General features: G+C 36.5%; 5 protein-coding genes across 11 annotated transcripts; 3 read left to right on the top strand and 2 right to left on the bottom strand.

Moving 5' to 3' along the window:
- Nucleotides 1–225: 225 nt before the first annotated feature.
- On the bottom strand, nucleotides 226–7,737 carry LOC147273401 (bZIP transcription factor 16-like). Of its 4 annotated transcripts, none has more exons than XM_086256749.1 (13): nucleotides 7,393–7,737; nucleotides 6,866–7,009; nucleotides 6,703–6,759; nucleotides 6,537–6,611; nucleotides 5,884–5,973; nucleotides 5,730–5,789; nucleotides 5,476–5,645; nucleotides 5,147–5,201; nucleotides 3,128–3,170; nucleotides 2,766–3,049; nucleotides 1,569–1,646; nucleotides 1,343–1,468; nucleotides 226–678 (listed from the first exon to the last, which is right to left on the bottom strand). In XM_086256749.1, the coding sequence occupies exons 2-13, from the start codon at nucleotides 6,938–6,940 to the stop codon at nucleotides 565–567; spliced, it is 1,227 nt and encodes a 408-aa protein (XP_086112875.1). In that variant the 5' UTR covers nucleotides 6,941–7,009; nucleotides 7,393–7,737; the 3' UTR covers nucleotides 226–564. The 4 variants fall into 4 exon arrangements, with proteins under 4 accessions (XP_086112875.1, XP_086112877.1, XP_086112874.1 ...); XM_086256751.1 differs by having other exon boundaries at nucleotides 6,866–6,979; XM_086256748.1 differs by having other exon boundaries at nucleotides 7,411–7,737.
- A 2,156-nt stretch (nucleotides 7,738–9,893) lies between these two features.
- On the bottom strand, nucleotides 9,894–13,747 carry LOC147273400 (Ribosomal protein L9/RNase H1). 4 transcript variants are annotated; one of them, XM_086256900.1, is made up of 8 exons: nucleotides 13,533–13,747; nucleotides 13,242–13,284; nucleotides 12,592–12,667; nucleotides 11,276–11,446; nucleotides 11,063–11,197; nucleotides 10,839–10,961; nucleotides 10,381–10,485; nucleotides 9,894–10,238 (listed from the first exon to the last, which is right to left on the bottom strand). In XM_086256900.1, exons 4-8 carry the CDS (start codon nucleotides 11,423–11,425, stop codon nucleotides 10,074–10,076), a joined length of 678 nt encoding a protein of 225 aa, XP_086113026.1. In that variant the 5' UTR covers nucleotides 11,426–11,446; nucleotides 12,592–12,667; nucleotides 13,242–13,284; nucleotides 13,533–13,747; the 3' UTR covers nucleotides 9,894–10,073. The 4 variants fall into 4 exon arrangements, with proteins under 4 accessions (XP_086113026.1, XP_086113028.1, XP_086113025.1 ...); XM_086256902.1 differs by having other exon boundaries at nucleotides 13,573–13,747; XM_086256899.1 differs by having other exon boundaries at nucleotides 11,276–11,443; nucleotides 13,533–13,746.
- An 11,786-nt stretch (nucleotides 13,748–25,533) lies between these two features.
- Nucleotides 25,534–27,701, top strand: LOC147273399 (uncharacterized). The gene is made up of 4 exons (XM_086228216.1): nucleotides 25,534–25,579; nucleotides 25,671–25,769; nucleotides 25,867–25,959; nucleotides 27,291–27,701. The coding sequence occupies exons 2-4, from the start codon at nucleotides 25,752–25,754 to the stop codon at nucleotides 27,699–27,701; spliced, it is 522 nt and encodes a 173-aa protein (XP_086084342.1). The 5' UTR covers nucleotides 25,534–25,579; nucleotides 25,671–25,751.
- Nucleotides 27,702–34,216: 6,515 nt separating this feature from the next.
- FTSH11 (FTSH protease 11) lies at nucleotides 34,217–49,318 on the top strand. Its single transcript, XM_086256286.1, has 17 exons — nucleotides 34,217–35,067; nucleotides 36,072–36,225; nucleotides 37,711–37,803; nucleotides 37,976–38,061; nucleotides 38,178–38,301; nucleotides 38,795–38,914; nucleotides 39,186–39,236; nucleotides 41,241–41,302; nucleotides 43,212–43,269; nucleotides 44,076–44,201; nucleotides 44,273–44,353; nucleotides 45,183–45,312; nucleotides 45,410–45,558; nucleotides 47,763–48,044; nucleotides 48,365–48,454; nucleotides 48,537–48,590; nucleotides 48,749–49,318. Exons 1-17 carry the CDS (start codon nucleotides 34,373–34,375, stop codon nucleotides 48,902–48,904), a joined length of 2,511 nt encoding a protein of 836 aa, XP_086112412.1. The 5' UTR covers nucleotides 34,217–34,372; the 3' UTR covers nucleotides 48,905–49,318.
- Nucleotides 49,319–55,356: 6,038 nt separating this feature from the next.
- LOC147273397 (DNAJ heat shock N-terminal domain-containing protein) lies at nucleotides 55,357–57,576 on the top strand. Its single transcript, XM_086227525.1, has one exon. The coding sequence runs from the start codon at nucleotides 55,446–55,448 to the stop codon at nucleotides 57,402–57,404; it is 1,959 nt and encodes a 652-aa protein (XP_086083651.1). The 5' UTR covers nucleotides 55,357–55,445; the 3' UTR covers nucleotides 57,405–57,576.
- Nucleotides 57,577–70,433: the final 12,857 nt, after the last annotated feature.

Here is a 70,433-nt window from a genome sequence, read left to right as displayed (position 1 = left end):
CCTAATAATGATGATTGGGAGAATGCTAATGTCTTTTTTTACCACTTTGAAAGAACATTTATGACATCACTTTGAAGTTAAGTGGTTGTTCGCATGTCACACCTGTTGAAAATTGATCGTATAAAATTTATGATATCATATGTTGCAGAGAAACCCAAGAAACCTTTTGTCCTCGACTCCCAACACATATAAATGGTACGAATAAAATCCATTTACAAATCAATATTTATGTAAAAAGCAGCAAACTTTAGTTAATCAATTCTCCCAAGTTACACATTCACCAACCATGTTTAATACATAGGAACTCGGTGTGAATACTACTACCCTTAGGAAACGGACAAGGGTACATGAATTTCACACTGGACATATCATCATCTTAGGGCTTCAACTCTTAAAGGTAGGCCCAATCATAAATAAAGGATGACATGGAAATAAACATATCCTAAAATATAAAAAGTTAACTTCGACAAAAGTCAAACTACATGCTATGCAAAATAAACTCCCTGTGTTGCTAATTGGTTAGATTGTGCTCCTGGAAAGCAGCATAAGTCTGGGTTACTCATCCTAGTGGCCACCATGCAGTTCTGTTTGTGCAATCTGTTTAGCGTCATTGTTCAAGTGTTGGTCACTTCTGCCAGACCTTAACTCTTCATGCCCAGGTATTTCTCCAAGCCTCTCCTGTACAAACAAAGTTGCATGTCCAGCTTATTCGAAATCAAAATTGCATTTCCATTAAAGTTCCCATGTCAAAGAGTTTGGCATAGATGATGTTTGATTATTACCCAAACTATGTTATCTGAACAACAAATTGTCATGGTAAATGAAAAACTGGGATCTGGGTCATAGTACACTGCTCCTCCCAAACAAAGGAACAATGCAGGTAGGCTTATCCATAGATTATGTAAATTGCATTCTAAGGAGTAGAATGTAACAAGGCAGATTTCAGTAAAATCTTTATTATTTAAGGGTTTTATATGAAAACTATAAAATCTGTGGAATTGAATTGCCGCTTGCTGTACTGCCAATCAAATAGGGTGAAAAAAGGAAATATCAATATCACCAATCTAAGTGTACTTTGTTTGGATCAAAAAAATTCTAAATCAAGGTTTGCTAGAATAAATACTCTATGATCCACACACTTTGACAAATTCTGTTCTACAGAGCATTTTCAGAAGAATTTCTACAGAAAACTCAACCTATCCTTTGTGTCTACAGACAGGTGCGGGTTGGATTCAATGAGGCGGTGACTCAGTTCAAAATATAACTTAAAACTAATAAACAAAGTGGCATAGTTGATTGGAAAGTTAACATCCACAAAACCAAACCAAGAGTAAAACATTACCTTCAGGGAGGCATTCTCTGAGAGAAGCTGCTCATACTCGCTCCTGATCCGGCCAACTTCTGATCTAAGAGTGGCATTCTCTTCTTTTAAGGCTTCAGCACGCTGGGCTAACTCATCACATTCCGCCTAACTCAAATGCATGCATACACATCCAATGAATACATATGGGACATACAATGCAAAGTAGCTGGACAGAATTAACGGAATTAAAAGGTCACATCATTACCTGCTTGCGCAACCTAGATCGCCGAGCGGATTCCCTATTAGACTGCTTTCTTCGCTGTCTTTTTAGCTCTCTCTCATCCTGAGTCATTAAAAAAAAAAATTTATGAGGATACTTAAAAATGTGATAAAATGAAAAACAAAGAGTGAGGCGCTCAAAAAACATGCTAGCAACACTAAAGCAATAGTTTGTGACATTCCATTTCAGTCTTGACAGAGAATCCTTACACAGAATGTGTGATAAACAGAGAAGAAATGTCTGTGTCTGTCTGTGAGAGAGAGACCAATCTTATCAGACTTTTTTATTTTAGGCAATTTTATGTATCAAAGGTTTTTTTTTTTTTTTTTGTAGTATGTCATACTTGTTGTGCTTGGTTTTATGATTAGTTTGGTCAGGAACCTAATTTATTTAGTTTCTACATGGGAAATTCTTTAGGTCTTTACATTTTGTGATTGTAACAGGAAATTTAATTAAACTTCTAGGAAAAGACTCCTAGAAAGCCTTATTCCAGCCCTAACCCAACCAAAGAAACATGTTCTACAAATCCTGACACCACCCACAAAATAAACAAAGTAGAATATAATGGCATGCATTCAAGGAAATTAGAGGTAATAACTATCAGAAACAAAGCAAGTAGTTAGCCAACTTAACAAGTGGATTCACAATCAGAACCAGTGGACTGCTAATATATTCATCTTCTGGGAAGAAAGCTAAAATGCAATTCCAAACAAGCATGAAAATCAGAAAAACTGAGGAAAAATTATTCATGCAATGCCCAGGCAGTTACTGCTTTCTTCAGACGCGATGGAAATATTTGCTGTGCCCATTAGTTATAAACTCCTTTGGCTGTACTGTATATAACAACCATCATCTACTGTATTCTTACTATTCTACAAGGATAGGGTATAACTGTTCCAAAATCCTATTGATAACCCCTAAGAATGCATATGCAGATCTCGATTTTCACATGGAATGAAACTTAAAAAGTAAATTTCACTCTAAACCAATCCTAAAGCCAATAAATATAACTGGACCCTGATAACTCCAACAATATCCTCAGAATGAAAATTATTTTTCCCCCTTTTTTAACCAGAAGCCCTACAACTAACATCTTAACTCATAACAGTATAACTCAGAGGGAAAAATAACGTGATAAGAAGAAATGCGAATTGAATTTAAAATACAGGGACAAAGATTAACTTGTAACCAAAGCTGCGACTGAACACTGTCCCGAGACCCAGCAGTAACTATTCCTCCTGCAACTGGAGTAGTGGGAACCTTCCCACGCATTGTAGGCATAGCAGAAGGTGGAGCACCCCAATAGTCCATCCCAATATTTAAGTTTGTTGCAGGACCAGGAACAGCACCAGGAGCCCCAGCCGCTGTTATTGGCACTATGGCCATTGTTTGATTCAACATTGTATGAGTATTTGGTGCTCCATTCTGAGACCCATGTGCAGAACTGCCATTCTGAGATGTGTCACCTGCAGTAGGAGCACAGAAATTATTCATAAAAATCTCTGAATACAAAATACCGGCATCAGAGAATAATATAATCAAACCTTCCAAAGAATCTTGCCTGCCACCTGACTTCAGTTGTGAGTCCTACAAAAGTCAATGAAGATAAGATAGAAAATAGAAGCAACACGCTTAAAAAACAAAAGCTTGAACCATTAGAAAAAGATATGCCCCAAAGGTAATAGAAGATGTAGACATTAATCTAGAGAAAATGAAAGGCTACCACATAACTTCATTAGTTCATCCAGAAATGCATCTTAAAGCCTCCTCTCTTGACAGGGGATATATAAAAAATAACTAAATAAATAAGCAAGCCTAGCCATAATGAAGGTCACACTCTTACAACTCTCTCTCTCTCTCTCTCTCTCTCTCTCTCTCTCTCTCTCTCTCTCTCTCACACACACACACACACACACACAACTAAACCTACAGTATCGTCATACTTGCTAACTCCTCTCTCACTCACAACTCTCTCTCTCTCTCTCTCTCTCTCTCTCTCTCTCTCTCTCTCTCTCACACACACACACACACACAACTAAACCTGCAGTATCGTCATACTTGCACTGTTTACACGGGTACTTTTTGCAGCCACTGAACAGTCCCCATAAGCTTTCTTTCTAGCTTCTTTGCAACCTTCCTACTCCTTCATCCATTTCTTCCTTGACTTGAACCATAAACCCCAAGTATATACTCACATTGATTACTGCATTAATCCCTCGGCAAAAACTTGTAAGACCCTAAATCTGCCACATGAAAACCAGCCACCATTTGCCACTTATACTCTTTCAAACCCTAGATCGTTTTACAAACCAAAAAAAATCTCCTCTTACAAGCCAGAGCCATTAAACCACAAGTTTTAAAATCCCTAAGCTCACACAAGGACATGTTGCTTCCCCAACCTTTCCTACACCATCTTCTAATCAATTTCTTCCCATTTCAATGTATGGTAAAATTTCTTCAGTTAAGTTATCCTACTTGCCACATGCCATTGTAGCTATATAATAGTTGGACATAAGAACAGAAACAAAAAGACTTTTTGTACAACACTGTATCCACACCCCTATGTGAGAGCCTGAGAGGAGTAAAAAGTCAACTGCCTCTGTAGGTGTGGATACAGCCATTAGGGGTGTGAAAATAGCACAACCCAGATTCTCTCTCTTTTTTTTTTTTTTTTTTTTTGCAAAGTGAAAAATGAAATTTCTCTGGATTTCAAATTTTTATCAAACCATGAGGTACTACTCTCAAAAACTGTAGATCAACCAATGGTTAAACTTAAAAAGCAATTCTTCAATTTATTGCTTCTTATTTCTACTAGTTGAAAAGTAAATGCTTGTCATACACTTGTCTAGCAACCAACTATGCATCTTACAATCAACATTAGATCACCTACATAACTCTTAAAGCTTTAACCACAACTTCTTAATGCGTGCGGTATGATCCTCATCTGGGGGACTCTGGGTAATATAAAGGCCATGGGTCCAGGTGATAAAAGGCCATGGGGACTTTGTGTGTGTATTTCATCGCCCATATCAGTAATATACATATATATATCATTCCCACAATACATAACACAGGGACCATTAGGACACTAAACATCTAAAACTAGCTATCTTGTCTCCTTGTCAAGCAACCAACCTACTAAATCCACCAAAAGAAGAGAATATCTTCAATGATGAGGAAATTTCAGCGAATAAAGGAATTCAGCACTCACTCTACCAGTTTTTATCAAAATTTGAGACCAAGAAGAATTATCATATTTGTGAAAGTGCGAAGGCACTACAAGCACCCAGGGACCAAAGATCCAAGTTTGTTAGACAATGTATTTAAACAAGATAACTCTTCCTTTTCCTTTTCCTTTTCATTCAGTGTTTTCTATAATGGTAAAAACAATAGAGAGTTCCTTGAACACACCAAACTTCCATTATATGCAATGCAACATCAACAGAAACTTCCTTCTTACAATAGGGTTGTTATAAACAACCTGGGACCATTTTATCTGGCTCAAATCAAAAAAATATAATGAAAAATCTACAAATAATCAACATCAGTGGCATGGTACTTACACTCTGAGAATTTGCATCACTTCCTTCACTTGTACCTTCACTAGCACTCTCAGCACTGCATATCCAAGTACATTTCAAGTATTACAAAAATTAATATGTACAACATGGTTTAATAGTGAGATGTCCATGTAATCAATATAGTCCAGAAGAACCCTGAGCTAGATATGATTCCATAATAAAGATCCAAATAGAACTAGACTTCATTAGCTAATATGAACATCTATGCAATAAGATATTCTCAAGCCCAAAAGTCATGATCACCAAGTTAATGAGCTTCATGATCACTTTCATATTTTTCTTATTAAGTAAGAGATCAACAAGAGGTATACCTTTTAGAATAAACTCCATTAGCAGAGGCACCTGATGTTTTACCAAGCTCGTTATTCTTCCCTGTAATCATATTCAAACTGCCCAAGCTTCCCTTTGATCTTTTGATAGGTAATTTTTCCTTTACCTCAGATGGCTTACCATCTGCTTCCATGCTGCCAGGTGTGTTACCCTACATGCAATTTTACAAGTTACGTCTCATCATGGATAAAGACATTATTTTAAGCAACAAACCATATAGTGATAAGACACTTACAGAAGCCTCTACGATGCCATTTGGAGAAGGCATAGCAAAAGGGCTAAAAGGATAAGATCCCTGCTTAAAATTAGAGCATAGATTATAGAGTTAGTGGCATCCATAAAATGAGCCTAGAGAGAAAATTTGGTACTTCAGATAGACAAGAAATTACCGGAGGCATGGATGGATGAGCATATAAGCCACTATGGGGATACATTGCAACATATGGGTGTGGAGGGGTACCATACGGAGGCATAATATGCTGAAAATTAAACATTATTATTAGAAATGCACCAGTTACCAACCAGTTGGTGGAAAGAATCAAAACAATCAATTGAATTGAAATTTCAACAATTTTTCAAGAAATTTCAGGCACATATCACTAGTATAATCCTTTAAAACACATTCCTACTTCTTTCTGCAACCTCAGAGAATAAAGTAACAAAATATAGACACACAAGAAACAGGAAACACAAAGACAAATAAATCAGTCTACAACAAACTAAAGCAAAACCCTTTAAATTCTAACGTTACAAGAGTCTCTGGTTAAAATATAAAATTGTTAACAAGCTAAAATGGTCCTTTTTCGAGATCCCATTCTTGTTAACATGCTCAGCGCCCCCAAAAACTTACACAAGCTTAAAGCCACAATCTTAACTGATGTTTTTCCTCAGTTTGTTAACACATTCTAAATGAGATGTACACACATTTATTTAAGTCCCATTGTATTGCCTACTGCTTCCTACTCTTAAATTTCCAAAAACCACCGAGTCAAACATAGCATTCAAAGTCACATTTTTACAAATGACATGCAAGAGAATATACCTGAACCCCCCACATATATGGGTGAGCTTGGGGACTTGATGCCAAGAACCCATGTGGAGGTATAGGAGAATATGCCTGTTAAAAAAACAAGCAACCCACATTACAATTCAAACATATCTTAAACTAAAACAAAAATGCCACAAGATTAGGCTTTTCACTATGAAACCTGAAATCCCGACCAGTCAGGATTAACAGTGCCAGCACTAGTGGTTGCAGCCTGCTCCTGAAAAGTTCCCAAAAAAAAAAAATTATAGCTCTTTACTAACTGCCAATATGAGAGGACCTCAAACTTATCATAATAGATACAATAAAAAGACACACAATTGGACCTGCATACTAGCAGGTGTCGTCTTCGACTCCTTCTCTTTCTCTTTAGCTGGTTTATCCATCTCGCTGCTACCCATTACTCTATATCAACACTGTCTTAATTTCTCCGAACCATCCTACAATAAGCATTACTTACATCACTTAACCTGCATTAAATTTCCAACATAATTAACACAATACTCTTCAAATTGGCAATAAAGCTCGGAAAATTTAAAAAGAAAACTCGTAAAAATTATCATGCTTTTTACATCGAATTAGCATCCAGGAAACCAAAACTTCCCTAAAAACCAAGCAAAAGCATTGGCACGAAATTGCTAAAGTTCAAAATTCCAATTTCTATTCTTTTCCCGAAATTTCTTGGCTAGCAAACAGATTGTAACAAATTCGCCAAGTACTAAGCCTTGACATGTGTGAATATGTGCATGAACACGAAAAATGCAAAGAAAATAAGAAAAAGGAAACCCTATAAAGCAAATACAAAAACCTCGTAAACAATGGGTAATTAATGGAAATAATTATTGATACGTACAAGCGTATATATACATACACATATAGCAGACTTGAATTACCGCCAGAGCCAAAATCAAAGTGCGATCCGAGCAAATGAAGCGAGAAAATTAGTACTACAAACAGTAAACGAAGCTGAATCGGGGACGAAGAGGATGGAGAATAACTTGAATTTAGCAAATATTAGGGTAAAATAGGGAAGCAATAATTTTCCATGTACAAGAATTTAGGGAGAGAGATCAGAAATTGGGAATTTAGGGTTTGGGTAGTAGTTGTGTTTGGGGGGTTCACGGAGTCGATTCTGCGAGGTCGTAGTACGGTGTCGCTGACCAGAGGAATTTCGTTTTCATGTCTAATATATATATTTTTTTTTATTTTGCATACAAGTAGAAAAATTTCATGTTTACTCTCCTGGGCTACCTACACCACATGGGCCCAAACAAATTAGCCGGCATTGGGATTGAGACATTTTTTTTTTTTTTTTTAATTTGGGTGGAGTGAAATCAAATTTCAGTGCAGAATTTCACGACCTTTAATGGACTACCCAACAACTACTTCTTTGGATTGAGAGTTGGACATCTTCTGTTTTGTGAGATACTTGGACTCATATTTCATAGCCGGGCCAAAAACATTGGTCCGCCTGAACAATTAATTATATTCGAACTTCTGGTCAAAAAAATAAAAAAAATTATGTTTGGACTTGGGGGCAGTACTTTTTTAAGGCTTATTCCCACAAGAAATTATAATTTTTCTCTTTTATTCTCTAAAATTTTATTTTGTGTTGCACGTAATATAATTTCGTTAAGTTCGTATTTTCTACCATTCAAAGTGTTGATATGGTATCTACATATGCGTAATATGACATCTACGTGTGCTTAAAAATTGATTTAAATTCTAATATTTTAAGCGTTTGTTCTTTTTAAGTTTATAAAATATACTGTTAAGCTGTCTTGCTTGTTTTATGAGATTTGGAGGTATAATCCCATATTTCAAAAATGGTAAGATATTTCTTTATATTTGGTGTCATGCTTGTTGTAGAATAGGTAATGACCCTTTAGTTTTTACCATGTGATGTATGGATAATTTGGGTTGATGCCAAGAGTATTTCAGTTTTAACAAATTTCTTTTATGGCCTCCATTTTTTTCTAATTTATGGAATATGTGGACTGAGGCCAAGAGCATTTGTTTTGACATTGATGTCTGCACATTGGTTGAGGATCTTAACGTAGTTGCCTTTTAGTGTTGTTATTTATATACTCCAAGTTTCATGGAGCTCTGATGCCTTTATAATGTTTTACAATTTTAATTTGCTCTATTCATTTGGGATGCCTCTATTTAAGCATTAATGGCGAAACTGTCATTTGCTTAAACATTTCATTTATCTCATCACTTTGTTTGTACCTATTTATGTGAATTTTCCACGTTACTAAGAGGACTGCATATTCTTTTGCAGGCTTGATGTTGGCATGCGGTGTAGAAAGTATAGGTTGAGAGGTTAGATTTCAATTTTGATTTGTTCTTCAATGCTGGGTTCATCTTCCAAATCAAATCCATTACTTGTGTAATTAGTAAAATGTCTCATAAATGTAAGTAATGTTTAATTCGGGTACAACAATTTGCATTGTGTTCATATTGAGTATAGCCTAGAGTGGTAGTTTCTTGAGATTGTTACAACATTTTTTATTCTTTTTGTCAGAAATGCAACATTCATAATTTCCACCTGCTATATATTTTTGTCTTGATCTACAACACACATCAATGTTTTGCTTTAGCATTAAGGCAGATTTAAACAGATGAAAGCGTGGAAAAGGAATAGACTGGCAATTATTTGCAGTTCCATGTTAATCCTGCTTCATGGCTTTAAAGTTATGCTTGATGCGAGGAGGTTCGAGTCTCCGACATGGGAATAGACTGGCAATTATTTGCAGTTCCATGTTAATCCTGCTTCATGGCTTTAAAGTTATGCTTGATGCGAGGAGGTTCGAGTCTCCGACATGGGTCTTGCTCTTTCCTACAGGGTTCTAGTTCTCAGATTTTTTTGAAGAATAGAAATGGTGTTTGGTGAAGCTGAATAAGTAAGATAGGGGGAAAGGAATGTTGGAATTGCCCATGTAAGGGCAAACAAAAGTTGCATAATGTTTCAGCCGCTGCATCAGTTTATTCATATCGTTTCTGATGGGAACAACACCTTTTGAGAATTGCGTATGGTCTTAAGTGCTCTTCTCGTGCTTTTTCCTGATATGTGACTGTTATTATTACTCTTTCACATCATAGTTGGCCTTTTTTTGTCTTTCTTTTGCCGAGCGGTTTTCAATTGAAGCAACATTATGTACAAGTGGCATTTCATTTTCATAGACTTGGTGATAAGCACGTTAGAACACAACATATTTGTGAGTTCAGTAGGTCCTTACTCAAGGAATGACAATAATCATTGCATATTTCAGATCCTATGTCTTGGCACGATTTTAAATCAATGTCTATCAAACTTGAAACAATTACAGCTGCAGAGTACAGAATCTAACATGAGCATAATTTAAAGAACCCATTTTATTGAAAAAAAGAAAAAATTGTATCAAAACGGAGAAAGAAACAGAAATAAATATTTGAGTCAGGGGTTACTATAGGAATGTCTTCAATTCCAAAGTACATCAGACTAACAATTATCAAATTACAAAAAATAATCAAATTGAATAAGAACAACGGTTATCCAGACCGGATTTTAACATTAAGAGTCCAATGAACCTTCCCCGCCGGCAGAGGGAGGGACTTCGGAAGGCGCAGTGGCACCTCATACTCTCCCACAGTTGACAAAGGAGATGGTAGATGCACATTTTCTGGTACAATGCGTATACAAAGCTGCCTTGCCACCTAAAAGGACATACAAAATGTATCATAAAAACAAAGAAAGAAAATCAGCAGAAATATTTTGACTTGGACAACATGGCTGTTTTTTTTTCTTTAATATATTTTCAAGGAAAAAAGTTAGAATACAGGAAGAACAGAATCATACCTCAAACACAAGATCATCTATTGTCACAGGGGATTGCAATTCTATAGGGTCTTCTTTTGTTGCACGTGTACGGAACTTTTCAAGATTGATGGACCTCCGCAAAACCTGTAAAAATTTGTAAAGCAAAACATGTTAGTTCTTGTATGTATCAAACATCCAACCAGCTTTCTAAAAGATAGCTTCACCTCTCTCTCCAAGAAGAGAATAAGCTACTAAGAATCAATCTGATTAACCCTCAATTTGACACCTTTCACTCCAGAATGTCATGGAATTTCATTTCATTCCTCTTAACTCTTTCAAATATGACATTTAACTTTAACCAAGCATATCATTAGTACATCAAAAGTAACCCCATTTGTGAACTTAAATCACATATATCACTCTTGTACAAACAATCAAAATAAACTAAGCATTGATTAGAAAAAGATATAGATATAGATATTAGATAGGCTACAAACCAGACGAGCATTATCCAAACGTTTTGCCGCCTTTTCATACTCTTTCAGCTTAGCTTCCTCAGACACAGTAACTACTTTAACCTCCTCTTTTTCTTTTTCTTCTTCTTCTTCAGGCGGGCAAAGCTGAACAATATTCACAAAAAGCATACCACAATCAAACCAAAAAAAAAAAAAAAACTAATGGATGAACATTGATAACATACATCATAAGAAAAGCAAAGAACCTTGCGCTGCTGTTTGACGAGATAAACATACTTGTCAATATTTGGGACAGCAAGCAATTTGGGCATTAAGTGGTTGCGAAAATGTCCAGGTGCAACCTTCACAGTCTCACCAGCTTTGCCAAGCTTATCTACGCTCTGAATGTGCCAAACCAATCAATCATTCACTAGATAAAATCCAAACACTAATTACTGAGTTGGAGGAGAAATGCGCACCGTTGTTAGAATAACTTCCAACTTTCTATGCCTAACTCCTTGACAAGCATATATCAGAGGATTCATCATGCGCTCCGATTCGGAGGAATGACTCTTAGTGTCTCTAATGATTTTCCGGAGAGCATTTCTGCCATTTCGTAAATAAGCCATCCCAACTCCCCAAGATTCCTTCTTCCATACACGACCAAAAAAATTTATCGGAAACCACACTTTTGATGAAAAAACCAAACAAGGTAACGAAATCCAGAACGTGGTTTCGGTTTTCACTCCTACATTTATTTTCCTTCTATCGATTTCTTGGGAACCAAACAGAAATATGGTGTGCCAGCAATTAATTTCATGGTGATGAAGAGAATAACTACGATAATTTAATATTTTTCATTTGAAAAAAGAAAAAAAGGAAACCAAAGAAGAAGAATATGACGAACCAGCTATAACAGTGGAGCAGTAAGCTATTGCGACAACGACGGTGGCGGGAAGAGAAAGAGAGAGAGACAGAGAGGAGGGGGGTTAGGGTTTTGTGTGACGGGGATGTAAGTCACAGTGGAAGAGTGAAAGAAGGCCGATGGGCAGAGGATTCAGTTCGGAATCAGGGGTTTAAAGCAAAATATCTAAAATACCCCTGAAAGAAATTTGCATCCGCACAAGGTGAAGCGTGACAACTGACAAGGGAACTTGGAAAATTTTATTTTAGTTTCAAATAATATTAGGTATATAGGCAGCAATAAACACCACAAAATAATATTAGGTATATCATGTTTTTTTTTTTTGGTAAACTGGGGGCCTAATGGTATATCTCATTAGAGACCCTAAACCCTAAGAAACCAGCAAGCAAGCATACAATTCCCAAGTAATAAGAGGCAGCAACCAATAGGAGAACCCTAAACCAACAAGCATATAAAACTAAATAAAAAAAGGGAGAGTAGAACCACTATACTATCGTGGTCAAGTATACCCTAATAGAAATATAGATAATTTAATATATCATATTTACCCATTATCCTGGGCGGATAGCGGGACTTGAACCCCTAAACCAGCAAGCATACAACCCTAAAAACCCTAAACCAGCAATCATACAACCCTAAGAACCTTAAACCAGCAAGCATACAAAGCTAAATACCCTAAACCAGCAAGCAACAACCCTAAAAACCCTAAACCAGCAAGCATACAACCCTAAAAACTGTAAACCAGCAAGCATACAAAGCTAAAAATAGTTTCCCAGCAGCATGAATACAAACTCTTTAAAACCCTAAACCAGCAAGCATACCAATAGGAAAACCCTATCTAGTTCCCAAGTAAAAGCCCCAATTACATACCTAATCACAGTTCAGTGAGAGAGGGAGGCAGCAACCAAGAGAGATAGAGCTGAGTTGGTCCGAAACCCTGAGAAATCTGACACAAAAAAGTGATAAATTAACATCAACACCACCTAAATCAGAATATAAATCCGAAACCCTAAGAAATCAGGTTTTCACTTTTTAGGTTTTTACTTTTGTCTGGGTTGATTTTAGTAATTTAGACAATAAAACCAAATTAAAACAATATAAACTATAATATGGGTTTAGTAACTTTGTGTTATAACTTTATATACTAGTAAGTAAGAACTAATAACTAGTATACAACTTTAATCTTATAACTTTATATAACTACTAACTAGTTTATATAACTACTAACTAGGGTATTCATCAATTATTAAGAATGAGAACACTCACACAAATCAGAGCCCATATAAGTCACACAAATCAGAGTACATAATTTTCTCCCAACAAAATGGCAAAAACAATTTACCAAGATTGAGTCACACAAATCAGAGTACATACCAAGAATGAGAACCCAAAACAATTTACATTTGTTATATAAATTACATAATGTTACTTACGGGGAAAAAACCACTCAGAAAAAAATCATAAATTACTAAGAAGAAAAAGCCCTAATTTACATTTACATTACAACCCTAATTTCATACCTGATGTGCACTGGCAGCTCGGTGAGACAGGGAGCCTTTTGATCTGAGACACGAAATTAGCAAATTAACATCAAAATAAGCTAAAACTTGAAGACCCTAACACTAAGTTGGACCAACATTCACCGAAATTCAAAGGAAAAAAATTGAAAATAAGGGGGAAGAATGAGAAATTAAGCCAAATTAGCCCTAATTTTGCATACCCATGTACTAATTAAGAACCCTAATCAATGAATTAACATTAGAATATCAAAACCCATTCAACCCCAAACTTAAACTTTCAATAAATTGCACCAATTTTTGAGAGTTGCGGCACCCAAACTTTGAGCAGAACCTTCAATCAGCAGCTGTGAGCTTTGTGAAGGTGAGTCTCCTCTTTCTATGTCTCTGTCTCGCTCTCTCTGTTTCACTCCCTCTGTCTCACTCTCTCTCTCTCTCTCTCTCTCTCTCTCTCTCTCGATCGCTGCTCTCTTGTAACACTCTGTCTCACACTCACTCTCTCTCTCTCTCTCTCTCCCTCTCTGTTTGTGCTCAAGCTTTGTAAAGATGTTAGGTTTGGGCTGCTATCTCATTGATTAATGAGTGTTGGGCTTATAATAGATTTTTAATTAGTGGGTTTGGGCTCAAACTTTTACCACCAAATTTTGGGTTTAGAATAATATTAAGAGTTTGGACTCTAAATTTCCTAGTTTTTTTTTTATGAGTTTTTTATTAGTAAAATATTGTAATTTTACATTCTAATTTAATAGGGATAACATTCTAATAATAATTAAAAAATGTATAAAAAATGGTTTATAATTTAAACTAATAATACTTGTATTTATATAGTTTACTGGTTTTTATAATAGCTATGTTTTTATAATATCCCCTAAATATCATTGACTTATCATATAGACTCAAATTTGTGACACTTATATGTTTAAATCATGCATTGATGATTGATTTAACATATTCTGAAATTTTATTAAAAAATTATGTGTTTTGAAGCCAATATCTATTGTTGTGTGGAATATCCTCACGGCCGATATTTTGAACCTTGACACTAACAGAGAATTAGAAATCAAAACCCTAAATCCTAAATCCCTAAATCGAACCTAGGTTAAAAATTACCTTTCAAATCGGCAATGGGAGACCCTAAGAGAGGTTGGGAAGATGGGTAAGATCGAGAGAGGCGACAGATGAAAATTGATTTGATGATAGGTAAGATCGAAAGAAAGAGAGAGAGGGTGAGAAAGGGACGTGGTGGTGAGAGAGAGAGAGAGAGAGAGAGAGAGGATTCAGTGAGTGAAAAGGGCGGTGAGTGAGGTGAGGCGAGTGTGTCGAGATCGAGGGTGAGGTCACTGAGGTGAGGACTTCTAATTCTTGTTGTGTTTATTTCGTGTTTTATGAATTTTGTCTTTTATAAATTATTTTGTACTTTTATGAATTTTGTATGTTATATAAATGTTTAAGTAAATTACTTTAAAGTCCATTTTACAACCTTTAATAATAAACAAACTCACCTTCAAAGTTGGAATGATGAATATGTCCACTTTCTACAAATACAGCTCATGTTATCATGAGGGTTTTCGTCAAGTCATGGTGGAATGTGACTCCCAATGTGTTGTTCAATTGGTTTCTTCCACAGTTGATGTGAATCACCTTCTTTTCAGCCTTGTTTTTTGCTGTCAAAGTCTCATAAGGAAGAATTGGGTTTGCTCTATTAGTCATGTTTATCGAGAGGCCAACTTTGCTGCTGACTTTATGGGTAAGTTAGCAAAGTTGAGTCATGATCTTGAGTTGGGTCTTCATGTTTTTTATTCTCCTCCCCCTTCCATTGCTCCCCTCTTAGCTTATGACCTCTTGGGTCTAGGCAGGGCCAGAGCTCTAGCTAGCTAGGTTGTCTTTTCTTTCTGGCGTTAAGTCTGCCATGTAACCAAAAAAAAAAAAAAGCTCATGTTATGCTTTGTTTCGTGTTTTTTGCATCAAGCGCTAGATGCTTTTTTAAAAAAAAGGGAGAAATTGCCATTGTCACATAGTGGCAATTATTGTTATTTCCACTATGTGACATTGACAATTTATAGGGTATTTGTGCAATTTAAATAATTATTGTCGCACAGTAACAATGATTGTCATTGTCTGATAGTGGCATTTTGTACTAAATGCTCGGTGAATTAAAGTGGACTAGTTAGTCACCGTGTTTTTCAGGTGGGTCGGCCGATCAGGGTATTTTTCATTTTAGACTTTAAAAAAAACCCTAAATGTTTTATATGTTATATATATAAACTATGTAATAAACATATAAACTATAATATATATATATAAACTAAAACAAAAAAAAACCCTTAAGGTTTTCATTTCAGTGAGTCGTCGCTCACTCTCTCTCTCTTTCTCCCCCTAAGGTTTTGATTTTTATTCATGCTAGTTAGTAAACACGTTTATGGGAATCAACATTATTTTCATTTCAATTCATGACAGTTAGTAAACACCTTAATGAAAATGATTAATTCTGATTTCTACTCATTCATATTCTTGCTCATTTCGATTCTTACTCATTCTGATTCTTACTTATTATGATTCATGCTCATTCTGATTCCCGTTTAGTAACCCTAAGGTTTTTAGTTTTCATGGTTGCAGATACTCAAACCCAAACTCATTCATCATCCCACCTGAGCAAATAACCCACAAACCCGATATCGTTGCTCACTCACTCTCTTTCTCATCGCTTAATCTCTCTCTCTGTCCCCGCTCGATCTCTCTTTGTCCCTGCTCTCGCCGCTCGATTTCTCTCCCTGGATCCTTCTGTCTCACGGTTGCTTGGTCGCTGAATATTCAAACCTACCGAACTGATATGACCAGTTAACCGAACCTGTCAGTTTTGCCCAGCCACCGTTCAGTTTCGATTATAGAAATAGCCATTTCGAGAGCTCGGTTTGGTTACTGGTTTTTTCTTACTAGTTCGGATAACTGAACCGTGTGCACCCTATTTCTTATCGACCTCTCTGCCAGAGACTGTGCTACAAGCTCGACCATAGATAATGCTACAAATTGCGGTGCCTCTTGAGACGCTGCAAACTTCATTGCTCTCTTGATTTTTAAGTTTTTTTTTTTTTTTTTATAGTTTGCATCGAATCGTCAATCTATACCACCTATTTTTTTCAATATCGTTCATTTTTCATAATATTTCGATATTTATTGTTTTTAGTTATTTTTGATTTAGTTTCAATTATTTCAATTTTTAAGTAAAACTTGTTGAAAAAACTTAAAATGAAAATTAAATTAAATACATGCCCAACACCATATGTATGAAATGAAAGTCTATCCCACATTTCATCATGATTGTGTAATGATCCCAAATTACACTACATAATATAGAAAGATAAATAAACTTATAAAGTGTGCTAACATAATAAAAAAATAAGCAAATAGCTAATCATAGTAGAGTCTTTAGGGTGGCTACTCTTGGATTTATCATATCAAACATCATAATAAGAATGCATGAAAGTATCATGTTCATCCTCTTTATCTTCAAAAGCTTATGCAAAGTCACTTTCATATACTAGTATCAATAGCATCTTTTAACCAATTTGCAAATAACTATGCAAAAGATTAAATAATTGGATCAATCTCTCATTGTACCAACCCAACACAAATTACATTAGAAATTTGAAATTTTGTTGGTTGTGGACTTAAGAAGTCTAAAGGAAAGTTTAGTTGTGGGACTCAAGAAATTGTTCTAAGCCATTTTAGAGTCAATAAGGATTTGGAGGATTTTCGAAATTTATTGTAAGTGTTAATGATTTTTGATGAATTAATTGAAGTTATTAAGGATTTATTAGAATTATTGAGAATTATTTGGAAATATTTGGAAATATTTAAATTAAATTGAATCAATTTCGGGAACTGAAGTTTGAATTTGAGGCAGTAGAAAAATGGTACAAGTCAAGAAGAGCTTATAGGAATTTTCGAAACACTTTTCAGAAACAGATTCGTTATTGGTGAATATTTTAAAAATTTGGATGCAAATGCCCTTGATAGGAAAGTTTTGAATTTTACAAATGACCTATATAAAAAATTAAATAATTTGGCTATAATTTTAGTATAGTTGGATATAGCTCAAGCTCATGAGCATGTAAGTGAAAACAGAACCCGAATCAGACGTAAATAAAGTAACAATTGTTTTAAGTGTAGGGCCATAATTATAAAAGTAGCGCTTGGGCGAAAATATACATAGATTTTTTGACATAAAAATGTTAGAAAATCATACTAAAGCCCAAAAACCCACTGGAATTCTCTCAAGCCAATCCGCCCAAATTCGATTAAAGAACTCGCGGGTTGTGCGACACTACCCAGTCGGTTTTCCGCCATCCACTATCATAGGCGGCAATCCATGTAGGCTTTTCTTCCTCTCGACGAAGCTGATCTCCATGTCACACTGGATTTTCCAAACAATCATCGTGTGCAACAAATCAAGGCCAAAAAAGTTACATGGCCGAAACTTTCTTCCCCAAGATTTCAACTTTTTCTCAATCAGCCTTCAAGCTTGAAGTAACTGACCCTCTACCCTTTTTGAAAACCTTTTGCAAGTTGGATTCGAGTAGAGAAAGACTGAGTTCTAGTAAGATCCAAGACCAAGATCCTTACTTTTGTTGTTATTCAACCTATTTAACGTTGGTGAGTCTTGTTGCTACTAGATTGTGACATGCTAGATTCTTTTTGAAGCTTTGGAGAAGAAGAAATCGTCTCTTTGCTTTGGGTTTGGAATAGATTAGCTCAAAGCCTAACATAAGATAAGTAAGACTTAGGTTAATTGTACCCTTATCCTTATTGTGAGAACTTCAACTTTGAGCTTTGTTGTGACAACCATTGAGGGATTTCAAAGGAATGCGCGCTTCTTAGAGCTTGCATAGTGGAAAACTATTGAATTCCTCTCAAAACCGAGTTATACTCTAAGGTAAAAGGACTTTCATTGAGTTGTGAAACCTGTAAAACCCCTTTGAAATTTCATTTGAGTGTGTTGGTATGCTTGGTTTTGAAAAGGGAGTCTAAAGTTCTGAGTTTTGCACAAAAATCCAATTTTCTTAATTTTGGTAGTCTTTGACCCCATTGCACTCTTTTTGAAAATTGTATCGTTTGGTAAGATATCTAAAACTAATTTTTGGTAATCTAAAACTAGACACCATAATGGTTATTTCAAGATAAAAATCACCTCAATTCGACCTCGAATGCATTTTTTGTGCAATTTCTAAGCTTGCCTTGAAAATCTGAAACCTGACAACAACTTCCCTTTTGCATGTCATGTTTTTAACCTATCATTGTGTTCCCTATGACTTTGTCTTCAACTGAGATTGTTGGGATGATATTAGACTACTAAAGATGAGTTTTCTCATTTAAAACCATGTGGTTTAAGGCTGTATGATTCCTTTCAAGTACTCAAACTTTGGATTTGGAGGATGACCAATGCATCCAAATCTTAGGCTTGAATGAATATTGATAAAACTGTACCAATCCACAGCTCCAAAAACGCATGATACTTTTTGTGTCTAAACCCTGTATGTCTAGTATTATTCCACCAATTTTCATATCAATTGGAATTGTAGTTATTTTTAAATAAATCTGAGAGTAACACCCTACCCTAGTGAGCCTATTTGCAAGCAATTAACAAGCTAGTGGATTTCCCTTCTTTTGAAACCCTCTTACTTGACCTTTTAAACAATTTGTAACTTTGTGAACACTCTTTGAGGTCCATCTAAAGCTTATTAGGGTCTTCTCATTCTTAAACTAATCATTTGGTATCCGGAACAATTCTTACTTGCCAAACAAGCATGCTACTCAGTGAAACTCTAACTTTGGACTTGAGTGTGATTTAGTGTGTCTGTGTTCTTTTACAGGGCCTTGTTAATATCTATGAGCTTTGGAGTTGGGGGTAGCTACTTAAAAAGGTAGGGGGAGTATTGCTTGCCCAAATTAAGTTTTATAGAAAATTAATGAATGAAATATCTTGTTTGCCCTTGTGCTTTTGAATGATTGATTGGATATGCCCTTATGCTTGTGATATTTTATGTCTTGTTTGTTTAATATTGTGAAATATGAAATCAAATTACTTGATGCATGACTCTTGGTTGCTACTATGACATGATGATTGTATGCAAGTATACTTGCTTGTGAGTGATGGCCGGAATGGTTCCTTGGCCATTGTGTGAGAGAAATCTCATTCATGGTAATTAACATGTTGATAACTTCAACTTACTTTACTTGATGCAAGATTTGGTTTTGAATGCTTAGGAAGACCATTGAGTTCAATGGCCCAATAGTCCTAGAGATGAGATCCTTGGAAGGGCTCAAGGAAGAGAAAGGTGATGCCTGTGTGCATGTCCTTTTGGAAACTTCTTGTTTGTTTCCATTTAAGTCCTTCTTTTAAGTTGTTGTCTGAATATACTTGGCTTTGTAATTGATTTGGGAATTGTAATGATTTAAATGGTGGTTGGGAAGTGTGTGTCTACTACCACTACAAGAAAAACTACATTTAGCGACGACTTTTTGGGCGACCGACCTCAATTCCGTCGTCTATATGTGTAATTAGCGACCAAATATATTATCTCGTCGTCTATGATTTAATGTTTGGAAAACTAATATGTAAACTCATTGGCGATGAAACAAATATAAATTGGCGACAGAATATTTCGTCGCCAATAGATTATTGGGCGACGAAATAAATATTTCGTGGCCAATTCCTTGGTGGGTCTATGAGCGAAGTGACTGAACTTTAGGGCGACCAAATGGTTGGTCGCCTATTGTATTTAGGTTCGTCGCGTATAATTAAGGCGCCAAATTTTGGCTCCCATAATATTTTTCCCCCAGTTTTTTCCCTTGTCCATTTTTTTTAATGATTTTTTACATTTCCCAAAAAGAAACTTCTCATTTGTTCTGAACTCTTTCTGATAGAATTCTTTCTCATTTGTCCTAATTTCTCTTCCACTCTTTCTTTCTCTTCCTCACTCCGATTCGGCCCATTCCGACGGCGGCGCTTGATTCTCAGCATATCTTCCCAATCTACAAGTGCCAAGCTGAGAGGTCTTCCATTGTTTGTCTTCAGGTTTGCATTTCCTAAACCCTCTGTGTTTGTTTAGTCGTATGTCTGAGTTGGAATGACTGTTTGGTTAATTTTCATGGATTAGAAAGGAAATGGGGATGCAGTATTTCTCTTTTCGGTAACTACATGGAATGAAAATTACATAAGATTGTCATTTATCATTCGAAAACCATACAAATAAAAAATAAAAACTAGAAACCTTCTTTATCAGAGTCATGTATAGCCTCTAGAAAATTTGTTCTTCACTCTGTATCTTATTGGTCTCTGCAAATAACTATATTCTTTTCAAGAAGAAGACAAAGTAAAAACTTAAATTATCTCTAGCAACCTTTTGAAAAATCAGAAACCAAAATGTGCTCTGCTAGTGCTGTCTTCTCCAAATTTCTCATTATCTCATTCTCTCCCTTCGTTCCTAATTGACTTGTCATGAGTCTTGATGACAAATGTTTTTTCTGCTCTTTCTATGTATTTATTTATTTTGGGGTGCTGCTCTTTTTTTTTTCCCCTACTCTTTTTTTTTCCCCTACTCTTTCTATGTAGTAGCGTAGCAATCTGGACTGTATTGAAAATGTTTCTCTTCCGTGCCAAGTTGTTGGACTTGCTGGATAAGTTGCTCAACAAGTTGAAGAAGTAAAAGTTTCTGAACAAGTTAATTGTTGGATTTGCTGAAAAAATTGCTGGAGAAGTTTATGAAGAATCATTGTTTAGTTTAGGTTGAGTGCTTGTAAGTTGTAAGACACATGTCCTATAACACTGAGAAAAGGCTTTCTTTTAGCTTTTAGTTGGGGACATGGCCACCCCACTTTTATCTAGGGAATGCTAAAAGGGAATAATGTTGATTTGTAAAATGGGTTTGTCCAATATTTGCTTGGTTGGTCTACTTACGCTAAGACACTCTTATGTTGGCTTACTGTTAATGGGGAGGTATTACTAGAGTGAATGTTCTCTATAATAAAGGATGTAGGCAATGAGAGACATGGCAAATTATCATTTAAACAGTCTTATGATGAAGGCTGTTGCAGAGGCCCATTCCTAGCCTATTTAGGTTGTATTCAATAGCTATCTTTGGTTTTGAATTGCCGGCCTGTTGTTCAATAGAGGTTAATTATAAAATTAGATGTACATCAAATTTCTTTGTTGTTATGCGTGTGGTGAGGCAAGAGGTAAGTGGTAAAGCTTTCCTTTTTAGTTGCATTATGGAGATTCCCCCTTTTCTCATTTTTTCTCTTAAAAGGATTTTGGTTTATATGTCACTTCCTCCAATAACAAATAATGGAGAGTTAACATCCTACCTCCTTATCTCAAAATTATACAAAACCCAGATTGCCATTACAACCCATAACTATACCAAAATACACCGTGCAAGTGAGAACATTAGTTAGTAATTAATTCATTTCTTGTGTTTTAAACCCCCAATATAGAGTTAATTAATGTGATGATGTGTTATTTATAAATTAATTGCAGTACTTCATGCAATGGCAAAATGAAGCCATCAACAGCTTGATTGAGGAAGCCATACTTGAAGCAGAGGAGAAGGGTGTCAAAGTTTTAACTCTGGGTCTCCTGAATCAGGTAAGTTTAATTTGTACTTGTATGTATGTATGTATGTATGTATGTATGTACGTATGTATGCATTTCTCTGTATGTATGCATGTATGTAGAAGGTATAATTAATATGAATTTATTAATGGACCATGCATCCATGTGGGTAAAGTCATCTGTCCTACAAAAGTACAAAGGCAGCTCATTAAGGGCTCTGGTCTTGGATTTAAGACTAATTGTGATAAAGTAAAAGCTTGTGTTGCTGTATTTTCTTAGTATCAAGTTGATTTCTGCCATTTGCATATGCATACCAAAGGAAAATATGCGCAATTACACATCATGTTAAAAGGTTTTTGTCCAAACTAACAGCCAAATTTATATCCCAAACTGCATAAATAGTACAAAATCAACTTAATGCAAATGTTATCGCCTCATTGACCAGCAGATTATATACATACCCATGATATGTTACTAAAAAAAGAAAAATAGACAAGAATTATGTTGCTAATCAGGTTTATATTTGACGAAATCCAAACAAATTAACAAGGGTCAACCCAATATGCTTGCATAACACAAATGAATTGATCTTTCCATTACTTTTACAGTTTTACAGAAACAGAATACATTTTTCATATATTAGTTCGAATGGGTGTTAATTGTATCCTGAATGCTTTCGAAAATTTGAAATTGAGATGATTTGTATTAAGTTCTTCTTTATTAGTACTTTCGGAAAGTGGGTGTGGAAGAGACCAATAAAATTAACTTTATTTGATCCATCAGTTCATATGCATGAGAATATCCTTTCCTTTCACTCTGCCCCCAAGTTTGCTTTTGCCTTGCTGTTATTTGGAGTGATGCTACATTCCTCAAATAATGTAACATTTTTTATTTAATTAAATTTGAGTTTATTCTGAATTTTATTTATTTGTAATAAGTGTATTATGTATATAATAATAATATGTGTATACGGACACATAATTTGGTGAAACAATTGAACCTGTATTGGTAGGAACAGCCCTCCAATTGTCAGAACCATGTTCTTGAATGTAAGAGACTAAAATGATATCTTCTTTTGGAGTCCATGGTCCTTTTTTAACACCTTCTTTATCACAGCAAGGAGGCCTGCCCATTTCACCTTTGTTTTTCTTTTCTTAATTTATTTCTCTCTGTATATTGATGATTTTCACCACTACACTAGTCTCCTAAGTTTCTTCTTATGCTCAACAAATAGGAACAGGTCTTCCCTAAATAGATAGATAGATATAGCTAATAGCTTCTCTCTCTTAAACTAAACTATGTTTTTCTTCTCCTTGGAAAATGCTGAGAGTAAATAATTAAAAAAAAAAAACCTTAAAACTGCTGTCCTTTGGGGCTCTTAGTGTTCATGATTGATTGAAGATATTTTACATTATTAAAATGTAGAGTAGACAAATACTAAAGGGATTTGTTTCATATGCATTGCAACTTTGCAAATGTAAAATACTAAAGATATGACGCAAACTTTGTAATTATAGGGATGACTTTATTACTTTATTGACTTTAATATTGCTCAGCTAAAGATATGATGCAAACTTTGCAAAGATATGACTTTAGTAGTCAGTACTACTCTACCTCTAATATTTGCAAAGATATGACTATATTGACTTTAGTACTACTTTACCTTTAATATTTGCAAAGATATGACACAAGCTTTGCAAACAAAAATTTAATATTTAATTGAATAATGTGCTTTCAGCTGACTCTACTCCTAGTAAAAACCAACACCTCTAGTAATGTTTTGCAAGCAAAGTCTTTATCTCTCTATCAATTAAATCGTTGCCTCCAAAGTCCAAAGCATTTATGCTCACTTTTCTATTCCTTTTTCTTTTTTACTAAGAACAAATACCATGTTAAGGTTTTCTAGAAAAGCTAATAAACGGACGGTATTGCTTGTGCTTGTGCATGATTTCGCTTGTGATTGCCTTGTGTTGGTGTGTTGCTGCCTTATTGATTGAGACAATTAACCTTAAAAATTAAAATTAAAAGTAGCAGTAAGACTTCAAGCACATAAATACCATGAATTCAAATTGTATGAAAGAATACTTACATTATGTCGACGATTTAACATAGATGCATGCCTTAACTAGAGTAAATATTTTTTGACAAATCTGGGTATATTTCTTCAATCTTGAATTTAGCTTACTTTTTTTTTTTTTCCCTCTTTCAGCTCTTTAGTTCTCTCCTCATCGGTCAAATTTCAGCTTGGAAATTGCAGTCGAGACGAATTGAGCAGCTGATTGTAGGTAAATAAGCCTATCAAACCATATTAATTGAATTGCAGTGTGTGCATAGTTAGCTCTGTTTATTTAAATTAACAAAAATAGGTTTCTAATTGTCATGCACAACACAAACCAAATGGGAACCTCTAGTAGCAGCAAATGCATATTAGTCAAATTGGGAACTTGTATATTAGTCATTTTTGTTTGTGTGTTGTACTGGAAATGTATCTGCACTCTCCTGAAATGTTCTTACGACAGCTTCTTATACTCTTATAAATGAGAGCAAAAAAATTAAATAGGTTATGAATATCTGATTTTAATTTGTGAATGACTTGTTAAAGTTCACTCATCGGTCAAATTTCAGCTTGGAAATTGCAATCGAGACGAATTGAGCAGTTGATTGTAGGTAAATAAGCCTATCAAACCATATTAATTGAATTGCAGTGTGTGCATAGTCAGCTCTGTTTATTTAAATTAACAAAAATAGGTTTCTAATTGTCATGCACAACACAAACCAAATGGGAACCTCTAGTAGCAGCAAATGCATATTAGTCAAATTGGGAACTTGTATATTAGTCATTTTTGTTTGTGTGTTGTACTGGAAATGTATCTGCACTCTCCTGAAATGTTCTTACGACAGCTTCTTATACTCTTATAAATGAGAGCAAAAAAATTAAATAGGTTATGAATATCTGATTTTAATTTGTGAATAACTTGTTAAAGTTCATTGATTGATTGAATATATTTTTTTAAATTTGTGAAGTTGACAAATGTGTAGCTTGTTGTTTATTAACAATTGAAAATGATCAGACTTGGTAGTTAGATTAGAAGAATATTCAATCAGTTCAAGATGGACAGAGGATGGATTCACAATCCCAATAGAGTGAGTCAGCAATATATTGAAGGTATTCAATCATTCATAGAAGTTGCAGGCCAGCATGTGAACTCTAGTAATGAGACTCCATGTCCATGTGTGAAGTGTCAGAATCTGAAATGGCAGTCTTTATCGGTACGAGTAGAAATACACAACATTAATAATAGATAAAAATTTTTCCATTTTGTGATGTCTATTCACAACTATAGTAGAGGATACCAAGTACCAACACAATGAAAACAACATTATTGACAGGGTTATAGTTGGAGGTTAAGGAGGGGGAACAATAATCAAACTAATGTTACTAGCTAGGTATAATAATGTCTACATGCATTTTTAACATGTGTCTTGTGTAAAATATCAGGTTAAGTTTGATATAGACTTGGAGGACCCAGAGATATGGAGATTTGTTGAGAACCATATGTCAAAAACCTTCAAAGAGTGGAGAGCCAAGCTCCACAAGCATTACAAGAAGCAGACGCAGCTGAAGGACCTTGAATATGCACGGGCACACCCTCCAAAGGAGTTGGGTAAGCGACCTATAGAGGATTGGCACTGGTTAGTTGATGAGGTGTACTCAACAAATGAATATCAGGTATGTTAATTAATTATACTGATCTTTTGATTGATTTTTCTTTTTACTACTTATGGTTAATCTATAACTTTGATGTGTTTTCCTCATGTAGAAACGCGCTAGGATCAACGGAGAAAATCGAAGTAAGCTGCCACATAACCACCATGGTGGCTCACGACCTTTCCAAAAACACATGGAAGCCAAAAAATTGGTACCAACTACCAAGAGTATATATTCAGTTGCATGTTTAATTTTTTGGTATTTTAAGTATGTATTCAATATATTTTTTCATTTGTTGGCAAACTTAGGAGGGTCAACAAATTACATATATTGAGAATTGGGGCCATATGTATAAGAGCAAATCGGGCAACTGGAGGGACGAGAAAGCCAAGGAAAAACATGTAAGGGATCGATTAATTACACAAATCTGCTAGGCATATGACTAAATCCTTGTGTTTGGAGTAGTTTGTTTTTAATACTTATAGGGTCAGTTAATGATTGCAGCTTAATTGAAAGTCTTTTATCATTACCAATCTGAATGTGTCTTAATCTTAATTATATGGAGTAATTTTTAATGAACTATAACACAGTAAGCATGCCACATAATTTATATAAACAATAGATAGGAGATTGGCCATTTGTATAGTTATCATTATGGGAAAGGTTTCTTCAAAAAATGGGAAAGGAATATAAGAATCAAACAGTTAGAAATTCTTGATCATCATAGTCATCTTAGATGGAATGATAAGGGATACATGCATTAGTTAACTAATACCAGGCAATGCTTTGAACATCCTACAAATTTGGTGCACATTTGAAACGTTTGGTGAATTGGGTAGGCAATATATACACATATATATACTAGAGTTGGTATAGGTGTTTAGCTAAAAAACTCACCTGCGTTTATGGGAACAGGGCTCCAGCAGCCATGGTCATTTTATAGGATGTGGTTTCGAAGCCTTTGGTCTTCTTCAGGAGACCACAATCTGTTTTTGTGCTTTGGCTTTGGGTTTCGCTTATCTGATTGCTTGCAGCCCATTTTGCCACCAATAGAACTCTGCAGCTAATTGTATATATATGTGTTCTGAATTATGAGAGACAGAGAGAGACATGCAGGGAGCTAATTAAGGTAGGCTATGATGGGGTTGTACATGAAAGAGCAATGAATAGTTGACCTCTGCTTTACTTAGGCATTCAGTTAGCCCCTAAATTGTGTTTCTTCTTTTCTAATATAGTTTGTTATACCTATTCACATTGAACAATCAGCTGAGCTTGTTAGATGGTTACCAGGAGTGAAGAATTGCAAATTTACTCTGTGTGGTGTTTTGCAGTAATTAAAATACGTTGTGATGAATTTTTGTGGTCGTTTTATGACCTTTTAGACTTGTGTCTTTGTTTGTGTTATTGCAACCATCAAATATGTGTGTGTGTACTGCAGCAAAGAATTTTCCTTTTCTTTTTTGGAGGGATTGCATTCTGAGGAAAACAATGTACAAATTGAGCATGTTGATATTGTTGGATATGCTTTTGAATAGTCCTTCACAACAATAATAAGGCCTTTTCTATTTAGTAATTACTGCTTCCAACCTTGAAATCCCTAAGTTTTGGTTACTTGAATATTCAATAGTAACCTTGGGATTATTCAGATAAGGAACTAAATGGAAGATAGAGAAATTGTTTGTTTTGTTCTTAGCTCATATAACCTTGGGATTTATTTTTTCTTGTATTGTAGGATAAGATGGTGGCAGAGTTGAATGAGAAGAAGAAGGAGCTGGCTGAGAGTGCACCTGAGGGTACCCCACTTGAGGAAATCATTGTACCTGTTGAAGATCAGTTGGAGATCTTGGGGAGAGGAGTTGGGGTTGCTAAAGGTACGACTATTCGAGGTGTGGGATATGGTCCTCGCCGAGAAACTACTTCTCACATGCATACCACATCAATTGCTTCAGCTGCTGCAAGAGATAAGAAAATTGAGGAGCTTACAGGAAAGGTGGAGGAACTTACCTCTTATATTATGCAGATGAAAGATGAGCTTGCTGCCATTCGAGGTTCCCAACAAAACAATTCTCATGGTGTTTTTGGTAATGATGTTGGTGAAAATGATGACACCTTTGATGATCTTGATGATATTAGGTCTACTTAGGCTGTTACACTTTTACTTGTGGGTATGGTATGTGTTTTGGGTATTTTGATATTGTGGTCTTTTGGCTTCATGCAGACCATTTGGTAATCATTAAGTAAGTTAGATGTGCAGTAGAAGTGCATTAGGTATGTGCCAAATCAGATGTACATGCATTAGGTAAAATGCTTTCAATGTTTTTGAACTGTTTATAAACTTTGCTCCTTTTGAAGTGTAATTAGATATTTCGATCCTAGATGAAGTGTTCAGATATTTAGGTCTCTTTGGCATGTATATATTCATAGGCTCTGGTCCTTTTGAAGTGTTGGAACACTTGTGTATGTGTAGGTTGTATGTTACATTTAAACTAAAATTATCTTTATCTTTATTTTAGTATTTGTTTCATATTAATATTTACATAAATTTCATTTATATTTTATAATATGATTTAAAAATGTCTATTAATTTATAAATGAAAACATAATAAAATTAATCCAAAAAATAAAGCATATTAACTAAATACAAAAAAAAAAAAAAAAAAAGCAATAAATGAATTGGCGACAAAATTAGCTTTCCTCGCCTTTGACAAATTCATCATTTTGCGACAAAATGAACATAATTGGCGTCAAAATTTTGTGACGAAATGAATATAATTGGCGACAACACTTGCTGCCAAATATGTGTAGTTCGCGCCATATCCAGGAAACTTGGCGACGAAATTTTTACAATAGGCGACCAACTTTGGCTCCAAAATTCAAATCTCGCGCAATTTTAATTGGCATATTGGCGACAAAATAATGCTATTTGGCGACGAAATATATTTTCGTCTCAGAAAGCAATCCACGACGAAATCCTTCTTTCTTGGCCAATTATCAAGGGCGACGCCCTATAGGCGACGAAACGGGCGACGAAATATTTCGGTCGCCAAACGTTTTTTGCGACGAAACAGCAGTTTTTAACGACGAAATAGGGTTGTCGCTAAATGTAGTTTTTCTTGTAGTGTACTAGGTACATCCGAGAAGACTAAATTTAAGATAGGTGATTAACCTAAGTTGAAGTGATTAAATCCTAAGTGAGCGAACTCGATTGTTAGACCCCTAATCTTGTTGTTTGACTACTTGATATTTGTGAACCCCATTATAGAATATAGAAAATATAAATGGTTAGGTTAAAGGTCTAAATACCTAGACAAGACGGAGTGTCGTTATTTAACTAAAATGAGTAGAACCATAGAATTAAGGTTAACTAATGACTTTATTTGGACTTATTCTTGTTGTGATGTACTCAGCTACCCCATACAAAAGAACTATTTACATAAATTGACTTGAGTAAATATAGTAATAGGATTAATGACCCCATGTGTGAATAACTTGATTGATTGGTTGTTAAAATATCATTATGCACTATTTGATACATTGATTGGTTAATACAATGGAATATGCATTTATGCATCATCATTAATCTCATCAAGTATTTTTGGAACTAATGAGAATTTAGTGTTTGAACCTCTAGTCTTAGAACAAAGGGTTACGTTTGTAGCCTTGGGTTTCGATCCCCTAAACCACAGTGAAAACCTAGTGAGCAGTTAACTTTCCAGAATTACGGTCAGATGTACTGTTTAGTATAATCGTGTGGATACGAATCGTGAGTATACTTGGTTGCGACTGTGATGTAGTCATTAGGCTATGGACGTTTTTATCACTAGGGATCATTGTAGGCCGAATAGTGATGGTATTACGGTACAAGCTAGGGTGGTCTACTGTTATTTTATACAAGTTGTGATAATTTCTTCTGCATAATGGCAAAGGTATGGGTGCATGATATATATGTTACATGTATTATATATATATTTAGCCATGCATGCCTGCTATGCCCTGATTAAAATGATGGATGCAATAACACTTTCATTATCCTATGAATGATGATTGGTGATAGTGTTGCTTATTGAATGTGCTATCTGGCATGAACCCTATTTCTGGGTATGTTTGTGTTTGACCGGCTATACTTGTTAATTAAGATAAAGCTTGAAACTTGTGTGGTCACACCTTTTAGGTCGGGTGAGCCGAGCAAAGGATCCAATGGCAATGCTCACCTCTACACATATTTCTATGCATGGATCGTGCAATCGTGATTATTGAGATTATATCGGACGACGAGACCCCGCCGACTTCGACGACTATTGGATACTCGAGTTCCAAGAGTTCCCTCATGAGCAAGTGAGTTTTGGACTAAATAGTTCGTTGTTTTTGTTACTTAGTTGGTACTTGCTTGTTGACTCATTAAAAGTTTTAAGACATTTTGTCATACACGAGATCTTTTTTAATGCAAGACTAGTTTTTGGGGGTGTGTTGGGTCAACCCCGATTTATTTGACTAGTAATTTGATCGTTTGACATAGGTTGACCGATATATTTTGATCCTGTAATTTTGGAAAATTGATTTTTAAATAATCAACTTAGGCCTAATTTTAATAAATGAACTAGAAACACACCTTTCAACAAGCTCATTGTTTTAATAAACGTTTCGCTAGTTAACGCTACCTACTTGCCGCATTTAAGGGTTAAATAGTAAAACTTCAGGCTTGTGTTTTTTAGTTAATGTGAGTTTGAGGCGTCAAGGGATGACGATCAAGCTCATGTTAATTGAGAAGTACGCCGACTGCTACGAGCTCAATTCGTCTACGTCCAGAATGGGGCGTGACATGAACACCATAAATTGAAAGGACCCATTGAACACAGAATAAAGGGTAATCACCCACACAACTACTTAGAAGGGCCAGATGCATCCGAACCCACAGATACATTCGAACTCGTGTGAGCATCTGAACCCATGGATCCATTTGGACCTACGGATGCATCTGAGTTCGCACCCAAAATCCATGGATGCATTCTCATGCATCTCACGACTTACGGGACCTAAAAACTCTACGTTCTATTAGGATTCTAACTCCCATGAAACTCAAAGTGGCTTGAATCCTTCCTAATAAGGATTCAAGTATAGGAATTCACTCCCACAAGGAGTATACTTTCCGGTGACTACAGGTTTATTAAACTTGCAGTCCTAAGGCCATGGGGTTTCCTTCAAACCTCTATAAATACTCCATCATATGCTCAAGATCAAGGTAACACCATCTATGGCTCCAAGTTTATTTACTTGAATTTTATTCAAATACCTTACTGACTTGGTTGTCGGAGGGCCCTTGGCCAGCACCACCGGTGCTCTTTTACCTTCAAGGGTTTTTTCATTTTTTTTTTTTTTGCAGGATGTATAGGTCAATCAACAAAATGACGATTTTATGTTCGAGCAATTATCTTTTTTATTGATGCTTCATATTCCCTTTTGCATTTTATATACCATAAATAAAATTGAAACTTGCTGGCTGAGAAAAAAAAGTAAAATTATAATACTAGCTTTTACAAATAATAATCCACCAGCAAGTTCGTTTACATGTTTTGCCTAACCAACAAGTTAATTTCAACTTCTTTAGAAAAAAAAAAAATATGTATGCAATAGAGATCATAAAGAAAAATAAAAATCAGATAAAAAAGGCAACAACAATGATCAATAGTTAAAAATAATAAACATAATGTAAAATCCAAGCTATGTACATAGCGATAGTGATTGTAAAGCATGACCAATAGTGATCGAAAAGCATGACAACAATTAAACCAAAAACAAGAGGAGGACTTACTTGCACTGGGGATACCAATAGGTGGTATCTCCATCCTCTTCTTTCTCTCTATCTCTCTCCTCTCTCTCTTTCTCTCCCTCCACCTTTCTCTGTCCATGTCTAGAAAAAAAAACACATAAAAAAAAACAATAATAGACTAAACTAACCAAGTGATAGACGAAGTGTTGGATTGCTGATGAAGATAGGTGCTCTGCTGATGGCGGGCAATTAGAGCACGGGCGGGTGAAGCGAAGAAGGGGAGAGAGCATGTGGGGAGGGAAAGGAAAGAAGGAGGGTGTAGGAAAACGACATCAATCGTGTCGAACATAAATTAAGTTTACTTTATTTTTTTTAATAATTGAAAAATAATAAAAGGAATAAAAATTTGAATTCTACATTGCTGATGTTGTTATCCACCTAAGTAATCATATAATATCGTATATAATTGTGGTATAAAAATGTGATAAGTGTAGCATTACGAAATTTAGGGGTTAATTTAACTGAATTACCCTTTTTAATACCCATTAAACTTTTTTTGACCCCATCTCTCCAAAATGTACTTTTCTATACTTTTTTCATGTAAAATGTCCATAATACCCTTCATATAAAACCCAATTTTTTGTTATTGTAGCTTTTTTTTGTTTGTTCTTTCTTTCTCCCTCCCTCCCTCATTTGATCGAAGGCTGAAACCCAAAACCATGAACAAATTCAAGAACCCCAAATCAACAATAATATTGATTTAATTAATAAAAAAAGCATATCTGAAACAAAAGTAATCTTTGCTAGTAAAAAAACTTGTCAAATTTTTGCAATAAAAATGGTATAACATTCAGTTCGTTATGTATGAAACCAAAAACATATATGAAACCAAAACTAGATGGCTCTAGCCCAGGTAATCGTGCATATCCGAAACCTAGCCCATCGCCCACGCCCACAATGTCACTCGCCACCTGTGCTCACCGCGCCCTCCCTCCCTCCCTCAGCTAACCCATTTTTTTATTTACCCTCCCAACCCCAAATTATATCCTTCCTTTACCTTCCATTGTGCTGATAAACCCATTAACATTCTATGTTAGTCATATAGATATTAAAAAAGAACACACAGAAATGAGCACACAAAAATGAGAGAGAAGAAGAAGAACCCAGAAACATGGTGGTGCTATAGCACATGGTCGAATTTGTGGAATTTATGGTCGACACAAATCGACTTGTGGCGACCATGTGGACACATGGTGGACTGTGGAAGAAGGTGCAGCAACTTATCGAATTTTTGGTCAACATATGGTGGATTGTGGTGACATTTTTGTATATGAAGGGGTATTTTTGTCTAAAAAATATAAAAAGGTCATTATTGTTAGTTTTGGAGCTAGGGGTCAAAAAATTTTAAGAGATATTTAAAAGGGTTATTGAATAAAATTGGCTTAATTGCAATTATATACCTCAACTTCGAGTCTATTTACAATTAGGTACCCAATCTTCAAAAATTGGCACTAAAGTGCCCCTAGTACGAATAAGCGGCGCTAAGGTACCTCCGTTAGTTTTTTCGTAAACAACTCCGTTAAATGCCTATGTGGCACTGGCGTGGACAACAAAATGCTGATGTGGCAGGGCATAATAGTAATTTCATCTCTTTTTTTTGGACAAAAAAATTAATTAAAAAACAAAAAAAAAACAAAAAAACAAAAAAATCAACCCTCCCATTCTTCTTCAATGTTCAACTCTAATTCTTTCCACCAACCCATACTTGAGCCTTTGCTTTGCTGCCAAAACCCCACAAAGATATTATCCCCTTTTACATTTGTCTTTCCTTGTTTATTTATTTATTTATTTTTTTTTCGGTTGGGTGGGGTGGGTGGATGGGACTAGGTGGTGGGGCTGGGTGGCGTGGGTTAGGTGGTGGACGAGGCTGTTGGGCTATGTGAGGCTGGGTGGACTGTGCATGGCTGGGTTGGGGGGTGGACGAGGATAGGTGGCGGGGAGGGAGGGAGGGAGGGGGATGGGGGCTAGGTTGGGGGGTGGACGGGGATAGGTAGGCGGGGAGGGAAGGAGCTGAGCTGGGCTGGGCTGGGCTGGGTAGGTGGGGTGGACGGGGCTGGGCTGGGGGGTGGACGTGGGATTGGTGGAGGGGAGGGAGAGGGAGAGGGAGAGGGAGAGGGAGGGGGAGGGGGAGGGGGAGGGGGAGGGGGATGGTGGGGTGGGGTGGGGCAGGGTTGGGGGGGTGGACGAGGATAGGTGGGAGAGGGGCTGAGTGGACAGGGATTGGTGGCGGGGAAGGAGGTGGGGTGGGGTGGGGTGGGGTGGGGTGGGGTGGGGGGGGTGGGGATGGGCATGGGTTGGGGGTGGACGGGGGCTAGGTGGCGGGGGGAGGGTGGGCTGGGTGTCTGGTTATTGATTTTTTTTTTCATTTTCTGTTTTTTAATTAAATGTAAAATTGTTAAGAACTTAAGATATAAAAACTTTTAATTATTTTTTTGTCAAAAAAAAAGAGAGATGAAATTACTATTATGCCCTACCACGTCAACACCACGTAGGCATTTAACGGAGTTGTTGACGAAAAAACTAACAGAGGTACCTTAGTACGGCTTATTCGTTCTAGGGATACCTTAGCGTCAAATTTTGAAGATGGAGTACTTAGTTGTAAATGGACTCAAAATTGAAGTGTATAATTACAATTAAGCCAGTAAAATTTAGGCATCTCATTATAGTTGAATTTTTTCCTATTTCACTAAATATGGCTTTTAGCATAAGTTTTAGCAAGGACATTCTACCCGCTCTACTAATCAGGAAAAAAAAAAAAAGCAGGAAAAAAGCAGAAAGGGTACACCAAACTTCACATCCAAATCAGAAAAGCCACAGACTAGAAGCCGGCGCCAATTTCAATCCCAAGATAAGGTTCTTACTCATTCCCTCTAATCCTCTCTCTCACGCTATTTTGTGGCTCTCAAACGCTGTGTCTTTCCTCACCCTTGTGTACAGGAGAGGGAGAGGGAGAGAGTGAAACAAGCTATTTTGATAAACCCTAAGCAATGACTACTCTGCAAGCTTCTCTTCTTCTTAACCTTTCACTCTCTCCAAGTCCTTCTTCTTTATTCAAACGTTTTCAGTTCTCCCGCTCCGTCTGGTGTACTTACACCCCACTTTCTCTGCCTAATATTTATCTCTCTACCCCACCAAGTTCTCGAAGTTTCGGATTTGGCCTTCAAACTTCATCGATATCTTGCACATTGCACCCTGACAATGCGAATTTGAATAAAAAATCGGATTTTGCGGATACCCATTTGAATTCTGAGGTTAAAGAATCGAGTTTGAATGAATTTAGTGGTGGGAGTTTGAATTCTAGTGGAGATAGTTCGGTTTCCAATGTGGGGAAGCCGGAAAGTGATGAATTTGGCGGCGAAAGATTAGAAATTGAGGTGAAGAGTGAGTTTGGGGAAGTGGGTTTGGAGAATGGGGATGGAAAGAGTGAGAAAGTGGTGGAAACTGAAGGAAAGAGTGGGAATTTGGTGGGGCAGAAGAATGGGATACCATTGGTGGTGTTCTTGATGGGGTTGTGGGCAACTGCAAAAAGAGGGTTTGAGGAGGTGTTGGCGTCCAATTGGTTCAGTTGGCTGCCATTTTTGCGGCAGGAAAAACGGTTGGAGCGGTTGATTGCAGAGGCCGACGCCAATCCCAAGGATCCAGTGAAGCAGAGTGCTCTGTTTGCTGAGCTTAATAAGCACAGGTTAGGCTATGGAGCATTGTTATTGTCATATAACTCCTATTAATACTGAGAAAATAATTTTTATGTTTTTCAAAGGATATAATGTTACATGTTGCTTTGATTATATGGTGTGATAACTCAGTTCAAGTGACCCATATAACCGTGTCACTCTCAGTGTGGTGGAAAAAAATAGTTTACTTAAGAAAGATTTTAACTGTGGAAAATCTGTTAAGGAGGGGAGATAGTTGTTAATCAATGTTGCTAATGCAAGGATGCAGAGGAGTTGGTTTATCATCTTTTGTTGCCTTGCCCTGTCTCCCAAGAGCTGTGGTGTTATCGCTTCTTTGTTTGGTGTTTCTTCAGTGATGTCATCTTTTGTGATTGAGTGGTTATCCTCCAATCCTTTTGAGGAATAATAGGGCTGTTGGGACTTGGGAGATTATCTCCTTGATGCTTGTTGTGGTCTCTTTGGTTAAAATGGTGTGGGGGCATTTTTGGTGTGGAAATTTCTGATTGGGGAGCTAAGGGATTTTCTTTTAAGGATGTTCTTCATCTTTTGAATTTATTATTTCTTTACGCATGTAATTCTTGTATACTTCTTGTATACCTTGCTGGGCCTCTAGATGTTTTCCAATTAATAAAATTATTTAGTAAAATGGTGGAAAACTGTAGGACCTTAACTTTTACTTTTGTCATTTATGTGCTGATTGGTCGATTAGAAAATGAACAAGAGGAAAAGAGGAAAAGAGGAAAAGAGAATGTGTTGCATGTTCCATCTCTTCATTTTCTTTTTAAGTTTTGTTTGTCATAAAAAAAAAAAAAAAAAGAGAACAAAAAGAAAAGAGAATAGTTCTAACTAATTACTAGAGAAGCTCCAACTCGCAATTTTTTCTTTGTTGAGGTGGTAGGATAAATTTGAAATTTTGGCAAGCTGAAGATAATTTCATGTTAAAAAAATTTAATAATTGTCAACCTTTTGGTTCCCACCCCCTCATTTAATAATAAGCTTTAGTATTTTCTTTCAGTCCCGAGTCCGTCGTCAAGCGCTTTGAACAAAGGGATCATGCTGTAGACAGTAGAGGAGTTGCAGAGTATCTTCGAGCTCTTGTGGTCACTGATGCTATTGCTGACTATCTTCCAGACGAGGAATCTGGAAAGCCTTCTAGTCTTCCTTCATTGGTAATCATGTGCCCTTGCATTCTATATTTTAGCTTCCCCCCCCACCCCAAAAAAAAAAAAAAAACTCTTCTGTATGTTCTATATCCTAAGATCGCATCCTTCATGATTTTCTTTGGCACTTGTATGTCCTCATATACTCGTCTTTGGGTGTGACTCATGTTGTATGCTTCATAGCGTCATGTAACTTCCTTTTGCGTTTTTAATAGGAGCTTTAAGTTCATATATATGATACAGACAGAATAGGAAATTCAGTACTTATAATATGAAATTCATGAGGATAGAATCAATTAATCTTCTACGTTGGAAAATGTAATGGGTATATAATTATTCTAATGATTACATATTTATGGATCTATATGTTAGAGTAGGCTTGAAAAGATTGGAATTGGGATCTTATACTTGTGTGTAAAAGCTCATTACATTAACGTGGAATTAGGATTGTTCTTTTAAACCTTCAGAGCTTCCCCTTAGACACTTTCTATTCAGTTACCTACTCATCCCATGCACTCAGGTCCCATATGAGATGAGCGTGTGTTGCCAAAAGAAAAAAAAAAAAAAAAAAGAAGTGAAAAGAAGTAACATAGACTCGTCATTGCATAAATTGAATATATGTATCATGGAAAGAGAATTACAGTAACTTTTCGATGCATTTTTGAATGAATGTTACCAAAGCAAGATAGTGAAAAGTTCATAATGGTTCTATGTCACTTCCTCCACAACATATACTAATGGCAGCCCTTGATGCAAGCATATTGTGACTGGAAGATATACTCTTGTCCAATTATCTTCATGCTTGTGCTCCTTTAAGCACTCCATTATATGTGGGCTTTATCAAAAAGATATTTTGTGCTGAAACTCCATATGCTGAAAAAATTGTTACTGATATTTCTGAAAACCTACTAGTAATTTCTATGTAAGTACACATCATCAGTGGCTGTCAACCTTCTATAACACTAATCCATCCATCCTTTTCTCTTTTGAAGGTTGGAATATTGGTTCATAATGTCTCCCCTTAAGTCTCCTAGCATGTCTTTCATGTTTCTGAAACTTTGGACTTCGGATGTTAACATATTCTTGTAGACTAGTACTGTCTGCATAGCTAATAAAAAAAGAAAACATAATGCTCTTGCTTCCATTTTTATCGTTATTTATTATTATTTCTTTGTTATCCCTACAGTTGAACAAACATTAAATTCATCATTTGATTTCTAGTATGAATTTAATAAACTTTGATAGGTTAAATTTAACCTATGAATTTAACCTATGAATAATGATAACAATGGGTTAAATTCATCGTTATTTATTGCTCTGCTTAAACGTACCTTCGCATCTTTTGATTTCTTCCTCTTTTTTTTTTTTTTTTTTTTTTTTTTCTTTTGCATTTTGTTCATCATTTGCATTCTTTTGACATGCCACTCTTCACTTATTGTTGTGTGCTTTGTGATGTGATAGTTTTATTTGAATAATCACTAAGTATATATGCAGTTGCAAGAGTTGAAGCAGCGTGCATCAGGGAACATGGATGAACCCTTTCTCAACCCTGGCATAAATGAGAAGCAGCCATTGCATGTGGTGATGGTGAGTCTCAATTCAAAGTGTAACCTTTGTGCCTTCTATAGGAGAATAATTTTGTTCACATTGTGTTCTTTTGACGTGGCTTATTTTTTGTGATTTCCATATATTCTCTCTCTCTCTCTCTCTCTCCGCTTTTCTTTTAGTCCCTAATCCTGAAACATGTCTCATTTATTAGGTTGAACCTAAAGTGTCAAACAAATCTCGTTTTGCGCAAGAGCTTATCTCAACTATCTTGTTCACAGTTGCTGTTGGATTAGTATGGTATGAGTTATTAATTTCCCTAGTCTCTATCTGTCTCTCTTTTGTGGTATTTACTAGTAAATGCTTTCCTTTAATCTTGAGTTGTTTGTATTCTTAAAACATGGAACTTGTTTAAGGTTCATGGGTGTAGCTGCTCTTCAAAAGTACATAGGGAGCTTGGGCGGGATAGGTGCTTCAGGTGTTGGCTCAAGTTCTTCCTATGCCCCAAAAGAGTTGAATAAAGAAGTGACTCCAGAAAAGGTAGATGCTTAATGCTCTGTGATCAGAGTATTGATATTTAAGACTTTCTACAATAAGTTGTCAAGCTCTCTCTCTCTCTCTCTCTCTCTCTCTCTCTCTCTCTCTCTCTCTCTCGTATAAGTATTTCTTTATTGACAGAAGAAGATTAAAAAATTTAGGTTCTCTAATTTAGGAACTGATGTAGGAACTTAAGGTGAGTGCTAAAATTTTCTAATGAAAATTGGATTTAGAGCAGGTTAGCTAACAGAAGAAAACTGTCTAATTCAAGTAATTCGTGTTGTGTTCTGCTGAAATTGTGTACGATGTTGTAATTCTGTATTACCCAATAATTGCTAATAACTAAGAAAAGGATCTATCTTTGGTTTTGTAATTAAAATTTGGTAATCTATACAGCAATTGCACTTTTTTTTTGGGGGTGTTATATGGATCAATCATGTATTTGACATATACCGGTTGATCAGTATCCCTGCCATTTGTCATTGTTTTCTTGCAGAATGTTAAAACATTTAAAGATGTTAAAGGCTGTGATGATGCAAAGCAAGAGCTTGAGGAGGTAGTGGAGTACCTCAAGAACCCAACTAAGTTTACTCGCCTCGGGGGCAAGTTGCCAAAGGTTTGTGTTAGTTGTTTGAGTAAATTTTACTTTGATTCAAGTACTCTTGTGTCCTTACATTCTGCTCAACATTTTGACCCCTTATGGATATCTTGTTACTTTAAGAAGGCATCAGGGAGAATCTATCTTCCTTAAATTTACTTATAGTACATAATCTTGTATTTGCTTTTTACTTTTATAAACATATACTTTCATCATTTATATTGGCTTCGCTTTTTAATGTCTGCTTTGGTATTAAAATAACATATGAGTCTAAAAAAAAACTTTGCAGGGCATTCTTTTGACAGGAGCACCAGGAACTGGAAAGACTTTGCTTGCTAAGGTAAAACAGATTTAAATTCCTAAATATTCTTTAAAAAATTTGTGTCTTGGAGTTATCACACGTTATATTTGATCCCTACAATGCTTCTTAATGGTGTTATAGATTATTACGATTCTTTCCTGGAATTCTTTCCTGGTATTAATCTAAATATTCTTTAAAAAATTTGGGTCTTGGAGTTATCACACGTTATATTTGATCCCTACAATGCTTCTTAATGGTGTTATAGATTATTATAATCCTTTCCTAGATTATTATTAATCTAAAGTTTGGTTCTGAGCTCTGACATATTTCTTCAAACATATGGAACTCCATCAAGATATAAGTTGAATTTAAATGTAAGCTTGCCAGCACATCTACTGAAATGATGAATATTTAACACACTTGTCAAGAGTGTAGGATGAATTAGATCTGAAAATAATGGGGTTTCACCTTCCAGACTTAATTGGAACCTATGGCTCATGGATACATCAAAATCCCCAATGCAAACATGTATTGGATGCCGATATATGCCTGAAACGTTGGAAATACATACGGGATGTAAATCTGAAAAATGATGAAAGTACTGCTATTGGTTAAAGTGGGACAGATACATCCTCGATATGTTCTGTTTAAATGTGGAAGGACCAAGTAAATGAAAATGGAGGAAATCTCTCTGTCTCTGTCTCTCTCTGTGACTCTGTTGGTGTGCATGTGTTGGGGGATTTAAATGCACTCTTTGGTATACTATTGTTTTTTGAATACTTCTGTATATATATGTTAAAATCTCATTGGTGTTTTTCTATTTGTTTTTTTAACAAAATAATTTATATAATCATTCCTATACATATAATATTACTTTGTTCATGTATCCCCATGGATCGCATCACTGATTTTCAGGTACTGCTGTATTATTCTATTAGTTTTGTGTTGTATCCACATCTCGTATCTATATTGTGCTTCGTAGATTGGAACAGAGAGAACTTTAGATTAGTATATTTATGGAATGCACTCTAGAATGGAAGATGGGGAATGTGATTTTGGTAGTCCTATAAAAACAGTGGAAAGGAATTATTCCTTTGAAAGTACTAAAGCTGATACACTAATTTGTCCTTATTAAACCTAATCCATTGTCCTGTTGTCCTTGTCAAAAGGTTGTTTTGTGGCAATTAAATATGGATTCGAATTGAACGGCATATTGTTGATTACCAGCTGATGTAGAGGAAGAAAATTGGATGATGTGATTTATGCTTGAAACATTTATAGTTCATAAATTTCACTTATAGATGGATGCATGTGTATGAAATATGAATGGCTATTTATATTTATAATTTGTGAGGAAGGGTTCTATGTTTCCTTTGTGCATGAGCGTGTGTGTTTGTATGTGTTAGTGGTTGGGGAAATATTCTCTTGCAAGACAGTCTGAAATGTTATGTTGTCAGACTGTCAATTTGAACCATTAATCAAGTAAATTTTTAGCTTAATATGTGGTGCCAGATTGACTGTTTGACAGCTTCAAGTAAGGGATCCGGACAGATTGTGGAATCCACTTTGCAATGTGGTCCAATGACCTAGACCATCCATTTGCTAGGTTCCTATTCAAGAATCATCATTGCACAAAATTAACCAAAAGGGAAACCATTTAGACATGTAATTGAAATCGAAGAAATAATCTAACATAGTGTTTGTGATAACCATCAAAATGATTATGATGATACTCAATTGGCTAATGGTTTCCAATTTGAGTTATTTTTTGTAGGGATGATTCTTAAAGGGTTTCCCTAAAAAATGGACAGTTCAAATCATTGTACCACAATGAGAGTGCACCCCTTATTCCTTCAAGCTCCATCAGTGTGTGTGTGTTTGTGTATGTGTGTGTGTGGTGCGCGTGCGTGTTTGACTTTTCCAATCGGCATACTTTGTTCCTTGACTTTATTGAGAAGATCCTATCTTCAATGCTATTTTTTTTAAAATCATATCTGGTATAATTTCTTCACTTATGGTTTGATTTTATGTTCGACCTTAAAGGCTATTGCTGGAGAAGCTGGTGTACCTTTTTTCTATAGAGCAGGATCTGAATTTGAGGAAATGTGAGTACCCTCTTACGCTTTTGAATGAAAATCTGTCCATCTTATAATATTATTGTAAACTTGGTGTTTTCCAATAATTCTGTTTTTGTTAACTCTGATGTTTTTTCCCCCTTGGCTATAAGATGAAATAAACAATTTTGAAAAAATTTCTTTCTTTATTTTATTATTATTATTATTATTATTTTGTAAATAAGCAGTGTCATATGCTATTGCCCTAGATTCTGTTAAGAGTAATTCGCATTTTGGACTGGTGAAAGAATTTTACATTTTCCAGCTATGGTTAAAATCAATTGTAGCACATTTAAAATGATATCTGATGCAAAGGTACATTGAATATGTTATCAGAAGTTCTTTTATGTCATCCATTCTTAGGTTCACTTATCATCCTTAGTCCTTTTGAATCATTCATATAATATCTCATAGTACTTGTCATGGTGGCTTAAAAAAATCATTTCCTATAACAGGATGCTTATCTCACCAACGAAATATCATTCACCTTGAGATACTCTTTTGCTTCCATCTCTGTAAACCTTTTTCCTGCACTCTTTTTTTCACTTGCTTAATCTTTTCTAATCCGTTGTTATCAGATCAATACCTGAAAATTGAATTATAGCTTGTGCCCTGTTTTACATGACACGTTACTTTACGAAAATTACAACATGAGGGACAAGGTGTCCCCTGAAAGTTCATCCTTTTAGTCTACATCTGAAAATATAAAAACAACAATCAAAGAAAAACTAAACAGAATTACATGACAACAGTATTCCAATTATAAAAGATAGCATAAAAGACCAGTCCCTAACCTAAGAGGAAACCGAATCCCACAAGGATCTCCAGAAATGAACTCTATCCAACAAAAATGGCATACATTGTTTTTACTATACATGCCATAATTTAGCATGGATATACTATTTTATAAAATTTACATCTTATCCTACCCTTCTGTTTTGACTAGTCTTCGACCTTCTCTTATGTCCACCATAAGAGCTAAGAACAAGTTTACCTCCATCTTTCTCCACCCCTCTGCATTTTCCCTTTCGGTAATATGATGCTCTTAACAAAACCTTCCACCCCAGACCGAGATAATCTCAGAAAAGTTCCTGTTTGTTGCTGAATCTTTTTACCCAAAACTGGTAGTCATTTCTCCTGCATTTCTTGAAGACATCGTGCCCCTCCACCTTTCATACTTCCTGTAACTGATCTATGAGCCATGCTGCACATCCCAATCCAAAAGAGACTTTTCAAGCAATTCCTTTCTGTGAGTAAAAGAAGCTGGCCACAAAACTGGTTGTCAACCTCAATGGAGATGCTCTTGAAATCAATCCTATAGAATCTAGACAAGTGTTTGTTGCCCCTCTCTGACTGTCTCTTTCAAGCTCTCTCTCTCTCTCTACCCATCTACGAGATTTGATGGGATATGTCTTTTATCATTATTTTATAAAAGGGAATAGGAATTGCAAGTATATGTTGCTTTCCAGTAAAGCATTCTTGTAGGCTACTCACTGTTTCTTACAGTTGTGCCTTATTAAGTTTCTTTATCCACTCTGGGCAACTTGGCTGTTATATGGTACTTGATAGCATATAGTGTATAAAGACACCTAGCTATCGCTTATGTGAAATAATGTTTTAATTTTACTACTTAGCTATAAGCAGCACAAAAAATAGATTGGGCTATGACTGTTACTTGGCAGCATTCTTATCAATGGTACTCATGTATATTCGAGAGTCATTCTTCAAAGACCAAGCTTTTTATAGGGTTTTTATTTTTTAAAGAGGATTAGTCAACTGAGATCTGATTTTTGTTGTCTCTGTTTAAGATCTGAGCTTCCTTCAGTAAACCGATATTGCTTGGATCTTGGAACTACTTAAATATTAGTCTGTCTTGAGCTCATGCTATTTTGTATGACAGGTTTGTTGGAGTTGGTGCTCGGCGTGTAAGATCCCTATTCCAAGCAGCCAAGAAAAAGGTTAGTTGTCGACGAGGCATTCTTTGGTGGCAATTTGGCATGCTTAAAATTTTTTTATATTGAAATATGGATTAATATTATTAATTAAGCAACTAAGACTTTCAATTGTTGAAGTAACTCTTCACCATGGAAAAGAAAAAACCAGAGTCAGATGTAGGAATGATAAAATTTTTGATGAGAATGTAGGGATAATATGATATGATATTGTGCTCTGAAACTTCTGGGAATATTTTTGACATATATAATATGGAGAGCCAAAATGATGACGACAACAACTACAACAAGAAAAATGCGGAGGAATTTCACATAAGCTAATGGAGAAATTACTTTACTTTTTAACATGTATGGTAAACATATAAATGATACTATATGTCATATACATATAATAGATATAATATTCTATGAAGTTTATTAGTTTAATAGATGCATTGGTGATTGATTGAACATTTCAAAAATTTCTTTTAAAAATTTAATGTTTTTAAGAAAATTTCCATAGTTTCCGTTGACAGTCACCTATATTGATATCAATATTTCTCCTTCAATATATCCGTAAAATGGAGTACCGATATTTTTGTCGATGCCAGTATTTTCATTCTTGTATGTACTAAAGGAAAACTATGAAAAGTCTAGGGTAAGAATTTGCATACATCTTTAAGTCAGTAATGTACATTTTGTTTTCTACTTTTCTCAGGGCAATGATCAAATCTTCTCTAGATTTTTGAAATTGCCTGTTAATGCCATAAAAGTGAATTCTTTATGCTTGGCACGTGTTCTGATTTCTTTTGTATGTTTTTCATTTTTCGCAGGCTCCTTGCATCATTTTCATTGATGAAATAGATGCTGTTGGATCAACTCGGAAACAATGGGAAGGGCATACAAAGAAAACACTGCACCAACTACTTGTTGAAATGGATGGTTTCGAGCAGAATGAGGTATGGTAAACATATTTCTGTGTTTATGGTATCCTTTCTGCTATTTCTAAATTACTATGACATTTATGTAGGGAATAATTCTGATGGCTGCAACAAACTTGCCTGATATTCTTGATCCAGCATTGACAAGGCCTGGTAGATTCGACAGACATGTAAGTTATTTACATTCTCTGTGAATCACAATTTTTTTTTTTTTTTTGAGATTTCATGTTCGTAGATTCGTACCTTTAGTCATTTCTGCAGAAACTAAAAATTATATGATTGATGCTTTATGTGTGACTTTGCATATAACATTGAAATACAAATACTTAGTATCAGTATCTTCTTCCCTTTGCATTTGTTATATGGATTCAGCTGACTCAAGGGTGTGCCTGAAGGGAGAAATCCTTGAAAAATTATTGTGACACAAGATGTTATGTCCATCACAGTGATTCTTTTAAAATTTTCAATTTTGGAATTATTTTTTTCCAGTTGTGTAAGGGCTTCCAAAAATAATTAGATGTTTCTAGTTGCGTTCTGGAAGCAAATGCCTATGCTGGGAGCTAACTCATCATTCTTAATTTTTGTGCCATTAGTTTTGTAAATTTTGTACTCTTTCATTTGTTTATAAAAAGTTTTATGTTTCTCATAAAAAAAAAGAGAGGCCTTTCACTTTAAAGTTCGGTTCAAATGCCTTTTTTTCTTTGGCCAGAACTCAAGTGCCTTCTCAAGGTGCCCATTTTCTCATCGTAACTTTTTGGCCTCATGACTGCTGCCATTGTACTTTAGACTCTGGACTAAATTTAGTTTATATGTTGGATAACTTGGTTTAAAACAAAAAAAATAAAAATAGAAAGTAGTAACCACCAATTCACCAGCATCTGTTTAATTTTTATTTTTTGGCCTGAGGATCTGTTTTAGATGTTATCAGGGTTTCATTATCAATTTATTGGTAAAATGTTTTCTTTCAAAGAGAGTAGACTAACAAATACAATTATGTAGATTGTTGTTCCAAATCCAGATGTGCGAGGTCGTCAAGAGATATTGGAACTGTATCTACAGGATAAACCATTCTCTGATGATGTAGATGTTAAAGCTATTGCTCGTGGTACACCAGGATTCAATGGGGCAGGTCAGCTCCTTTCATTCTATTAAATTGGCATTTCTTTCATTTCTCCTGGCATGAACCCCGAATTCTTATTTTCTTTTTTCTTTCTCTTCTTGATCAGATCTTGCAAACTTGGTGAATATTGCTGCCATTAAAGCTGCTGTTGAAGGCGCTGAGAAGTTGACTTCTACACAGTTAGAGTTTGCGAAGGACAGGATAGTTATGGGTACAGAGCGGAAAACAATGTTCATATCTGAAGAGTCGAAAAAGGTATGCATATCAGTCACAAGGCAACCCAGCTTCAAGTACAACCTTTGTATCCGTTACTTTGTGTTTCATTTATATTTGTGATTGTGAAATACACTTTCAATCGACTTGGGCTTTCTCTGTTTCTTTACATTTCATGTTTCTTTTCAATCATCCTCCTGGTCCTTTTTTAATCTCTTATTTTATTTTTATTAGTTTTATTTTCCATTTTAATTGCTAATGGGGCATTGCCGCATTGGATCTTGCTTTGAAAAATCTGAATCTAAAAGAATTGGACCATGCAAGGCACCATGATAAAATTATTTTCAAAATTATCTTGTGTGATATTTAGCTTGTGGTCATGAATCATGATACCGCATGTTTCGAATCAAGTATGATATTATATATTAATAAATATATAGATGCTGTAGTAGCCAATCTTAGACCGGTTATATATAAGATCCATGATTAGGATTCAAACATTTTCACTCTAAGTGTCTTAATCCTGTATGTAGAAAGAACAGTTCATGATAACTGTTTATGCTAGTTGTTTTATTTACTAGTCCCTTATTCTCTAATAAGGTTCATAAATAAAGATTTGCTTCTAAGCCGTTAGATGGGATATGTCTGGATAAGATGCATCTTACCTAACCCCAGGACCGGAAGTAGTAGGATTTATTCTCATAATAAATGATGTAAAATTTTTTTGCGAAAATTAGTATGCATCTAAACCATATTTATATACACACGCATCTTACCCTAGTACATATGTACATACCTTTTCTATGTGTATAATATATATATATATGTAGACAGTTGAAGACGAGAATAAACTCAGATTTAATAGGACATACATACATTCTTTATGTATATATATAGACAGTTTGAAGACAAGAATGGGAAAATAACTTGGATTGAATAGGAGATACTGCATATAATGGAATGGAAGACAAGAATTCATGTGGTCAATCCCATATGATTGGGATAAAGATAAAGAAGATGATACACACACATGCACACATGTATATCTTTTGATGGTTTATTAAAGAAAACCTATTTTCAACTGTTAGATTATATGTGAATGGCAATCTTATTAAATCAACATTTTTCTGTATATAAGGAAGCGTTCCCTTGCCAGACAGTTCCCATCAGGGCCATATATTAACATTAGACATATAAACGGTCTCATATCAGACAATGTAGTATGTTGCTAGGGTGTTAAATCATAATTGTCAATAGGCATACTGCACTGCGCTGCATTTTCAGACAGACACAATGTCATCTGATCATTAATCTTAATTGACAATTTGGTAATATAATATTTCAGACTTGTCTCGTAAGAGAAAATCCTTATATATATGTATGTGTATGGTGAGGATCACCTAGGATGTTGACTTTTGAACCATGAGTTTCCTATCTGTTGTGATTTTGACTCGTCGGAGTTTCTAGGAATGGCTGACCGGTCGCCCGAAGTCAGAGAGTCAAGTTTTGGGGCAGATTTTGGGTTTCCTAGTGGGGTACGATTTTGGAAGACAAAGAGGACTTGCGCAAGACTTTCTTAGTGTGGAAAGGAGTTCTAAAGGGTTTTCCTTACGTACAAGGGAATAGAATTAGCTAATAGGTAGATTACCTAATTCTGTTAGGATTAGGAATCCATATTGTAAGTGGTAAGCCTATGCTCTATAAATAGGCTGCTGCAAGTCTCATAGAAATTAAGAATAGCTAGAGACTTCTAGGGAAGAAACTCAAAGGGAGACTCGGGTTAGAGACTCAAGGGTGAGTGACTTCAAGGGAGGGGTCTTTCAAGAGGGAAAAACACAAGAGAGCTATTTGTGCAAGAGAGAAGAGAGCGGCTGCGAGTTGAGTAGTCTAGGGTTTCAATAAGTTCTTGTAATTTTATTCCATGCATAGTGTAGCTGTGATTCTCTAAGGATCACATGGGGACGTAGGCAAAGTTCGCCGAACCTTGAGAACAAATCTTGGTGTTCTTTACTGCTTTATTGTTGCTGTTATTGTGTGTGTTTGCTAATTGTCTAATCCTAGAATACATCAAAGAAAAAGGTCACGGGAAGAGTGTTAATTCACTACAATATCTGGTTTGAGATATGTTATTGCTATTTAAAAATGGATCATTGCATCAATTGGAGAAACTATTAATTTACTATGAATGGTTCGTTTACAATTTGAACATGCATTGTTCTTTGCTAATATAATTACACATCATTCAGCTCACCGCATATCATGAAAGTGGTCATGCAATTGTTGCTTTCAACACCGAGGGGGCACATCCAATTCACAAAGCAACAATTATGCCTCGTGGATCTGCTTTAGGAATGGTCACCCAGCTCCCTTCAAATGATGAGACATCAATTAGCAAGAAGCAGTTATTAGCCCGCCTTGATGTCTGCATGGGGGGAAGAGTGGCAGAAGAGATAATCTTCGGTCAGGATCATATCACAACTGGAGCAAGCAGTGATCTACACACAGCTACGGAGATCGCCCACTATATGGTATTTATTTCTCCCCCCTTATGTGAAATCTGTATTTTCAAGAAATCCAGTATTATTTCCATTATTCAAAGGGTGCTAAATTTGTCTTTTGTTTGGCGAGTGAAAGTTGCACTGTTTTTTAATGAATATAATTTTTACATATGAAGTAGTTGGCCTTCAAATTTTTTTTCTTTAACTTAAATATGCTCTACTTTTGTAATTTTGGTCTTCACAATTTCCATCTTGTGGTGCCCAAAGAAATTCTTGCTTGATGTCTATCTTTCGTTCAGAAATGAGTATTTTTTAATCACTTAATGCTATTGCCATCTTTTGTGATCAAGGTATCAAACTGTGGCATGAGTGACACGATTGGGCCAGTTCATATTAAAGAGCGACCAAGTTCGGAAATGCAATCTCGTATTGATGCCGAAGTATGTTCTTGGATCTCAGGTTTTTATTATGAATTAATTATGATATTTGTTTGGGATCTAAATTTGTTCAATGGTTCTTCAGGTTGTGAAACTGTTAAGAGAAGCATATGATCGTGTAAAAGCGCTTCTAAGGAAGGTTCGTCTATAATATATTTCATGATGCATTTAGCTTCTTCTGTTGGTTTGGCCACCTGTGAAATTACAGCCTTTGTATTCTGTTAGATGATGGCCGCATTGACGTTTGGTATTTGGCAATCTGGACTTCACTGACTTTTCTTTTTTGACATTTTTCAGCATGAGAAGGCGTTACATGCATTAGCAAATGCACTTTTAGAGTATGAGACACTTAGTGCAGAAGAAATTAAGCGTATTGTTCTCCCATATCGGGAAGGACGGCTGCCTGAGCAACAAGAAGAACAACAAGAAGAAGGGGATCTTGTATTGGTTTAAACCATCTCCTCCTCTAGTCTGTAATTTACCCCGATTGTTGGGGGAGCATTGTACAGTGTAGTTGAAGCAATACAGGTGTCATTCATATAACTTTTGCAATCTTCTCCATCCTTTACGCTGCCCCACAGTGAGATGTGTCGTAAGATGTGTTGTGGGCAGTCTATCCATACAGTCTGGAACATCTCTGAAGCAACCTCAACTCATGCTCTTTACTGACAATCCAAGGACGATAGAAATCATGTACCATTTGAAAAATCATGTATTATTTGAACTTCAATCCCTTTTTGGGTGAATTTTGAAGAAATACATTGTTTTCTCTAAGGGGAATAATTTGTCTAATCTTTCGAGTGGATGACTTCTGTACAAAGAAATGCATTATTTGCTATTAAATCAAGCTGAATTGTTGAAAGCTCTCTTCATATACTGTACCCTTTTGGCTTAATCATGACTTACATGGAAGTTACGGACTCTGCAATCTTAAGCTTATTTTGAGAATATGTGTATGAGTAATGAGTTCATTATGGACATGTGGTGCAAAATTTTGCACATGCTAAAATGTCCTTTTTTATGAAAAATTCTAAAGTATGTGTGCTTGGCTTATAAAGATTGTTTGGGTCTGAATAGAATAGATGCAGTCGTATTTGTGTAAGGATATTAGAAATCTTTTCATGCTAAAAATGTCCTTTTTAAGTTTTTATGGAAAAATCTAAAGTATATAGCAGTACAGAAATTTATTTATTTTTTTTCTATGAAATTCAAATATCCTTTCCTTTCTCTTTTCCCTTCTTCTTTTCCATTTTTCTTCTTCTTTTGTCTGCAACCCACCCCTACCCCCACCCCCACCCCCACCCCCATGCCGTCACCACCGGCCAATCCAGACGCCGGAGACGACGGCCCAATGCCTTCCCCCATCACCACCCGTCATCATTCTCTTTCTCTCTCTGCACATCACCACCGACCTTCATACAATTTCTTTTTGATGTAGGTAGTGGTTCATGCCATGCCATGGAGGCAGTTTTGGTGCAGGTGGCGGTATAGCACCGAAAAAAAGAAGGATTTATTCGATTATTTTTTTGTGTGTATTTTTTTTAACTTTTTTAATATTTTATTTAAATTATTTGAATGCATTGTTGAATTTAGAGAGTATAATTTTGAACAAAAAAAAAGGGAAAGGGAGTATAATATAGATATCATATAGGATATATCATGCATGTGCCAAATAGAAAATTATTAAAAAAAAAAAAATTTAACAATTCAATCCAATTCTGTGTTTCCACCAAACATGGGACTGTCCCATATTAGGACTTTTCATAGTCATGTCCTGTCACATGGGACACAATCGTGTCCTGTGCAGTCATGTCTCGTCCTTCAAACGAGGTTTTAGTGTTTATGAAATAAAAGAAGTTAGAAACATCTTGGCCAAGAAAAAAAAAGAAGTTAGAAACATAATATAAAAGGAAACAGACAATAGGTTACCAACTTACCATAGGATGTGATTTGAGTCCGATCCAAGTGATCCACCTAGTAGTTTCTCTCCTCCATGAATTTAATGGAAGTTTTCTCAAGCTCCCCAAGTAAGGAGCCTTTAAAGAAAAGCCCACAGAGGAAACTAAATAAAAATGGTGAAGAATTGCCTCCTGAGGGAGAAGCTTTTTAGTGTATGGTTTGAAAGTATTCATGTCTTTTTGCAGATGTTAAGTATGTTGGAAATGGTAACTTCCCAACGGTTAAACAAGTTAGCACCCATGGGCGAGGTTGCCCGGATTGATTTGATTGACCAATTTTACCATGCTCATAAGGTTAGATGATCAAAATAGATGATATTTGAGTGAAATATACACAAAAGGAGGTCGAGTGATCCAAAATTAAAAATAGAGAAAGATCACCCGAGTAAGATAATGGGTAAATAAAATGGAAGGGAGGTTTGGCAGATAGAAATAATGAAAAAAGACAATCCGTGCAAGGTAAAGAGTGCTTAAGTGTAGGAAATGATGAAGAGTGGAGGTTACCCGAATAGCATAGAAGAAATTTTGATGGATAGTGTGTAAAATGAGAGGAGGTTGGATGTTCAAATTTTCTCTGTCTCTTTAAAAATTCGCCGGACCCACATTTTGGTCATTAAACCCATGTATTAGGCTAGGTTATATATATTTGAATTAAATACAAAAATACTCTATGAATTTTATATTTATTTTCAATTTGGTCCACTTATTATAAAATATGTCAATTTAGTCCATGAAATTTTTAAGTTGTACCAAAGCAGTACAAATGTTAATTTCAATTGAAAAATTAATAGAATTGGTCACATGAAAATATGATGAACGAACTAAAATGCTCCTGAAAATATGGTCACTTTCTGTGTACATAACTAATTTCCGTTAAATTTTTTTATGGAAGTTAACATTTGTACTGCTTTGTTACAACTTGAAAAATTCGTGAACCAAATTAACACTTTTTATAGTTAGTAGACTAAATTAAGATTTAGTGTAAAATTTATAGACCATTTTTGTATTTAATCCTAATTATTTAGACAAATATGCATTAAATTACCTTCAAGTCGCTCTTATATATGTATAGGCCCTTTAGGGATCCCTCGTTTAAGGTCAACATCAATAAATTCTTTACACTTGTCATTTTCTTTACAAAATATTAAATCCTTTCAGATATGAAGCCTGAATGAAAAACCAATGGACTTCACCAAGGATGAACTTCATTGCCGATAATTTCACCGTCGATTACAACTTGTACCAAATCCATGAAAAGAAAGATGGAAAATTATACACATTGACTCTCATGATTAAACATTTTATTTCATCTTCACTCTCTCTTCTGCAACTCCTCCATTGAAGGGGAAGATAAAGAGTAAACCCAAAAAGAAAATAGCAAGACAACCTGCAATAAGAAAACCCCACATGGTTGCTCCTTAATTTCATATTTTGTTGTCTTGGCTAAAGAAAATGTGAAATTCTTTTATGGTGCGTTTGGATGCAGTAGTTTGAAATTACTAAGAAATTCACAAATGACGGAATTTAAAACGATGTGATTTAAAATTTTAGAATATGTAGATTTTTTTGTTTGGATAACATGTAAACATAATAGAGTTTAAATATGAAATTTATGATAGTTTTAATTTTTATGCATCAATTCAAAAGAGTGATGGTGATGGTGGCAATAATAAAAATGATGTTTATGGTGAGTTGGCCATATTGGTAGGGGTATGGCCCACAAGCGGTGAGAGAAATGGTGGTGGCTAAAATTGGGGTGTTGGCGGTGGAGGCGGTGGTGGTGGTGGTGGTGTCGGCAATGGCGGTGATGGTGGCGGCGGCGATGACGGTGACGGTGACGGTGATGGTGGTGGTGGTGGTGGTGGCGGCGGCGGTGGTGGTGGCGGCATCGGCATCGGGGGTGGTGGCGGGGGTGGTGGTGTTAGTGGTGGTAACGTTGGCGGCAGTGATGGTAGTGTCAACACAACTTATTTTTTCTTTTGTAAAAATTAAAATTTTGAAAATAACACCAATTTAGGTAGAATTTAAAGTTGGAATTTACAGCCTTCAAATCCCAAGTTTTTTTTCACTTAGAATTTACAAAATTCTGTATTTATTGATCCAAACAAGGAAATTAGAGCATGTAATTTCTTAAATGCTGAGTTTTGTTTAAATTCCGAGTTTTTTTTCCTCCATTCAAACACACCATTAACTCATTTACATATACATATGAGTATTTTGAGGACTTTTGGGTTTTTTTGAATGTAATCTTCCATTTTAGGTGTGCCAAAATTATTGGTTTTTCTTGTTATTTTTTGGAAGAAGTTTTGTTGAAAAAATAGCCCTCACGAATAATTTTTCAACAGTGTTAAATGAATAAAATTAATATTATCTATTCATGAGTATGAATGTAAAATCATGGTAGAGCCCATGATATAGAAATAAAAATCTATGTTTATGTGAGGATGATGTCACATATGAGAGATGCAAATTGATGAGTACTCTATGTCATTAAATATATCACAACCTAGACCCGTCAAGTCTTTTAACCAAGTAAGGGTTAAAAGATTGAATTGTAACCCGTCAAGTCTTTTAACCAAGTCATTAAATTACCGAGTCTTGCAAGCCGATTAGATGTTGGTACATTGCATTGTAAATAATCATATATCAGGTCTCAAGGATTAATGAAATGCATTGGTTAGACAATCGAGTGATACCGTTTCCAATTGCATTCACAAATATTTATGGTAGAGGGGCAATAATATCTAGTAATTTGGGTTGTTACATAACATGAATAAAAGATCGATCACTTATCATTGGAGTGCGACTAAGATTACATAGATAAAATGTTCTTAGTTTAGTCTCATCCATTATTAGGATGGTGTATGAGATTAGAAGCCTAAGATAATTGATTCCAAAGATCCTAACTTTAGCCTAAATGAAATTGAGAATAAGATGGGAAATTCACAATTAGTACGTGGATATAAATACTATAGATAGTTGGTCAATTTATTTGGTAACACTTAATACGAGCTAGAATTAAAATTTGGCAACTCATATGCCCTTGCATAGATGGTAAATGGCATGACACAATTTGTACACACATGTCATGCATGAGAATTGTGACACACAAGGGAATGCAAATTCAAGAGATCACCTTGGAAATGAACTCTAGGGAATTTGGGGCAATATAAGGAATGTTATATTGTTGTCCATAAACAATTAATTTCATGGAAATATATTTTTGATTAATTATTTAGTCATAAATATATTATTATAAATTAATTAGAGAGAATGAAAACATTCTATTCAATTTATTAAAGGCCCAAAAGTATTGGAAAATAAATCAGTAATATTACACTTACCACATTTTTATACCACAATTTTATATCATCTTACATGACATTCATACATTGGACACTAAAAATTAAAAAATAAAACCCAAAAAAGAAAAAGGAAAAACTTTTTCAGTGAAATAATGACACATCAGGTGAAATACAAATGTGAAAAAAAAAATGTGGGACAATTAGCATTATTGAAAATAAATTAATAAGAATCATAAGATAGAATAAGTTAGAAAATGATGTGGACCCCTAAGATTATAATTGGGCTTCTTGAATATTTCTGATTGAGGCCCAGACAGTAAATGGGCTTAAGATGGTTTGGGAAAAGTCAGCAGCTCAATCCCAAATAGTTACATAGGTCCGAAACAAGAAAGGAAACACATAAAGGGTAAAATGGTAAAAGTTGGCAGCATCCGACACGTAACATCTTCATAATATTTGAAGAAAGTTGTTATTTGCACACTTCATTTCCTCTCTGTGTACACCTTTTTCTTACTTTTCTCACTTCACATTCTCACATAATTGAATTTTCTCATACATGCACCCCCTCCCAATTATTATAATATCCATATTTTATCTATTTCACAAAATTTCTCATCACAACACACCTCATCACCCAACACACCCCATCAACTCATACAAAAAAAAAAAAAAAAAAAAAACACACACACACACACACACACCTAGCCCCTCCCCTCTCCCCATCTCTCTCTCTCTCTCCTTCCCTCTCCCCTCCGAACATCCACTTAAAAAAAAAGTTGCAGGTTTAGCAGACCAGTGTCGAAACTGGTCGTTTCTTTCAGCACTGGTCCGCTAAAACTTGTAGTTTTGTTTGACAGTCGTCCGTCGAAGAGAACATGAATGATAGACAGGTACCTGCCGAACATATCCTAAATGTTCAGTGGACTAATGCTGAACCAGCTGTATTTTTTTTAAGGTGGATGTTAGAACATAAAGAGAAAGGGAAAGGGAAAAGGAAAGAGAGGGGAGAGAAAGGGAAGGAGAAAGGAGAAGAGTGTGGGGGGGGGGGGTGCTATGACGGGGTGTGGGGGGGTGCTGTGACAGGGAGAGAGAGAGGGAAGGAGAGATGGGAAGAAAGAGAGAGGAGAGAGAAGTTAGAGAGAGGGGAGGGGAGGGGAGGGCTCGACATGGGGCTGAGAAGACCGAGTGGTCGCCGGAAAAGGGATAGAGAAGCCAGAGAGATGGGGCAAGGCACGAGGTGGGAGCAGAGAAGAGAGATGGCGTGTGTTGGGGGAGGGCTTTAGGGTCTTTTCATAATGAGGCAAATCTATAAAATCATTAATTAAGTTACGAGGGGTGTGCAAAGAGAGGAAATAGATGCACAAATAGCAATTCTCTATTTTAAAATTGAAATTATCGAATCAAAATTGAAATTTGATCGAAATTTACAAAAGGATTCTAAATATTGGAATTTCTAATTTGATTTGAGTATTTCAGTCAAATCCAATTTTTCAATCCAAATTGCACCCGACTTAGCGAAAAATTATTCTGTGAACAAAAATTGGGGAGAGAAAAAAAAAGATCATATGCAGACAAAAAAAAAAGAGAGGATATATATGGATTTTCCCAAATGTTTTCCCCCTTCTGTCACTGAAATTCTGAAAACCCTCAACCCCTCGTCTTCAGTTTCACACCTCTCTCCCTCTCTCCCTCTCTCTGAAACCCAGAAACAACAGACAAAAAAGAGAAAAGATGGAAGAAGCAGAGCAAGAGCAAGAAGCTAGGCAGCTAAAGACTGTAGCAGAGGCCAAATACAGAGACTCCAACTTCAAATCAGCCCTGAAATATGCAAAGCGAGCCCAGCGGCTGAGCCCAAACCTGGACGGCATCTCCTCCATAGTCACCGCCTTCGAGATCCTCCGTACAGCCTCCAAAACCCCCAACAATCGCAACTGGTACAAGGTCCTCCAGGTGGAGCCCTTTGCCCACACCAACACCATCAAGAAGAACTACAAGACGCTCGCCTTTCTTCTCCATCCAGACAAGAACCCACATGCCGGTTCCGAAGAGGCCTTCAAGCTCGTAAGCGAGGCGTTTCGGTTCCTTTCGGACAAGGTGAGGAGGAAGGAGTATGATATGAGGCTCAGGATCAAGATTCAGGATGAGAAAATCAAAGAGGGTGGTGGTGGGGGTGGGGGGTTGGGTTTGAGCGACACGTTTTGGACGGCGTGTTCGACGTGCCGGCTTTTGCACCAGTTTGAGAGGAGGTATTTGGGACATAATTTGGTTTGCCCAAGTTGTAGGAAGAGCTTTGAGGCTTTGGAGGTTGAAAGTGGTGAGAATGGTGGTGGTGGAAATGCTAAGGTTAGGACTAGTGAGAGGTTGAGGAATGCGGGTTTGGCATCGAAAGGGAAAGTGGTTAGTGAAGGATTGGGGAGGAGAGTGAGTGATAGTGAAGAGGTGGCTGGTGGTGGGAGAAGGAAAACTGGGGGTTTGGAGAAGAAAGGTGAAGTGGGTAGTGAAGGGTTGGGGAGGAGAGTGAGTGATAGTGATGAAATGGTTGGTGGTGGGAGAAGGAAAACTCGGGGTTTGGGGAGGAAAGGTGAAGTGGGTAGTGGGGATTTGGACAGGGAAGTTAGTGGTGGTACTGGTGGTGAATTGAGTGGTTGGAGGTTGCGGAGGAGAATGAGTAGTGTTGGAGAGGTGATGGAGAGGTCTAAACCGAAGAAGGCGAAAACCGGTGAGGAAATGATGACATTGGCAGAAATGCAGTTGGAAATGAAGCGGAAGGCACAAGAGGAGAAGATGAAGTCGAAGCTGAAGGACAAGATGGATGAAAGAGAGAAGAAAAAAGTGAGGCATACAGATTTGAAGAAGGGTAAGAATTTAGAAGTTGAGCGACCCTCTGTTTCGAAGAAGATTAAGGATTTAGAGAGTGAGAAGATTGGGGGTTTGGCAATACAGAGAAGCAGTAGGGGGTCGGAGAGTGGGGATTTGGAGATTATGGCTGTGGAGGATTCGGATTTTTATGATTTTGATAAAGATAGAGTGGAGAGGAGTTTTAAGAAAGGGCAGGTATGGGCTGTATACGACGACGATGATGGAATGCCAAGACATTACGGGTTGATTGATGGAGTTGTTTCTGTCAATCCTTTTGAGCTGAAAATGAGTTGGTTGGATCTTCAGAATAATGGGGAGGAGTGGTTGGCTTGTTGGGAAAAAATGGGATTCCATGTGTCTTGTGGGAGGTTTAAGGTTGACAGGAAAACTTCCATTAATTCAGTGAATATATTTTCTCATGTTGTGGATTGTGATAGGGTGGCAAGAGAGGTTTATCGAATTTATCCAAAGAAGGGTTCGGTTTGGGCACTTTATAATGAAGCAGCTTTGGATGCAGAGGGAAGAAACCTGTCGGTTAAAGACAAACGATGCTATGACATAGTTGTGTTTCTGACAAGTTATAGTGAGATGCACGGTTTGAGTATGGGGTATCTTGAGAAGGTTGATGGATTCAAGACGGTGTTTAAGAGAAGGGAGGTTGGGTCTCATGCTATTAGGTGGCTAGAAAAAGATGATGTTAAGTTGGTTTCACACCAAATTCCTGCCAGGAAGCTCTCTGGTGATGAAGCTCCAAACCTTTTAAAAGACTGTTGGGAACTCGATCCTGCTTCTCTTCCTCCAGATTTACTTACATTTAGTTGGGGAAGATAGGTTGTAGTTGGGAAAGCTGAGAGGTTTTGTATAGCCTTTCTTTCTTTGGTTTGGGGTTCAAAGTAGAATATCTGTACATTAAGTACCCTAGTGAGGTGATTTGTAGCAAATGAGGGTACTGCTCTGAACTATAATCTTTTTTATTTTTTATTAGTAGTTGAGTAAAATAGTGGTCCACAATCATGACTCAATCTTTCATCTTAATGTCTATTTTAAATAACTGCATGTGTTTATCTGTATGAACTTTACATGTGTTTATTGTTTGTATGACAGTATGTGCATGGGATTTGTTGGGGTAAGTAGATTTTTTGGTCATGTGAGGCAATGGTTGGCTCTACGCTTGTACTTAATCTTAAGTTATTGTGTTGTGATAGCCTTGTTGCAATGCATTATTCTGCAGAGTTTTTGATATATGTATTCTGCGGAGCTGGTTTAACTTTAACATCGTCTGTTTGAACCCTTGGTAGAAAGCTTTAGTGCTATTCCAGCTAAAGTGAGATAAAGACAAGCTGAGTTGGATGAAATGGCTTTAACGAAATATTGCATCTTTCTTTATCTATTGAAAATTTGAAAGGAGGTGGAGAAATTTGAAAGAAGATGCATAAAACTAGCACTGTTGAAAATGTGCAGAGTTGTTTGGCAAGCTTTCTTTGTAGACTGTCACGACGGTAATTTGGTATTAAAACTCTCATTATGGTAAGCAAATCTGAAAGAAGAAATATAGCAGGGTTGAAATGTTTAGAAGTGTTTGACAGGTTTTGTATTTGTAGGATCTGTCACATGTAGATCCCAAGGAAGAATAGAACTAGCACTATAAAGAATGAGCCGAGTATGTTTGAGAGGTTGGCTAGTTTGCAAAAACCTTTAGTTTCAATAAGTGGATGCTATTGCTTGCTTGCCAGATACCTTGAACTTAAACCTGCATTTGTTTTGTTCCCCTTGAAGATTGAAATTTACTTTTGCTTTGTTCCTTTTGAAGATTGGGATTTGACATACTCACATACTATGTACATCTTAAGAGCATGGATTTACCTTTCTTGGTAGCTTAATCTCGGTTACTACTGGGAGTTATTGGATCAAGTACAAGTTTCTAACCTTATGATGAGTTCAGTTTATCTGTCTAACTTTTAGAGTTCAAGGTCAATCAAAGAGTTGATTTTTTCACCCTTTAGTCCCTTTACTTTGTGTTGGGATCCAGAGATGGTTGCTATATTGGGTCTTCATATTGCTGCTGAACTCAATTCTATTATTGATGATGGTGACTGGCCTTGGCCACCCCTTTCCTGATGGCTTCTTGGAAACCAGAAATCCTCTTGGCAGCACCGAGCCTAATACTAGTAGAATAGATTTAAGGCGTAGGATTGACATTTAATCTACTTGGAGTTGCTTTCAATCTCCTAGACCTTTGGTTATTTGGAATAAAACTGGTTTGGTTTTCCCAGAATGTCCCAAGAATGAGTTTTTCTGTTTCAAAGGAAGTTGGCCACTTTAGGTGCTCTGCCATGTTGCCATGGAATCCCATTCCCATCTCTTCTGTGATTGCCTCTACTCGGAGGCTATTTAGTCTTCTCTGATGTTTAAATGCAGGATTCACTGGCATTTAAATAATTTAAATGATCCGTGAAAGAACAAACAAAGTTATATAATTTTTCATAGGGTGAAATCAAAAGAAAACCCATCCTGTGAACTCTCTGTTTCCATCTAAATTGGAAAAGAGTCTATATATCTTTTTGCCTCAAACCGTTCACTCATTTCAAGGTTAAGTCTGACCAAAAACAAAAAGGAAAATACTTAAGTATTTAGAAATAAGTACTAGGTTTGTTCTCACAACTAATCACATGAGTCCATAATAGGTTTATCATTTTCTCTCATGATAGACCCTATGGGCTCATGTGATTGATTGTTGATGACAAGTTTGTACTCATTTCTAAGTACTCAAACACTGTTCAAACAAAAATATCTCAAGGTTAAGCATTTGATCCCCAAAACTCCATTAGCTGTCATTCTTTGCATATCTGTGGGTTGAAGAAGACCTTTAGAAGTTGGCAAAAAAAAAAAAGAGGGCTGCTATTTGCACACCCTTCTTAAAAAAAAAAAAAAAAAAAAAAAAAAGGACTGCTATTTGCACATCTTTTTTTTTTTTGCACACCCTTTTGTTAAAAAAAAAAAATCAAAAATCAAAGGAAAAGACACACTCACCCCTCACCCAACACACCCCTTATTTTCAGACAAAAAAAAAAAAAAAACACCCCTCATTCTCAGCCTCACCTCGACCACCTCCCCTCCTTCACCCGACCCACCCATCCACCCAGCCCCTTCCCTCCCTCACCCGACCACCACAAGCAGCCCCCGACCCCACCCCCAACCTCCTCTTCTCTCTCTTTTCTTCTCTCCTCCGAGCTCGCCTGCAACACCAATGGCCGAGCACATCGTCTTCAGCTAGCACCCGAGCCCCACCCTTCTCCGAGCTCGCCTGCAACATCGCGCCTCAACCACAATGAAGCACCACTGCCAACAAAAAAATTGCAGCTGGTTAGGCGGGTATATGCAGAATGGGTCGTGGATGTTCGACGGCTACCTGTCGAATGGTTTGTGGATGTTCGATAGGTGGCTACCGAAGGAAACTCAAATTTTTGGCAAACCAGTGCCGAACGAAGGAGAAAGTAGAGAGAGAAAGGGAGGGAGGGAGGAGAGAAGAAAAGAGAGAGATGAGGAGGTTGGGGGTAGGGTCGGGTGTTGCTTGCGGTGGTCGGGTGAGGGAGGGAGGGAGGGGGCTGGGTGGGTGGGTCGGGTGAAGAAAGGGCTAATGAGGGAGGGATGCGTAGGTGGGTGTGGTCGGGTGAGGGAGATGAATGAGCTGGGTGTGTGTGTTTTTTTTTGTCTGTTGATGAAGTGTGCAAAAGAGAAAAAATGGAGTTGGTTTTTGGGTGTGAGAAGGAGAGATGTGTCTTTTCCTTTGATTTTTTTTTTTTTAACAAAAGGGTGTGCAAATAGCAGCCCTAAAAAAAATATGAAAAATCAGTACAAAAAGACACAAACACCCTTCTTTCTCCTTCCCTCTCTCCTCTCTTCCTTCTCTGCAAACACAGAACCCTTGTGCACTTTCCCTTCCTTTTTCTTCCCTCCTCCTCCTTCCTCCTTCCTCCCCCTCCCCTGCGCCCTCCCAGACCCACCAACCCAGCCAAACTCGACCCCTTCCTCCTTCCTCCCCCTGCCACCCCCTCCTTCTCCCCCTCCCTCTACGACCCACCACCTCTGCCAAACCCGACCCACCTCATCTTTCTCTCTCCCCGAAACCCAATCCCAGCTTTTTCCCTTCCCCCCTGCGACCAATCCACCCCAGTGACCACTCCACCTCGACGACCAACCCACCCCGGCGACCACCCCTCAACATTTACCAAAAAAAAAAAAAATGCAGCTGCAAAATTTTTTGTCAGAGAGAAAGAGGAGGGCTGGGTTGGTGGGTCTGGGAGGGTGCAGGGGAGGGGGAGGAAGGAGGAAGAGGGAAGAGAAAGGAAGGGAGAGGGCGCAGGGGCTGTGTGTTTGCAGAGAAGGAAGAGAGGAGAGAGAAGGGTGTTTGTGTCATTTTGTACTGGTTTTTTAATTTTTTTTACTTAGGGTGTGCAAAAAGAAAAAAAATTGTGTGCAAATAGCAATCCTAAAAAAAAAAAAAAATCCTTAGAATGATTTACGAGAGACACATGTAAAATCACAATCACACCAGGGAACACACATGATATATAGTGGTTCCCTAGGGTACATTTACTTGGGTTGTTTGGGTTTCGTACAATTTACATGAGAGCTCTTCGAGAGTCTAAGGAGAGATTCAGTCTAAATGGAGTGATGGTCCTATTTATAGTGGATAGATAGGAGGGCCTCTCACTTTACAACTATCCCAATGTGGGATCCAACCCAAATAAGAGCTCAATTACTGCTCAGGCGGCCAAACATGGCACAAACAGACAACAATTATCTATCTTTTAAAAGCTATTAAAATAATAAAACCTTTATATCCTGTTTAATGAGTTTGGATGGCTATGATTTAACAAGAGACAAAAAAACCAGGAGTGCATGTGATAAAACTAGAGACTGAAAATTGCCTAATTTTCTATAAGAGTGGGTACTATTGCCACCCGTCATTTCCCATTCACCTTCAGAAAAAAAAAATTTCTTAATTAAACCAAATGGCTAATATGAGGGACTTTTTTATAACATCTCTTAAATTAATCCAATAACATACTTAACTAATAACTTGCTTTAAATTACTGATCCTTAACAAAAAACAAAAAACAAAGAAAAACCTCACTCAAACCCATTTTATTCATCATTTCATTTTTTACCTCATTTACCTACGAGTTCATCACATACTCTGCTAGATGTGAAATGGGCTCAGAGTTAAAGTTTAATATAAAACCGATAAATCAGATGCCATTAATTTAATCTAAGCACTCTTATAAAATTTTTTTTAATAATTAGTCACTCATATTAAATGGATTCTTTAATTAAACTTTATCCTTATGAGTATTACTGAAAACGACAGCGGTTAATTAGAAGCAAGGATTTAAATTTCGAAAATTTCGGCGAAATTTCGCCGAAATTTTCGTTTTTTTGAGGTATGGAAATTTTAATCCTAAACCAACAAAATTTCGTTTCAATTTCGATGATTTCGCCGAAATTTCGAAAATTTCGTCGAAATTATCGAAATTTCGGCGAAATTTTCGACTGGGTGGATTTCTGGGTTTTGGGTGGCTGGATTTTGGGGAGGTTGGGTTTTGGGAGGAGCTGAAGCCGTGGAGAAAGAGAGGAGGGGCTGGTTTTGGTGGGTTTCGGCGGCAGGGGGGGCGACAGAGGGCGCGAGGAGGGAGAAAGAGAGGATAGAGAAAGAGATGAGAGTGGGCTAGTGGCCGGCGCCGGTGAGGGGATGGAGATGCCGAGAGAGAGAGAGAGAGAGAGAGAGAGAGAGAGAGAGAGAGAGAGAGAGAGAGAGAGAGAGAGAGAGAGAGATGAATGAGAGAGAGAGAGAGCACGAACTGGACTTATTGATGGAGGAAATGAGAGAAAGGAGAAGAACAGAAAAAAGAAAGAGGAAAGAGAAGAAAAGAAAGAGAAAAGAGGGAGGTGAGAGAAGAGATAGAAATATAGAATGAGATTATGAGAGTAGTGGCCTAGTGGTTGACTGGTTGCGTGAATAATGAAATGAGGAAAGAGAATGAGAGTAGTGGGTTGCGTGAGTGATGTAATGAGGAGAGAGAAATTAACATAAAAAATTTAATTTTGAGTTTTTAAAATTATGTTTATAAATTTACAAAAATATCCCTCATTTCAAATGCTTATATCTCTTAAACTATAGCTTTGATTGATGCACAGTTTGCACCTACGTGTTCGTGTGTTCGAGACCTTTCCAACAAGCCACAAATCGAAGTTAAAAGCCCAATAATTCAAAAAGTAAAATAACGGGTCAAACTAATTTAAAACAAAAATTATAAAATTAACTCAAAATATTTTATTTCTCAAATAAATTTTTAAAATAAAACTTGAAAAAATACGGAGTCTCACAATCTATCCCTCTTATAAGAATTTCGTCCTTGAAATTCCCAAAAAAAGTAATAATTGAACAACTTCAAACAAGCACAACAACAATAATCCAAAGCTCTGAAAAGTTCTTTTCATTTATAAAAAACTGAAAATAAATTACACAACCTCTGAGTTGTTTGTTCAATCAAATTTATGTAATTATTAATTAGTGAACTATTTTTTTAACAGTATTTGTCTCCAGCGCACATTATATTTATCTTATATTACATGAAATCTATTATATAATTTGGTTTTTTCAATGTTTTTTATCAATGTAGTAGATAATATGTTAAATAAACATATGGTAAAGTTTCATTCAAAATTTCCGTATTTTGATAGCAATTTCCGTCGTTTCCGTCTAATTTCTGTCGAAATTTAAAAATCTTCGAAATTTCCGTCGAAATTTCCATCGAAATTTCCATCGAAATTTCCTCGAAACCCGAAATTTTATTCCTTGATTAGAAGAAACATTATTAATTATGACCTTTCAAAAATAAAAGAAGAAGAAAAAAGTGCAACACAACTAAGAAATCAAACATGGTAATGCTTGATTTTCTATTTACAGTCTCTTCCAAATAGTTCTAGCAGCTCATAAACATGTATGAAACATTCAATAGGGTTAAATACAAAAATGGTCCATGAATTTTACAATAAATTTCAATTTGGTCCTCTAACTATAAAAAGTGTCAATTTGGTCCACAAACTTTTCAAGTTGTACCAAAGCAGTACAAATGTTAACTTTCATTGAAAAATTTAACGACAACTAGTCATGTGCACAGTAAGTGACCACATTTTCAAAGACATTTTAGTCCGCTCATCACATTTTCATGTGATTAATTATGTTAATTTTTTGATGAAAATTAACATTTGTACTAGTTTGATATAACTTGGAAAGTTCGTAGACCAAATTGACACTTTTTATAGTTAGTGGACCAAATTGAGATTCACTGTAAAGTTCGTGGACCATTTTTGTACTTAACCCCATTCAATATTATTGGATTTCAAGGGCAACATGTCATAGAAGCGGAAATAGAAGTCAAGGATGTGGTTTAGAGCCGACCTTAGATTTCATGCTAGCTTCCAAATTCCAACTGCAATGATTTTGAAAGGGAAATTTGGGGTTGTATCAGCCTTCATTGTTGGGTTTCAATGATCTCTCTATTGATGATGGTGGCCATGGCTGCTCCAATCTGTAGCTATAGAAAAATTTAGGTTTGAGAGGTGGGAAGAGTGTTTGATGTTGGTGGTTAAATTTGTGAATTAAGGGCCTAACGGCGTGGGAGTAATGAGGATGAGATAAGTAGCTCGTAATTTTTTTAAAAATTTATTAAGAGGTGGAGAAATAAGGTGGGTGAACAAATAGAAATTGTGGGATGGGAATACAATCACTCTTTATACAATTATTCACTTTTTGTTAGACTATTTTTTTTTTTCTAACTAAAGCCCTGTTTGGGATTGCGGTGGAGGACCCAAGAGCTGTTGTGGATGACAATTCTCAATCACCTACAACAGTTTTGGTGTTTGGTAAAAAAATAAAAAAACTATTTTTTCTCACAATTCTCAACTTCCCACAGCAAAAACAAAAAACAGGTTTCTAGGTGCTTTTGAAAGCTGTAATGACTTACAGCAACAATGAATATTTTATTTTACCCATAATACCCTCATTGATTTCTATAATTTTTATTTGTTTATTTTTAATTAAAAAATATGTTCATTATTAGTTATATTTTATATTGTGATAATTAATTATGATATTTTATTTATACGATTAAAATTATAATATACCTAAAAAAATAATAGGCATACTTATTTAATAATATTGTTCTTAGAAAAATTAATGCTAATAAAAATTTGTAGTCAAAAATTTCAAAAACAAGTAAAAAAAACATTTTATTTTTACCAAACAAATAAGTGAAATGCACTTTCAGCATCATGTCCATTTTAGTAATTATACACAGTCACATCATTTTTATATTAACATTTACCATACACTTTGATACTGTTTTTTGTACTCACATTACTTTTGAAAACATAGTTTACCAAACACTCAACTGCTTTACTTTACAGCTGACTTTACTTTACAACTGTTTTTTCTCACAGCAATACCAAACTGGCCCTAACACTATGTTATAAATTCAATTTTGATTTTTGCAAAGACATTGTTTATACCCCACCCAAAATGGGTCATGGCCCACATGAATAATTATTAGGTTCAAATTAGTGTCCTCACTCCCCAACTCATTTCCAATTCATTCTTAGCTCATGAACAGCTTTCCATCACTAAAGTGAAAACTATTTTGGCCAAACATGTGACTGCATCTCATTGAAAGTTTTGGAGCCAAAGTAATTGGACCACTATAAAAAGAAGTTCACAAGGCAATTTCAAAAATCTTTCTCCAACACACACAACTCAAAATTCATTGAATTGACATAGGTCAAAGTTTAAGGTTTATATGAAAAAAATTTCCAACTAGTTTTAATTTCGATTGTGCGTTAATTGATAAAACACTTTTTATTCATTTCAATTCCTGATAGTTATTGGACTGTTTGAATTGCTAATGTGGCACTACGTGGCAGGAGGTAAATTGACGGACTTGATGGTTTCAGGTTATGTAAGTGTGACGCCCCGAAACTGGGAACACCACAGCGGCACCCGTCTTAAAGATCCTGAGACTATAATACCCCTTACCCCGAGTATTATATTCCCAAGCTCTCTAAAACGAGTTAAGCCCTTTTTATTGAAGAACCCGGGTTGGATCAGAGTAGTAAAAATACAGCGAAAGAAATTACTGAAAATACCTCATATTATAAATAACAGTAAAGAGTACCAACCCGTGAGGGTTATGTGTTTCAAATACACTAACCCTAATGCTACAAAATAAAACAGTAGATAAACAGATATGTCAGGATAGTCCAACCCACGCCAGAGTGATTCAGTCTTCAACAAAGTGGTGCAACAAATTGGACTCATGGATAGCCATTGGGATATGCCACCTACGAGGATGAAAGAGAAACACCACCACAGATCCAAAGAAAGGATCTAAACCAGATAGCAAGACTGAAACTGACAAGCTGCAAGTGCCACACCCACGACCTCAATCTTGGTCTCCAACAACTGGATTATCTGCACTCACAAGAGTACAGTAGGGGGTAAGCGTCACATACGTTCATCGCTTCCCCTCGAGGGAAAATCCTGGTTAGGTTTGAAACAATACTCGAAAATATAGGATTTCAAGGAAAACAGTTTAAAAGCAATGCACACCCAAAAACAGGGTATCAATATCAATAATATTGTAACCAAAGCCAGTAATGATAAAGATAATTATGCCAATAATCAGTGAGTAAAGCCTTTGCATGCTCATACATCTTTTTCAGTGAAAATCCTTCCTGTCACGTGACATAGTTCAGAAACATACCTGCGACCGATCACATACAGGCCAACCACCAGTATCGGAAATTCAACCACCACCTTGATACTGTGGTGAGAGTATCCATTTACCTGGTAATACCACATTGGTTAGCCTCCCCAGAAGGACATTCGACTAACCAGTCCGTACTTACCCCTCCGGAGGTTTAGGGGATCGAAACCCAAGGTCACAACACGTGCCCGTTACTCTCAGGTCGTCCAAGGTATCACACAGAAAATCACACAAATATGCCATACAAAAATCATGCACATTCTCTGTGAAAGACATTTTCATATACATATAGTACGAAAATAGGCAGGAAATCCAATAACCGGGATATGGTACCTTCCCCCTACCTGCTTTACCAAAGTGTGTCCCTTGCCTGATCCCTTTCCTGTGTCTGGGTCCCACTTGTACCTGTTGGGAAACTGGAGATCCGAATCCGACGACAGCTATTAGGAACGTACTAAACGTACTCTCGGCCTTGTCTATTAAGACCAGGTAAAATTTAGAGGTTTGGCACTAGCGTAACTTGCTAGGCTTCTCTAAATTCTTGATCCGGCATGACCCTGCTCCCCGAGGCAGACAGTCATGTCAGACCGTGTGGTTTCTAAGTTTATTTTAATTTATTGTCGAGGAGGTTGATCAGATATGAACCTTACAACGTGACCAGGTCAGTGCATGGGGAAACTGAGGGAGCTCTGGCTCAGTACCCAACGCATGTATGCTCATGGACTGACCTTAGTCATCACGTTATTTGGTTACCACTGATATGGCCTCAATATTTATTAAGTTCATTTAATAACAACAGTTAAACGGTGTTTCGTCTATAACCACCACTTAAACAACAGCAAATCAAATAAGCTGGGTTAAGGGTATACCTGTTGAAGACTTCCCACGAGCAGAGTCTCGGTACTACTAGACTTGCTAAATAATAAGATTAAAATAGCCTAATTAACAAGAGATTTATTTAACAAAATTTTAGCAGAAATTCGACAGGGATCAAGAAATTACCTATGTAGCTCAGAAATGATTTTTTTAAAACTTCACCAAAACATAGCCTTCACACTACTAGAATTGAAGAGCTCGTCGCCACGATCGCGTAGGCGAAATCGGATCGTCGATCGGAGCTCCAGAACTCAAGATAAACTCAAAACAAGATTGAAGAAGAGAGAGAAAGGAGGAGAGAGGAGAGAGAAGCTCTCTCTTGGGAAGCGTGCGGCTGAATTTGTGAGGATCAGCTGGGGTTCGCGCCACTATTTATAGGGTGAGTGAGTGAGTCAACTCGGTTGACTCATCCGAGTTGACTGGGTTGACTCAAGTCAACCGTCATAACTTTGACCAATGAGAAATTGACACGTGGCGAAGGCTTTGACACTTGGCTGCACATGCAGCCATCAGATCTTGCTGCCATGCATCGTTGGACGCTCCAGATCGTGCCACGTGGCGCGATCTGGTGTTTTTCCTATTTTATTTTCTTTTTCCTATTTTTCTCAACTTCAAAAATTAATTAAAAATAGCTCGGGACTCGGAAAAATACCCCGAAAAATACTACGGACTCGTATCGACTAGTACTAATTAACTATGAGGTCAAATTACCAATTTTCCCTTTAGAAAAATTTCGAAAATTTCAAGCTCCACAAACTAAGATAAAATGCTTTTAAAAATGAAATTTTGGGAAATTCATAAAATAATTTTCCGGACTCGGAATAATACGAGACTTGCTCCGTTGGATTCGTGAGTAAAAGTACCACCTTTTAAAGGTCTAACTTGGGTCCAAACTCTAGTTAAAGTTGGTCAAACAATTAAAGCTTAAGGGAAAAATACGATTTTCCGCCAAACAAATTTCTAGAAAAATTCTAGAAATTAAAGAAAAATTCCAAAATAAATTTGGAAAATTTTGGGTCTCACATCCTCCCCTACTTAAAAAAAATCTCGTCCTCGAGATTACCTGAGTTCACTGAAGAGATGCGGGTATCTCTTCCTCATGTCGGATTCCAGTTCCCATGTCGCTTCCTCGACTCCATGGCGCTGCCACTGAACTTTTACAAGTGGTACCTTCCTATTCCTGAGTTGTTTCGTCTCGTAAGCTAAAATAGAAACAGGTCCTTCCACATAAGACACGTTTGGTTCGAGCGGTAAACCAATCCAAGGCATCACTTGAGGGATGTCAGGCACACTCTTTTTCAACTGGGACACATGGAATACGTTATGTATGTATGCTAACTGAGGCGGCAACTCCAACCTGTAAGCAACTTTCCCGACACGTTCCAAAACCTTGAACGGTCCAATATACCTGGGTGCCAACTTGCCTCGCATACCAAACCGAAATGTACCCTTCAAAGGACTAACTTTTAGAAACACCAAGTCCTCAACTTGAAATTCCAAAGGCTTCCTCCTTCGATCAGCGTACGATTTCTGCCTACTCTGGGCGGTTTCTAGTCGTTTCTTGACCATCTTGACCTTTTCGGTCGTTTCTTTAATCACTTCAGGACCCAGAACAACTCGGTCCTCAACATCGGCCCAACAGAGTGGCGAACGACACGGCCTTCCGTAAAGTGCTTCGTACGGTGCCATCTTGATACTGCTTTGATAACTATTGTTATATACGAACTCGGCGAGCGGTAAGTACTCACTCCACTTACCTCTGAAATCTAGAACACAAGCTCGCAACATATCTTCCAGTATCTGAATAACTCTTTCAGATTGCCCATCCGTCTGCGGATGATAGGCACTGCTAAGATTCAATTGAGTGCCTAATTCAGATTGTAACTTCCGCCACAATCGAGATGTAAATCGGGGATCTCGATCGGAAACAATCGTCTTCGGGATACCATGCAATCGAACAATCCATTCGATATAGAGATCAGCAAAATAATCAACAGGTGAGTTCATCTTGACCGGCAAGAAATGAGCTGACTTCGTGAGTCTGTCCACGATAACCCAAATACCATTGTGCCCTTTTGTATTTCTCGGCAGATCTGTGATGAAATCCATAGTAACACAATCCCACTTCCACTCTGGAGTAGGTAACGGTTGCAACAATCCAGACGGCTTCTGGTGTTCGGCTTTCACTTGTTGGCAGGTCACACAGTGATTAACAAAATCAGCCACGTCTCTTTTCATACCTTTCCACCAGTATCTTCGTTTCAAATCTTGATACATTTTCGTTCCTCCAGGGTGCATAGCAAAACTGGTAGAATGAGCTTCGTTCAGAATCCGTTGTCTTGTTTCTTTCCTGTTTGGCACAACTATTCGGCCTCTGTATCTCAAACTTCCATCAGAATGTACCTTCCATTCCCCAGGTGCATCTCCTGAGTATACCTCCTTCTTTTTCTGTCGTATCTCTAGATCCTCTTCTTGTTCTTGAACTAATTCTTGCTCCAATTGGGGCTCAATCTGCATACTTGCAATCCTTCCATCATGGCGTACGTTGACTTTGTACTGATCCAAAGTCTGTAGGATCTCCCGTTCAGCCATCAATAAACTGGCTAGAGTGTTTTTCTTCCTGCTCAGTGCATCAGCTACTTTGTTGGCTTTTCCTGGATGATACTGTAATTCAAAATCATAATCTTTAAGATACTCCATCCAGCGTCGTTGTCGCAAATTCAGATCTCTCTGAGTGAATATATGCTTGAGGCTCTTGTGATCTGAGAAAACAGTGAATCGGCCTCCATACAAGTAGCATCTCCAGATCTTTAGAGCGTGCACAACAGCGGCTAACTCCAAATCATGAGTTGGATAATTCTTTTCATATTCCTTCAACTGTCTTGAGGCATAGGCTATCACTCGCCCATTCTGCATCAGTACACATCCGACTCCTATTATGGACGCGTCGGTGTAGACTTCATAAGGATCTTCATTGTTGGGTAAGACTAACACTGGGGCAGTTGTCAGTCGTTTCTTGAGCTCTTGGAATGCTTCTTCACACTTCTCGTTCCATTCAAACTTGAATCCTTTTCTGAGTAGTCGAGTCATCGGGGTAGCAATCTTGGAAAAACCTTCTACAAACCTTCTGTAATAACCTGCTAATCCAAGAAAACTACGG

Source organism: Dryas octopetala, chromosome 9 (genome assembly GCF_963921425.1).
Source record: "Dryas octopetala chromosome 9, drDryOcto1.1, whole genome shotgun sequence".
NCBI lineage: Eukaryota > Viridiplantae > Streptophyta > Magnoliopsida > Rosales > Rosaceae > Dryas > Dryas octopetala.
Note: the sequence above shows the minus strand (reverse complement) of the source record. Positions and strands in the feature narration are given on the sequence as shown.

Coding starts and splice junctions, on each gene's coding strand:
- LOC147273401 (XM_086256749.1), bottom strand. CDS start 6,940: ATGGGTAGCAGCGAGATGGATAAACCAGCTAAAGAGAAAGAGAAGGAG. Junction 5,202..5,475: donor AATGGAGTTTATTCTAAAAG/GTATACCTCTTG, acceptor TTGGATATGCAG/TGCTGAGAGTGCTAGTGAAG. Junction 1,647..2,765: donor AGTCGCAGCTTTGGTTACAA/GTTAATCTTTGT, acceptor TTAATGACTCAG/GATGAGAGAGAGCTAAAAAG.
- LOC147273400 (XM_086256900.1), bottom strand. CDS start 11,425: ATGGCTTATTTACGAAATGGCAGAAATGCTCTCCGGAAAATCATTAGA. Junction 11,198..11,275: donor TGGAAGTTATTCTAACAACG/GTGCGCATTTCT, acceptor TGGCACATTCAG/AGCGTAGATAAGCTTGGCAA. Junction 10,239..10,380: donor TAGATGATCTTGTGTTTGAG/GTATGATTCTGT, acceptor ATGTCCTTTTAG/GTGGCAAGGCAGCTTTGTAT.
- LOC147273399 (XM_086228216.1), top strand. Junction 25,960..27,290: donor AGAAAGCCAAGGAAAAACAT/GTAAGGGATCGA, acceptor CTTGTATTGTAG/GATAAGATGGTGGCAGAGTT.
- FTSH11 (XM_086256286.1), top strand. CDS start 34,373: ATGACTACTCTGCAAGCTTCTCTTCTTCTTAACCTTTCACTCTCTCCA. Junction 38,302..38,794: donor AAGAAGTGACTCCAGAAAAG/GTAGATGCTTAA, acceptor GTTTTCTTGCAG/AATGTTAAAACATTTAAAGA. Junction 45,313..45,409: donor ACCAGGATTCAATGGGGCAG/GTCAGCTCCTTT, acceptor CTTCTTGATCAG/ATCTTGCAAACTTGGTGAAT.
- LOC147273397 (XM_086227525.1), top strand. CDS start 55,446: ATGGAAGAAGCAGAGCAAGAGCAAGAAGCTAGGCAGCTAAAGACTGTA.